We start from the raw sequence: 72,089 nt of genomic DNA, 5'->3' as shown, positions 1-72,089 counted from the left end.
AAGAAGATGCATGATACGATATGTAAGATGCCCTCTAAAGTTTTGGGACTAAGAGCATGTTTAAAGTATCTTGAATTGCTTCTTATTTAGTTTTGGGGCTAAGAAGCGTATTCAAGTGCCCTAAGGTACTTCCCTATAAGTGTGAGGGGATTAAGCGCACATTAGGTGTTTGTTTAAATGACAAACAAATGCAAGTACAAGAAAGCGATATTTAAAAGAAAGTATTTTACTTTAAAATGACATGTACTGGACACAAGGTCCATAGGTGGGCTCCTAGATCGCCCCTAGGCCCCTAGATCGCTTAGTAGTACCTTGATAGGTTCGGAATTAGCTACCTCGGATCTTATTAAGAATGCGTGCAAAGTGGTATAATGTCGGGCCCAAGCAAGTTTATTATTATTTTCACTAGTTATGTAATATAAAGTTTTCAAACTTCGTTGTTGGTGTTAGTGGATGTTTTCGTAAGGTTAAGAACCTAAGTTATAAAGTGCAGCATTGATGAACTCTATAATATGCCAAGATTCCTGTTTTTATTACATTACTAGCATGCTTTTAAGTTGATGTTTTGCATGATAAACCTGTTTAAAAAATACATGTCATGCACATATTTCCGAATTATGCGTTTTAGCGTGAGTTACTATCAAGTGCATGTTTGTGTTTTCCCCCGAGCAGTTTGAAAAGCATGTTTCCATTGTTTGTGTTTTCATAAGTAATTTTTGAAAAGTCTATTCTTGTTTTAATGCTTGTTTTATGAGTAGATGGTACTTACTAAGCATTCGCTTATAGATTTGCATTTCCTTATACTACAGATAGAGGTAAAGGAAAGCTCGAGTAGGAGGAAGCGGCAAGAGCGGTGTTTTGTGTGTGTGTGACGGAACAGTGGAAGAAGATCTGGGAACTTGTGAATATCTGAATATGTTAGAACTGATGCTAAAGTATTTTCTTCTTTCCACTTTACATGAAATACTATCACTAGTTGCTTAGGATGAATTTATCGATTTGGCAGTAATTGGAGTGGCAATGATAAGTACAAAGGGGAGAACAAACCTTTTGTAAAGCAGGGTGTGACCCCCCCCCCCCACCCCCACACGGCCCGTGACACGGCCGTGTGGATTCACACGGCCTCATACCTCTCCCTCTCGGCCAAGGTGACATGGCCATGTGGATTCACACGGTCGTGCACCTCTCCCTCTCGGCCAAGTTGTCACGGCCGTGTGGATTCACATGGTCGTGCACTTCTCCCTCTCGGCCAAGGTGACACAGCCATGTGGATTCACATGACCGTGCACCTCTCCCTCTCGGCCAAGGTGACACGGCCCAGACCCGCTAGGAGCTTTAGACTCCCTTCCAGCTCAATTTGACTAATTTTGATAAGAATAAGAGTAACGTCCGTCTTGTAAAGGTAAGACTACTGAAGGGTGGGGCGTTATATATATATATATACTCGTCCTCCTATCTTCAATGAAAATGACTTTCTGTACTGGAAGAAAAGGATGGAAGTTTATTTGAGGACATACATCGAGCAATGGTTCATCATCCGACGAGGGTACCAGGCGCCCATAAACGAAGCAACAAAAGTACCATTCGATCCAGAAAGATGGAGTCCAGAAGATAAAAAAGAAAGCTCAGAATGACTCCAAAGCATTGAACACGATCCAGTGTGAACTCACAAAATAAGAACTCAACCGAGTCAGCCCATACGAGAATGCAAAGGAGCTTTGGGACAAACTCATCGAGCTACACAAAGGAACTTCCGAATCGAAGGTAACTAAACATGACCTACTTCTTAATTCATTATTTAACATTAAAATGCAGGACGGTAAGCCGCGAACCAGCTCCACGCTCGAATCAAGGACATCCTCAACGACCTTCACATAGTCAAACACCAGATCGAAAATCGGGATGTAATAAGGTATGCTCTTAATTTGTTCCCTCGAAACGTACTGTGGGCATCGATCATAGATGTCTATAAGATTTCGAGGAACCTCTCTAAATTAAAAATAGATGAATTATTTTATGAATTAGAGTTGTATGAATAAACTAACTGCCCAAAGGTCGAGAAAGGAATTATTTTTCTTGAGGTACATCAAAGGGAACTAAACCTGAAGTTGAGACTGAATCTGATTCAGAATAAGACGAACAAGAGCAACTAATGAACCTGGTAAGGAAGATGTTCACTAGACACAAGAAAAGCTTCACCAAATGGGACATGAAGGAGATGTCCAAATCTGCATCCAACAACACAAAAGCAAACGTCACATGCTACGGTTGCAACAAGAAGGGGCACTTGAAACACGAATGCCCGAATGAAGACCAACCCAAGAAGACAAAGCAAAAGAAAGCACTAAAAGCGACTTGGGATGAGTCTTAGGACGGATCGGGAGCAGACAAACCAAAGCAAGCAAGCTATCTCGCATTGATGGAAACTAGAGGCGATTCAGACGAAGAAGACGAGTATGAATACGAGTTAAGCCACGAATCTTCATCCGGGTCAGATCAACCCGAGGTAAATATCTTTATCAGCATAAATTCATTTAAAGTAATTGCTTGTCTGAATAAAAGATTAATTAAAACCAAGGAACACACTAAATAACTTCTAAAGGAAAATAACATCTTTAAGGAACAACTGAACATGAGCTCGATGACTAGCCAAGTTCAAGACAAAGATTCAACTCAAGTTGCAAAACTTGAGGAAGAAAACTCTATCTTGAAAAGTCAAGTCAACGAGCTCAAAGGGCAGTTGGAAAAGTTTATCTCGGGAACCAAGTACCTAAACATGATGCTTGGATCCCAATGAGCTGTGTATAACAAATCAGAACTCAGATAAAACCCAACATAAAATACAAATCATTTTTAACTTTAATTTGAAATTCAAAATTAACTAAAGTTTGGGTTCTGAAAGTGTGCTTAACCATGCAAGTAGGACTCAATCATTACTATATACCAAAAGATAAAATTCACTATATAAATCCAAATAAACCAAATAAATCACTTTAACCTCAAAAATTAAAACTTCAAAAATAAATTTAAAGAATTAAATAAATAAACCTAAATTAAATGAAAACAGAAACAATGTCAATTCAAACTATAACTAAGTCTACTATAACTATAAAGTAAATCGATACAAACCTAAATACTAAACTCAAAGTCCAATAATTTAGGGGAAGACTTCAAACTAATTGGCACCTCTAAAATAATAATTTACCCGGATGAGTAATGTGGACTAGATTAAATAGAGATAAAAATTTAAGTTGATAAATGGTACTGGTGAAGTTTGGATGATAGTAGGTTAGGGAAGCTCTGCCTATGGATGTCTAGGAAGACATGACTTCAATTTAATGCATTTGGCTTAGTGGAACTAACTGAAACTATCTTTTAAAAATTCTAACAGGGTAAACCAGAGTTTTATATTAAGTTCAATGGATAGAACTATTTAGAAAATTTTAAAGACGTGGTTATTCTAATGATGTACAGGTGACTCACCATAACTTAGAAGTTTATTCAAAGAATGTTTGTTTGTTGAATCCAAAGTTAAACTTGAATCTAACACAAAGTTAAATCAAATTCTGAAATTCAATTTAACTAATCTCATAAAATTATAGGATTCCCTGATTAAAAATATAAATCGGGTGACATGATTAAGTATTTAAATTAAAATTAAAATTAAATTAAAACTAAATTAAAATTAAAATTAAAATCAAAACCAAATTAAAATTCAAGTTTAAATTTCAATTTAATTCAAACTAACATCACACTTAAACTGAATTCTTCTTTCTTCTTACTCTTGGTAGGAATCTAAGTGGATATTAGACAGTGGTTGCTCCCAACACATGACTGTGATCAAATAATGTTCACAAACCTGACATTCAAAAGATTAGGAATAGTTACCTTTGGAAACAACGACAAACTTAAAGTAATTGGGATAGATAACATTAAACTAGAATTTAACTTTGTTATTCATAAAGTACTACTTATTGAAAAATTTAAATTCAATCTACTCAGTGTTAGTCAATTGTGTGATTCAGAATATAAGGTTAGATTTATATCCACTAAATGTGTAATTAAGCACATAAAAGACCCTACAATAAAATTGAAATGACTTAGGAATAATAACATTTATATAATTAACCTTGTCAGCCTCTCACTTATGTGTCACATGGCACGGAAAGAGGAAATCTGGTTGTGGCATAGGAGAATGTCCCACACTAACTTTAGAAACCTCTCCAAACTAAATTGCTTAGTTAGAGGACTATCAAAACTACCTAACTTAAACTCAACAATCTGTAATGTTTGCCAACAAGGAAAATAGACTAAGTCAACCCACAAATCAACTAATCTAACTCAAACTAATTACATCCTTGAATTACTACATTTAGATCTATTTGACTCACATGGGATTAAGTCTATTAATGAAAATTTATATTGCCTAGTAATAATTGATAAATTACTTAAGATTCATTTGGGTAAAATTTCTAAAAAAAATAAAGATGGAACATTTGAAAACAATGGTGGGGAGTTTAAAAATCATAAGTTCACTAAATTATGTGTAACAACCCAATTTCCTCATTTCGGGTCCTAAAAGTAATTAAAAATATTTAGAAATGCTTTATAAATATTCTAGAGATTTTTAGAAATTTTTAGAGTATTTTTATATAATTTTTAGAGTTCGTTTAGTATTTTTACCAAAAGAAACAAATTGTAAAAATAAAGAAGTTGAGCCGAGGTTTGAACCGGAGACCTCCGGTTAAGCAAAGCCTTAAGTTGTCTCGGATGACCAGGAACCCAGCAAGGCCGTGCTGATTAAATATATAGCAAAATAAACTTAAGCAGTAATAGAAAACAGAAAATATTAAGTATAAAAGAGTTTCGGCCGAGATTCGAACTCGCGACCTCCGACCCGGTCCGAGACTTAAGCAAACCGCGCTAGCCAAGCGTTCAACAAGTGTTTTATGAACAAATCAATAACGAATTGGTCTTAAGCAATAACCGAACCTGAAAATAACCCTAAGTTATAAAAAGGGGATAAGTTGGGGGTATGTTACCGTGACCTAAACCTTTTCCCTATCTCCCTCTCGCGCGGCGTTGGTCTCAGCTCGGGCGAGAATACAAGGAGGAGTTAGGGAATCGTCTCCGATGGTCGACCAAGGTTCAATCCGAGGGATTCTTCACGCGGTTGTGACTCTCTCGGCAAGGTGAACGCGTAGGCACAAGAGGAGGCCGGAAAGCTCGAGCTAACCGGAAGCCCTAGAGCTCTTCTTCTCAGTTTTGAGTCCAAGAAGCAAGGTAAGTTGCTCCTCACCTGCAGTAAGAATAGTTTTGGAGTTTTGTTTCACTCCTTACCATCCACAGCATGCTATTTTGTTTCGGATTGTGTTTGAGCTGAATTTATGCTTGTTAGGGATTTAGTTCCTTCTTGTTTCGGATCATGTTGTGCAGAATTTAGGGTGCTAGAGGGTTAAGAGTAGTTCCGAGCTTCGATTTGTTTTCTTTGCTTTCGGATTATAGTGTACATGTAACACCCCAAATTTCATGATTTGGAGTCCCAAAAGACCTTATTAAAATCTAGAAATGCTATAGAAAAATTCTAGAGATTTTTAGGAATTTTTAGAGTATTTTTACGTAATTTTTGGAGTTTGTTTGGTATTTTTACCAAGAGAAAGAAGTTTAAAAATATATATATATAAAAATGTTAAAGCTGGGTTTTGAACCCAAGAGCTCGGACCCGAACCAGATTTTAACGGACTCAGCCAACCATCTGGGCTATGGCTGTTTTGTCTATAATATATGAGATAAGATGTATATGATGTAGAAAATGGTAATGGAGAATAATAGCAAGGAAAATAAGTTGAAGAAGCTGGGTTTCGAACCGAGCTCCTCGGCCCAAGCAAAACTCGGCCCGACCAACCGTGCTATGCTCGATTTGTTAACTAAATGTGAGAACAAATTTATATAAGGTATAGTTAGGAACATTGAAAATAAATCGAAACGAAAAGTGCGCGGCTGAGGATTCGAAACCGCAACCCTTGACTTGGTCAAAACCGCAGCCAACCAACTCTGCCGCAAGTATTTCGTGAAAAGATAAGGAGCGAAATAATCTTAAGCCATAACAGAATACCCTAGGTTATAAAAGGATAAGTTAGGAGAGGGATTAATTATTTTCTTTTCCCTCAAAATTTCTCCTCTCGCACTCGGCGACGGCGTCCGCGATTTCCTGTTCTCGGGCGAAGACGAAGCCGAGGCTAGGGCTTCATCTCCGGCGGCCGGCGAGCGTCTTCTTCCGTGAGTTCTTCACCGATCCAAGCTCCTCTCGTAAAGGAGAACTCGAAGGCGCGAAGAAGACCGAGATTTCAAGCTCGCCGCAAGCCCTAGAAGCATTAGAAGTTCTTCTTCTCGGTTGTAAGTCCAAGAAACCCAAGGTAAGTCGCTACTCACCTGCAGTAAGATAGCTCCGAAGCATATTTTGTATTCCTCTCCTGGTTTCCGAAGCTTTGCTTGAATTTTCTTGCGTTTCAGCTTTTGGATCTGTTTGTTGCCGAGAGTTTTGATGTATTCTTGAGTTATGTTCTTAAATTCGTTATGCATGTATTGGGACAGATTTTGGAGGAATTCGATTGATGTTTCCTTGTTCCTTCCGATTTTTGAAGTGTGCTGTGAAGTTGCTCGTGCGTTTGCTGCCGTGAACTTCAAAGTAAGGAGATGAGTTGTTTAGGTTAGGCATAGGGTTGTTTTCTTCCTTCAGGCCTTATAATTGGTAATTCCGATTTTAAGTTAGGTTTTTCTATGGTGATCTTAAAGGACATGATCAGTTCATATGGAGTTTAAAGGTTTCAGATTTTCACTGCTAGATAATGAAAATAAGTGTTATATGGTTTTAGATTCATTGATCTCGTAGTACAGTGTTTTAGTTACAGATTTCTTAATAAATCAAAGTTAGCAGTAGCAAATTCTTTCCTTATGCTTTGTTATGTTGGAAGTGATTCATGTTACGTAAAGGTACTAATTTAAGTAAAGGGACTTTTCATATATTAGATAAAGCAAAATAGATAAGATTCAGTGAAGAAATTGTGGTTGATCAGGACAGAGGTGAGTCTCACAGATGGAGGTACAATTTTTATAAGAAGCCCAAATTTCTATCATGTTATTGGTTACAGACAGGGTTTCCCATTAGGCCAGCTAAAGATAACTTAGAGAAATTGTTATTTCCAGAGGGGATCTAGGAGACAAAAGAAGACTATGAGGTTTACATATTGATCAATGTAGATTCTATAAAGTATTAATAAGCAGAATTTTAGTAGCATAGTATGCAGATCTTAGATAAGCTTACTATGCAGATTTTGATTAAGCTTGTATGCAGAATTTCGATTGAGTTAGTATGCAGATTTTGTTAAGCTTAGTATGCAGATTTTAGATAAGCTCAGTATGCAGATTTTAGATAAGCTTAATATTCAGATTTTAATTAAGCTCAATATGCAGATTTCTGTTTAAACTTGTATGCAGATTTTGTTTAAGCATTGCAGTGTTAGAATTAGTTTAAACATTTCAGTTTTGTAAAAAAACATTCTTTTATAAGAAAAGTATAAGAGAGATAAAGAAAAGAAAGAAAAAGGCCAAGGCCTTAAGTAGATCCCAAAGTCAAGACTTTAGGGATTTTGGCACACAAGGTGCTAAAGAAAATGCCGAGGCATTATATAGAAGTATTAAAAGATAACAAGTATTTTACTTTTATCAGTGGCACTGTGTTGGACTCTTTGTCCTTGGGCTGGGCTCCCATAGTCGTCCCTAGGTTTAGATAACCTAGTAGTAACGGCTCGGCCGACGGTCGACGGTCGACGACCATAGGGTCGCCAAATGGGCCGCCAAATGGGCCGCCGAATGGGTCGGGTCGTTACAAAAGTAAAAGCACAGTTGCCGGGCCCAAGAGAAGTTGATTATTATTTTGAAGTATTATAAGTATAAGTTTTTGAACAAGTAAAGTAAGTTTTACATAAGTATAAAGTATTAAAGAATAAGTCTTTAAGCAAGTGAAATAAGATTCAGAAGGTGTTTAGAATTCAGTAAGTTTAGTCCTTTATGCTAGCATGATTGTATAGATTTACTTTACATGTTTAGCCTTTCAGTATGTTTCTTTCACTAGTAGATGAGCATGAGTAGATTTCCTTTTGAGCATTCAGTTTTAGATTTCAGTATATCCTCATGCATATCGAGATTTTGTGAGTTAGATAGCACTTACTAAGCAAATTTTGCTTATAGACTACACTTCCTCTTGCTGCAGATACAGGAAAGGAAAAGATATAGAAAGGAAGGCGACAAGGAGGTGTTCGAAGGATGTGTGATGCCAGGACTATGGAAGCCTTGGGACTTAGTTTAAGAATTTATTAAGATTGTCATTTATTAAGAATGTATTAGATGAGTCATTTTAGTCTTCCGCTATTTATCACTTGCATGATTTGATTTTATTAAACTGCGTGGTGATGTTATTCCTTTTGTGTGTTTGATATGTGTTCCAGCCGCCTGTGGCTGTGTATATTATGTTATGTATGTCAGTTTAAGGTCACCGGTACAGGGGAGACTTTGCTCAAATTTTTCGGTAGGGTTTCCATGTGATTTCTAATCATACCGGTTAAGTAGAGTTAGTAGATAAGTAACGGTCATCCTTAGAGAGTAGTAGTAGTAAAAAGGGTGGTCGTTACAGTACAGCATTGGGATAGCTAGAGGTTTAAGGATAGCATGCGTTCTTTGCTTTCTTCCTTTTAGTTCTGTTGTAGCAAGATTTAAGATCCTGTTGCTCTATAAAAGTATAAGTATTGCAGTTTATTTTAGCATTGCAGATTTAGATTCTTTTGCAATTAATCGAATTTCCTTATTGCCATTAGATGTGCACGAGCAGATTTCTGGTTTTTCCATTGCTTTTAGATGTGCACGAATAGATTTCTGGATTTCCTTATTGCCATTAGATGTGCACGAGTAGATTTCTGGTTTTCCTTGCTTTTGGAATAAGTAGTGCAGAATTTTGTAACATTCATAGTGTAGATTTTTGTTAGTCATGTATGCAGATTTCTGTTAAGCTTGAATGTAGATTTTCGATTAAGCTTGTATGTAGAATTCCATTCATAGTGCAGATTTTTGTAAACTTATAGTACAGATTGTGTAAGCATCTCAGTGCAGTTTTATTAAGCATTTCAGTGCAGATTTTTGTTAAGTGTAATAGTGTAGTTTTTGTTAAGTATCATAGTGCAGATCTTGTTAAGTATTACAGTATTTTGAGTTTAAGAAAAGTATAAGAAAGATAAAGAAAAGAAAGAAAAAAGGCCAAGGCCTTAAATAGATCCCAAAGTCAAGACTTTAGGGATTTTGACACACAAGGTGCTTGTTAAAATGCCAAGGCATTTAAAGAAGAAGTAATTAAGATATTTTACTTTGAAAGGCTAGTACCCGGCTTCCGAGGTTGTCGTTAAACAAATTCAGGTGACCAATTCCGAGGTCTTAGCCCTGGTAAGACCGAGGTCTTTACCCTCGTAGGACTGGTGGGTCGCTACCCCAGTTTCTATTAGGGAGCGCGCTTTGGTACTAAGCCTGGGCCCAAGAAGAGATTGATTATTATTTTGAAGTATTAAAGTATAAGTTTTTAAACAAGTAAAATAAGCTTCACATAAGTTTAAAATTTAGCAAGTTTAGTTTTCTTGTATGCTGACATGTTATTTAGATTTGCTGACATGTTTAGTATTTCAGTATGCTATGTTTCTTTTGTTGTTAGATGAGCATGAGTAGTATCTTCTTTTGAGCATTCAGTTTCTATATTTCTTCCAGTCACATGCATATTCGAGTTTTGTGAGTTAGATAGCGCTTACTAAGCAATTTTGCTTATAGTTGCATTTTCCTCTTACTGCAGATAAAGGAAAGGAAAAGCTATAGCAAAGGAAGGCGACATGGAGGTGCGGATGGATGTGTGATGCCTGGACTATAGAAGCCTTGGGATTTAGCATAAGAATTTATTAAGATTGTTTTGTATTCAGATTATTGAATATTTTATGTTAGAACTTTTCCTTTTTATTATCAGAGTGACTTTATGTATTTAGAATTCTTCCATTTAAATTGTTATGCATATTAGACCTATTATCTAAGATGTATAATGGTTGTATGCATATTCTAATTAATACATTTATTTCAGCATGATTAGATTGATGTATAGTTTTAGTTGTGTTCATATGCTGGAGTAGAATGTAAAGATAAGTTGTTTATGTTTTCCGCTGCAATCAGTTGCATGTTTAGAGAGTTTATGTATTGATAATTACATGTGTGCAATGTTAGTTAAGATAAGTTAATAGTCCAGTAGCGTTCCACCCTCACAGACTAGTAGTGAGGAGGGTGGGGTGCTACATTATACTTAGAAAATGGATACCACCAAGAATTCTCGTGCTTAAACACACCTCAACAAAATGGAATAGTGGAAAGAAAAAATAAATCTCTTCAAGAAGCCACTAGAACAATGCTTAATGAATACCAATTACTGAAATATTTTTGGATAAAAACTGTTAGTATAACCTGCTATGTATAAAATAGAACAACAATAAATAAGAAACACAATAAAATCCCATTTGAAATTTACTATAATAAATTGCTAAATATTAAATACTTTAAGATATTTGGATGTCCTATTTACATATTAAAAACAAGAGAATACTTAGGAAAATTTATCTCAAAAGTAAAATATGGAATCTTCGTAGGATACTCCCTAACCAGTAGAGGATATAGAGTTTACAATAAAACTACACTAAAAATTGAAGGAACAACCAATGTACAATTTGACGAAACTACAAACTCTAAAGAATCTAACTCAACTCAACCTTAATACCAACCAATTGATTTTGTTAGAGTTAGCACTGACCTAGGGGGAGTAAGTAAAAACACAACAGATGGTTACAAAGAAACAACAAAATCAATTACAAAAAAATGAGCAAACATAAGCTGAACCTAGAACAATAAGAGTCATCTTAGACCACCAAGTTGAACAAATTATAGGTGACTCAGACCTAAGAGTTTAAACTAGATCATCCTTTAGAAACCTAAGTTAAATATCTTTAATCTCCAAAATTGAACCCAAAATAATAGATGAATCCCTACTTGACCTAGACTGGATTATAGCCATGCAGGAAAAACTGACCCAATTTGAAAGAAATGATGTCTGGGACTTTGTACCGCTATCTGAAAATAAAAAGGTAATAGAAACAAAGTGGGTATTTAGAAATAAGCTAAGTGAAAATGGGAAAATTGTGATAAACAAAGTCAGACTAGTTGCCGAAAGATTTAGTCAAGTAGAGGGACTTGACTACGATTAAGCATATACTCTAGTAGCCAAACTTGAGTCTATTAAAATGCTACTGAGCTATGCTACCCATAAAGGATTTAAACTTTATTAAATAGATGTTAAGTCTGCCTTCCTAAATGGGCTAATTAAGAAGAAGTGTATGTAAGTCAACTTCCCGGATTTGAGAGTTTAGATTATCTTAACCATGTGTTCAAACTAAAGAAAACCTTATATGGTCTTAAACAAACACCTAGAGCCTAGTATGAAAGATTAACCTCTTATCTAATTTTCAAAAGGTTCAACAAAGGTCAAATTGATCCAACTCTATTTGTAAAATCACTCAAACAAGATATCTTTATAGCATAAATATATGTAGATGATATAATTTTCGGTTCAACAAACTCAGAATTTTTACAAAAATTTATAACCTTAATGAAATAAGAATTTAAAATGAGCCTAGTAGGTAAACTAATATATTATCTTACGATTACAAATTAAACAAATTAATGAAGAAAATCATGTTTACCAACAAAAAATACATAAAGGAATTACTTAAAAAATTTAGAATGGAAAATACCAAAGAAATAAAAATACTAATGACAACACAACCTTAGATAATGATCCAAATAAAAAATATGTATATCTAAAATATTATAGGAGTGTCATAGACAGCCTTTTATACTTAACTATAGTCAGTATGTGTGCTAGATATCAAACATGTGCTAAAGAATCCCACCTAAGTAATATAAAAAGAATTTTTAGATATTTGAAAGGCACACCAAATGTAGGAATTTGGTACCCTAAAACACCTAATTTTGAAATAATAGGTTACTCTGACTTAGATTATGCCGGATGTAAACTAGATCGTAAAAGTATAAGTAGTGGATGTTAATTACTTGGATCATCACTTGTCAGCTAGTTTAGTAGAAAATAACACTGTGTTGCCTTATCTACTACTGAACGAGAGTACATAGCAATGGGTGAGTATATAGCACAACTGTTATGGATGATACACACATTAAACGATTTTAACTTAGAATATAAAAATATAAAAAATCTATATTGATAATATTAGTTCAATCAACTTAACCAAAAATTCAGTGCATCATCCAAGAACTAAACATATTGAAATCAAACATCACTTTATTAGAGATCATGTCACCAAAGGCGACATTGAACATGTAAGAGAGGTACGTGCACTATCTCCCAAGTAATCTTTCAATTTTATTAAAATGCTTTCAAAGAATATAGTACAACTAGAAAAAGAAAATGGTAAGATAAAAATGACCTTAGACAATTCACACCCCTTAGAAATGTATGATAATTTAAAAATAGAAAATTAAAAATACAAATCGAAAAACTAAAAAATGACCATGCATGTTCAAACGATTTTAAATTTAGAAATTATGGTAAAATCAATAAATAAATAAGAAATCACCAAGGATAAATTAGAAAAATCCCTATAAACTATGTATCTCTAAAATTTTTAATAAATTCAGTAGGTAGGAACCTATATTGGGTTCTAAAATCTTTTTTAAATTAAATTCTAAATTTTTTTAAATCATTAGGATAGAAATTATCTCAATTAAAAAAATATTTTTTATTTTTTTTTCATATTCCAAGTTAAAAAAATTTCCTATGATATCTGATGATTTAATCTAAAAAAAATTATCAAATTATTTTTCTATTGAGTTATTTCGTATAAAATTATTAATGAAAATCATACTTTGAAATTTAAAATTATTTTTTAGACTTAAATTTTGAAAATCTTATTTTTCTATGATAAAACATAATATTATTTGTCAAAATAAATATTTTAAAAAAAATACCGTTAAGTTATTTTCTATGAATTTATTAACAAAAATGGCACTATGCAAATTAAAAATATTTTTCTAATATCTTTTTGATAACTTCTATTTTTCGTAATGAAACATGATATTCTCTATCATTACAAATATTTTTAAAAAATTTTGAATAATGTCTGAATTATTATAAATTATTTTCTGAAAAGATAATTGTTAATATTAAAAATTCAAGAAAATAGAAATTTTGAAAAAAAAAAAATTGTTAAACAATGTGTTTTACACATCCAAGAAAAAGAGGCAGGATCTCCTGGACCACTTTTTGTGGTCCAGGGGATGTGTCACTCGTATTTGCGGCCGAATCATGGTCGCGATCTGGCCGTCAATAGTTGTGATCCCTTCTTGGGTTCACTGTCCCCATCAAGTTATAGTTTTTGTTCGGAGCGAGCGACCGGAGGCCGCCCGGAGGACACCCTCTCTCAGCGCCCAGTAACTTGGCTACTTATTCACCACCGGAGGCCTTCAGGCGGCCTCTGGCCGCCCACTCCGAACAAAAGCTATAACCTAGTGGAGACGGTCAACCCAAGAAGGGATCACAACCATTTACGATCAAATCGCAACCGTGATCCGACCGTAAATAGGAGTGACACATCCCCTGGACCACAAAAAAGTGGTCCAGGAGATCTGTGCTCCAAGAAAAATAGTAGAATTTTTAAAGTTGAAAAAGTATTTTAAGATTTATTTTTAAAAATTAGATTTTGTATTAAAATAATTTATTTCTTTTCAAATACAAAGTATTTCTTCATGTAAATTTTTATACAGATCTAACATTGTCTGGTTGAGGTTGGAAAAAAATTTCAGGAATTGTCAAAAATGAAAAGTAATTTTTAAATTAGTTTTTGTCAACCCAGACCATTAATTATTAAAAATATAACATGTTTGAAAATTATTTCTGAAAAAAATATTAACTTACTGATAATTGTTGTTATGTACTACTAGAAAAAAATTTCAACAGTTTACTTCATTTTTCCAAATTATTTAACTATTAGTGTATTTTTTCCAAATTTTTTTTTGATGTGATCAAAGGGAGATAAATACGTAAAAGTTAAGGGGGATTAACGATTAAGGGGGAGTTTAGGAATTTTTGTACTTATCATTGCAAAATTCTTAACTTAGTTATTTCATTGAATTGCAACTTCTTTACATAATCATGTTATTACTTCTTTCACCATAACTTTAACTTGGGTTGATGCACATCAAAAAAGGGGATATTGTAAATACCCCGTGATAGTTTTGATGTGGTCAACCAAGTTAAGTTAGGTTCTGTGTATTTGATCCTTGTGTCTAAGTGTACAAGAGCTTAGGAACACAAGAAGTAGAAGGAAGATGTAGCTAGTGAGAAGGATGGCACGGGAAGGGAGTCAACGGGCTCGGTGAATTCGAAGGACGAGGTGCTTCAAAAGAGTACACCAGCAGACTAGAAGGGCACGTGTGGTGGTCCGAGGGAGAGAAGTCGGGGAGGAAGGTTGTTCGAAGAGAAGGTTAAAGTTGGGTTCATGTGAGCTCAACTCTAGTTAGCCGGAGCATCACCCATACGAAGAGGTCAGCAAAGGAGCTTATCTGCCATATGGAAGGTGCCTTCCATAGCTTGGAAGACGCCTTCTATGAATAGTGTGAAGGCTCCTTCCAAGCTATTGAAGGTGTCTTCCAGTGACCGTTAGCAAAGATAAAGTTTTATCTTCACACGGATAAAACTTGTCATATTGAAGGCGCCTTCCAGCCTATTAAAAGCGTCTTCCAGCCTCGAATAGAATTTTTCAGGGGGCTATTAAAATACCTCTAGAGCTAGGAAATAGAACACAACTTGAACTACGACTCTTGTACTCTTTACTAGTCTATTTCTTTAGTTGTCAACGTATGTAAGAGACTTCTCCACCTGCGACGAATGAGATCTTCTAGTGTCGTTCACTGCCTTGGATTAACAACCATCTATATTATAACCAAGTTAACTTCTAGCCTTCTTACGTCTTTCTTTTAAGTTGTTTAGTTCAGTTTTATTATTGTTATTTTAATTGTGCTACTAATCAAGTCCAAAGTATGAGAAGGGGTTAATTTTATTTTGTAGGCAATTCTCCCCCTCTTGTCGGCCCCGTTGCGCCAACACTTTGCAAGGGCACTTCGGAAGCAAAATTAGCGAGACAAGACATCCTTCGAAGTCAACTGACGAATCTCTGAATGAATAAGAGAGAGAAGGTAGCTCAACTCCATGCTAAGATCAAAGACTTAATCACCCAGCTCAATAACCTTAGAGAAATTGTAATAAATTGTGACTCTTTATGTAACGACCCAACTCCTAGGTACTAATCTGTGAGCCGGATCGCTACATTAACTACTGAAGCTACTGTGCGGAAAACTGGGTAAAATAAAATTTCACTAACTGACTCGGTTAATCTGACAACTGATACACCATGCTGTTATAAAGAAGGATTCAAGACCCTTTCCGGTTGGTGTACATGTGCTAAGGAGGATACTTGACCTCCCATCTGAGCTAGGAACTCAGAACTAACTTCCCAGCTAGCTGCTGATCGATCCACGGATCGATCAACTTGCTACGATTCTGTGCCCTGCTGGATCGGTCTGCGGACCGATCCAGGTGTGTCTGGATCGGTCTGCAGACCGATCCAGGCACCTGGAAACGCTGGATGCCTTCTGTTCGATGTTGGATCGGTCGGCTGACCGATCCAGGGAGATACAGTAGGCTACTGTATCCATCTGGATCGGTCGGCTGACCGATCCAGGAGAAGGAATGGCACTGGATCGGTCTGCTGACCGATCCAGTTTCTGATAGTCTGAAACGACATCAGAATTTCTGATTTCCAGCACTGATTCGTGCCAAAAAATCGCATACACAAGTTCTAGATACATGAAAACACTCTAGCACGTAAATAATAACATTCTAAACATGATAATATAAACAAAACATAGTTCACTAAGCTATAACACCTAGCAACAAGGCTAAGTCATAAAACTAGTCATGTTAAGTATCAAAACTGAAATGGAAGCGTATAGATCCCCAAGGATCTTTATTCCAAACCCCTTGCACACACACATCATCGTAGCATCGCCCTCCAGCCTCCGCTAGTCCACTTTTCTTTTACCGGTATCTGCAATATAAGAAAAGTAGCATCTGTAAGCTTAAAGCTTAGTAAGAAACCATCTACCTCACTAAAACATGCAACGATGCGATTATGTTTTTAAATCATGCTGTTTGAAACATACTGAATATGCAAGCATGGCATGGTATCATACAAAGCATAAACTGGAACTGAAACATGGCATAGCATAGAAACTGAACATGAAACTGAACTAGTCATACATATATCTAAATCTGTACATGAACTCAAATCATGTAAACTGAACCTGAACTGAACTGAAAGCTAAATTAGTGTTCTCATCACTAGTTTCAAATTTGAAAACTATACATATAATAGATGAAAATACTAAATATGCTGTTGGGCCCTGGCAACTGTACTTACTGTGCGCGCATCCCTACGAGACCCGGGATTGCAAGTTCCGAATCCAGCAGGGTTACTAGGTTATCTAAACCTAGGGACGACTGTGGGAGTCCAGCCCATGGATATCTAATCCAAGTACAGTGCCAAATACTGAATACTGTTTTATTTTACTTTGCTGTTCTAGGTTATCTGAACCTAGAGCTAGGTTATCTGAACCTAGAGGCTACTGTGGGAGCCCACCCAATGGATATCTGATCCATATAGCTGTAATAACTGATAATAAACTGAATAAAATGTTTCTAATACATTTTACATGTTGTTAGGACGCCTACTAGTGCATCATTCTGAACTGGGCATTCTACCGAATGCTTGGTGTGCACTAAAAGCACACCCTAAAACTGAAAACTATAAAATTATTGAACTAACGCCAAAACTAACAAGCGAGAGCAATTATACTGCAGGTGAGGGGTTTCTTACCTCAATCGTAAGGTTTTCTTACGATTCTAACCGCTAGGTTTTCCGGAAAATTGCTCCGTTCGACGAACCGCTTATGTCCTCGCGTTCCTCTCGCGGAGGAGAACCTTTTTCGTGTTGGAGTCGTCGCCGGAAGATGTTCCCTTGACCCTTAGCTTGGTGTGTGTCGTGCGTGAGGAAGAGGGGAAGAGGAGAGGTGCGGCGGTGGTGTTAGGTCTCGGTGGAAAAGATGTTGCCGAACCAAGTTCTCCAAATAAACCAACTCCAACTTAAGTTTATTATTCATATCAAGTGGTTTAATGAACCCAACTCTAATATAAATATATTTGGTTCTCCTTTCTTTCAGCACGGCCCTGCTGGGTTCACCGGTTACTAGCATTATCCCTTACACCATAGGTCTCGGGTTCGATTCCCGCCTAAGCTATTTTGCGGTTCTAATTATTTTTGCTACTTCCGGTACTCCAAAAATTATGTAAAAATATCCTAAAAATCTAGAGAAATCATAGGATATTTCTAAAATAAATTCGGGAATTTTTCGGGCTTTACAATCCCACATACCTTATAAAAAGTTCGTCCCCGAACTTAAAATAATTCTGTCTCATGCTGGCCTCTGTCTCCCAAGTCGCCTCTGCTACTGTGTAATTTTGCCAGCTGACTTTGACTAATGGTACTTCCTTGTTCTGTAATTTCTTTACTGCTCAGTTTATTATCTGAATAGGCCGACTGTCATAGCTGAGATCATCACGGACCTGTACCAACTGGGGCTCAATCACCTGGGTGGCGTCTAGAATATGCTTCTTCAGCATGGAGACATGAAATACGTTGTGGACAGCTGACATCTCCTGAGGTAGCTCTAGCTCATATGCTACCTTGTCCACTCTCTTCGTGATAAGGTATGGTCCCACATATCTGGGAGCTAGCTTGCCCTTCTTCCCAAAACGCATGACTCCCTTCATGGGAGCTACTCTGAGGAAAACTGTATCCCCAACTGAAAACTCTAGGGGTCTGCGTCGTGTATCGGCAGCTCTTGGCACTCTGTCTCTATCCTCTGGCGACCCATCTGTATGGGCTGTGGTATACGCTACTAGATCGCATCAAGCTCTAGTTCATACATTCACCACTCTCATACCCAGTTGGTGATCCGCACCTCCGCCCATAGAGTGCCTCATAAGGTGCCATGCCGATAGTGGCACGATAAATGTTGTTGTATGCAAATTCGCTAGACTCGGATATTTGCACCAACTTCCTTGAAATCTAGGGCACAAGCCAGGCATATCTTGAGCACGATTTACTCGCTCCGTCGACCATCATGCGAGGATGGAAAGGCATCTTGAATTTTAGCGGTGCCCATAGTCGATCGTACACACTTCCGGAAGTGTGATGTAAATCTCTTGTCTGTTCGATATAATGGTTCGTGGGACTCCATGCAACCTGACTATCTCCTTGAGATACAACTGAGCTGCTCCATGGAATAGGATATTCGATAGCTAAGAAGTGGGGTGATTTAATCAACCCGTCGACTATTACCCAAATGGCATCAAAACCATTCGTGGTTCCGGGTAATCCCACTATGAAGTCCATAGAGATATCCTCCCACTTCCATTCGGAATCTGGATCGGCCGCAACTCCTCCTGGTCGCTGATGTTCCGCCTTAACCCTCGACAGGTTAGACAGATGCTGGCGTGTCTGGCGATATCTCGCTTCATCGAGGCCACCAAAATCGTTTCTTTAGATCCTGATACATTTTGGTGGAACCGGGATGCATCGCATAGGAGTCTGTGAGCCTCGTCTAGAATCTGTTTCTGTAGTTCCTCCCGATCCGGAACACAAAGTCATCACCACAAGACACTACCCCACCGCGACACTCAACTCTCCATTTTCGATTACGCTAACCCTTGCTTGATTTTCCGGATTTCGGGATCTGCGGTCTGGATATCATCAAGCAAGGTAGATCTAAGGACATAGTGGAAAGCTATCCGACTATAAGCTCGAGACTAAAGGCTGTAATCTCCTTCCTTAGGGGTGGTGACATAGTTGCTAAAGATAATAAGGTAGCACTGGACTTCCTGCTGAGTTACCTTATTAGCTTTCCCTGGATGGTAGAGGATATCTATGTCATAATCCTTGACCAGCTCTAACCATCTGCGCTGTCGCATATTCAGATCCTTCTGAGTAAAGAAATACTTCAGACTTTGATGATCTGTATATACTCTGCACTGAGCTCCGTACAAATAATGTCTCCAAATCTTGAGAGCGAACACCACTGCTGCAAGCTCAAGGTCGTGAGTAGGATAGTTCCTCTCATAATCCTTGAGTTGTCTGGAGGCATAAGCGATCACCTTGCCCTGCTGCATCAGTACTGCTCCTAATCCCAATTTAGAGGCGTCACTGTAGATGTCAAAGCTGTCCGTGTTTTCTGGTATAGCTAAAATAGGAGCACTGGTCAATCTCCATTTTAGTTCGCTGAAGCTGTTCTCGCAGTCCTCTGTCCACTGAAATTTCTTGTTCTTCCTGGTGAGAGCTGTCAGTGGGGAGGCTATTCTGGAGAAGTCCTCTACGAATTTCCTGTAGTAGCCTGCTAATCCCAGAAAGCTTCTGATTTCACTGGCGTTCCTGGGTCTCTTCCAGTTACTTACTGCTTCTATCTTGTTGGGATCTACCATAACACCATCCTTGGAGATGATGTGACCTAGGAAGGCTACCTGGTCCAGCCAAAATTCACATTTCGTGAATTTGGCGTACAGCTGGTTCTGCTGAAGGATCTGCGAAACTGTCTTCAGATGCTCTGCATGGTCCTCCTGAGTGCCTAAATAGATAAGAATGTCATCGATGAACACGATGACAAACTTGTCTAAGTATTCTCTGAATACTCTGTTCATGAGGTCCATGAAAGTAGCTGGAGCATTTGTCACGCCGAAAGGCATGACTACGAACTCATAATGTCCGTATCTGGTCCTGAAAGCTGTTTTAGGTATATCACCTTTCTTGACTCTAACCTGGTGATATCCTGATCTGAGGTCAATTTTAGAGAACACTGTGGCTCCCTTTAGCTGGTCAAACAGGTCATCTATTCTGGGGAGAGGGTACCTGTTTTTACTTGTGACCTGGTTCAGGGCACGGTAGTCTATGCATAAGCGCATGCTTCCATCCTTCTTCTTCACGAACAACACAGGTGCTCCCCATGGTGAGTGACTAGGGCGTATGAAACCCTTGTCAAGAAGCTCCTGTAATTGCTCTTGAAGTTCCTTGATTCTCTGGAGCCATGCGATGAGTGCCTTGGAAATTGGATTTGTGCTGGAATGAGCTCTATCTCAAATTCAATCTCCCTATCGGTGCTAAGCCCGTAGCTCTTCAGGAAAACTGCTAGGTAGTCACAAACGACTCGAACCTCCGATAGCTGTTGGTTCTTGTCCTGGCTGGTGTTGACTACATTTGCTAAAAATCCCATGCATCCCGAATCCATTAGCTGCTGTGCTTTTTTCTGGCTTTTCTCTTTGGTTCTCTGAACTGTGCTTCTGCTTGAGGTTGGAATATGACCTTCCATTTACGGCACTCTATAGAAGCGTCGATCGTAAAATCCATTCCAAAGATGACATCGTAATCGGTCATTTCTAGCACTATCGGATCACCAAAAGTTCCTTGTCTGCTATAATGAGCACTGCTCTGAGCCGTGCGTAGATGTCATAATGTCTCCTGAGGGTAGTTGTCGAAACCGACTATTGAGTACCTCGGAGGTGTTGCTAATTTCTCGGTAAATGCCTGGATACATAAGAGTGGGTTGCCCGATTCGAATAAGGCAACATTGCATTATCTTTGTAAAATATTGATCCGACTGTGACAAGCCGAGGCATTTGCTACGTCATCTCGGTCGATGAGAAAATCGCATTTGTGTTAGGGGGCTTCTAATGCCCGATCATGGACCATCTAAGGCATACATTCGTGTAGCTACCGGCTGAGCTCCATCTTGACGGTTGAGGCCGAGGAAGATCGTTTTGTTCGAACTCGCTTAGCCATGTGCCCTTCCATCCACATTCAAAACAACCTCGCGTACCCTTGCGGCAAACTCACGGATGATGTTTCCCACAAGTAGTACATTTGGGATGTCTGGAATGTTTTCCACCGAGTCCTCCTTTTGGGTCACTTGCCTTGCGTTTCCCTTCCGCTTGGAGCTATGTCCTGTTGTTTCGCCGAGTACTAGCTTTGTCCTTGGGCTCTGTGGAAACACCGTCACGGGTGATATTGTCTTGATAGTGCTCGGTGATCGAGCACTACTCACTAACTCCTCCGTGGTTTGTGGCCTATGAACGCCACCACCCACATTCATCGATCTGGTCCGAGCATCTTGACATCAAGCGTACTCGTTCCTTCTCTGTGACTAGACACAGACGGGCCAACCTGTTAAATTTCTTCACGGCCTCCTGAACCGATAGGTTGCCCGGCGATTCAGTAAACTCGTCATAGTGTCGGTTCGTGACTTGCATGTGAAAGAATTCCTCGAAGAATTCTTTCTCGAAGTTGGCCCATGTCATCTGATTTACTGGCCACTTCGATTTAATCCGCTCCCACCACATACGTGCGTCTCCTGTTAAACAGAAGGAGGCACACTTCACCTTTTCATGCTCTGGCCAGTCTAGAAGCTCCATCGTGCTTTCCAGTGTTTTAAACCATGCCTGAGCATTCCATGGTTCGCTGGTGCCTGAGAAGTTCTCGGGCTTAATTCTCTGCCACTGGATAAGGTAAGCTTCTCTCTTAGTCCCTGCTACTGGGGCTACTGGGACTGGTACTGCAGGCTGAGCTGGTACTACCTCTGTGATTACTGGAGTCGTGAGGTTTGGTACTGGAGTGACTGGGGGAGTAGTCTGCTGGTTAGCCTTTAAGGAGGCTATCTCACGATCGCCTAATCATGAGCCACTAGTCTTTGTAAGGTGCAGGGAGGCAGAATCGCCGCCTCATCTGGGGTTCAGCCGTGATGCTTTCTTAGTTGGACGTCCTCGTACCATTTTCTAAATAGCAGAGAACACATATATATAACTAGGCTATCATGTTATAGTTAACTACTGGTAACATGTTAATTACTATCACTGTAAACATGAATTAATTAACTACCAACATGAGAGCAAACATGAAAGCACTTATAACCGATATGAAAGTCGAAAACAAAATTGAGTGAGAGATGTTCTTACTTGGAAGTTGCAGATGTGTGTGTAGGAAGTAAGGAACTTGCTCTGATACCACTCTGTAACGACCCAACTCCTGGGTACTAATCTGTGAGCCGGATCGCTACATTAACTACTGAAGCTACTGTGCGGAAAACTGGGTAAAATAAAATTTCACTAACTGACTCGGTTAATCTGACAACTGATACACCATGCTGTTATAAAGAAGGATTCAAGACCCTTTCCGGTTGGTGTACATGTGCTAAGGAGGATACTTGACCTCCCATCTGAGCTAGGAACTCAGAACTAACTTCCCAGCTAGCTGCTGATCGATCCACGGATCGATCAACTTGCTACGATTCTGTGCCCTGCTGGATCGGTCTGCGGACCGATCCAGCAAAGGCTGGATCGGTCGGCAGACCGATCCAGGTGTGTCTGGATCGGTCTGCAGACCGATCCAGGCACCTGGAAATGCTGGATGCTCTCTGTTCGGTGCTGGATTGGTCGGACGACCGATCAGATAGCATACAGTAGCATACTGTATCCATCTGGATCGGTCGGTCCAGGAAGAGGAATGGCACTGGATCGGTCTGCTGACCGATCCAGTTTCTGATAGTCTGAAACGACATCAGAATTTCTGATTTCCAGCACTGATTCGTGCCAAAAATCGCATACACAAGTTCTAGATACATGAAAACACTCTAGCACATAAATAATAACATTCTAAACATGATAATCTAAACAAAACATAGTTCACTAAGCTATAACATCTAGCAACAATGCTAAGTCATAAAACTAGTCATGTTAAGTATCAAAACTGAGATGGAAGCGTATAGATCCCCAAGGATCTTTATTCCAAACCCCTTGCACACACACATCATCGTAGCATCGCCCTCCAGCCTCCGCTAGTCCACTTTTCTTTTACCGGTATCTGCAGTATAAGAAAAGTAGCATCTGTAAGCTTAAAGCTTAGTAAGAAACCATCTACCTCACTAAAACATGCAACGATGCGATTATGTTTTTAAATCATGCTGTTTGAAACATACTGAATATGCAAGCATGACATGGTATCATACAAAGCATAAACTGGAACTGAAACATGGCATAGCATAGAAACTGAACATGAAACTGAACTAGTCATACATATATCTAAATCTGTACATGAACTCAAATCATGTAAACTGAACCTGAACTGAACTGAAAGCTAAATTAGTGTTCTCATCACTAGTTTCAAATTTGAAAACTATACATATAATAGATGAAAATACTAAACATGCTGTTGGGCCCTGGCAACTGTACTTACTGTGCGCGCATCCCTACGAGACCCGGGATTGCAAGTTCCGAATCTAGCAGGGTTACTAGGTTATCTGAACCTAGGGACGACTGTGGGAGTCCAGCTCATGGATATCTGATCCAAGTACAGTGCCAACTGAAAAAAAGTAAAATACTGAATATTGTTTTATTTTACTTTGCTGTTCTAGGTTATCTGAACCTAGAGCTAGGTTATCTGAACCTAGAGGCTATTGTGGGAGCCCACCCAATGGATATCTGATCCATATAGCTGTAATAACTGATAATAAACTGAATAAAATGTTTCTAATACATTTTACATGCTGTTAGGACGCCTACTAGTGCATCATTCTGAACTGGGCATTCTACCGAATGCTTGGTGTGCACTAAAAGCACACCCTAAAACTGAAAACTATAAAATTATTGAACTAATGCCAAAACTAACAAGCGAGAGCAATTATACTGCAGGTGAGGGGTTTCTTACCTCAATCGTAAGGTTTTCTTACGATTCTAACCGCTAGGTTTTTCGGAAAATTGCTCCGTTCGACGAACCGCTTATGTCCTCGCGTTCCTCTCGCGGAGGAGAACCTTTTTCGTGTTGGAGTCGTCGCCGGAAGATGTTCCCTTGACCCTTAGCTTGGTGTGTGCCGTGCGTGAGGAAGAGGGGAAGAGGAGAGGTGCGGCGGTGGTGTTAGGTCTCGGTGGAAAAGATGTTGCCGAACCAAGTTCTCCAAATAAACCAACTCCAACTTAAGTTTATTATTTATATCAAGTGGTTTAATGAACTCAACTCTAATATAAATATATTTGGTTCTCCTTTCTTTCAGCACGGCCCTGCTGGGTTCACCGGTTACTAGCATTATCCCTTACACCATAGGTCTCGGGTTCGATTCCCGCCTAAGCTATTTTGCGATTCTAATTATTTTTGCTACTTCCGGTACTCCAAAAATTATGTAAAAATATCCTAAAAATCTAGAGAAATCATAGGATATTTCTAAAATAAATTCGGGAATTTTTCGGGCTTTACACTTTAAGGTACACACTTAACGCATTTCCAAGAACTCTAGAGTGGTCAGCCTTAGTAGATGCTTACTATATCTCTAAGGACCTCGAGGTAAGTACGCTTGAAAGTTTATTCTTTACTTTTGAACTTCACGAGTCTCATTATGTAGATACTCAGGACATAGAAAAATCAAACAAGATTGCCCTAAAAGCTAAGAAGGACGAATCAGACGTCAACACTTCCCTCAATGATGATGAAACAACATTTATGGTAAGAAAATTTAAGAAATTTTTTAGATCTAATCAATTCAATGAAGTGCAGACCAAAAAAATAAGAAAAAAAGGGTGAGATGCTATCACTACAATGAAGAAGGGCACATTAAGGATAATTGCCCAAGACTAAAGAAGAAGGACAACAAGAAAGGACCAAGCACAACAAAGCTCAAAACCCTAAAGGTGACTTGAGACTAGTAGTCATCAGAATCTGATTTGGTGGAGTACGTTGGACTTGTACTGATGGCAAGTCACCAGGAGGAGAGTATAAAAGAAGTGGGAGGCTCCTCAGAAGAAACCTACAGCGAGGAGGAAGAAACAAACTTCAAAGTGAATCTAGTAAATGAGGTATATCTACTATCTCTTAACGAATTATATTCAGGTATTAAATCTATGACTAGATCATTATATAAGCTTAAGTCTAAAAATACTAATTTGAAAAGAAAGTTTTAGAATTGAAAGCAATCTTAGCGGATGCATGTCCTTTAGAAATGTCTGATAAACTAAAGGATGAAAATGAAAAATTAAAGGACCAAATTAAAAAATCAAAAAATTCCACATGTGTTAATCCAAATACATTAAGAAATTATAGAAGCCTAAATTAGTACTTTAGATTTCATAAAGATCAAATCAGTAAAGTAACAAAAAAGTACATTCTAAAAAAAATTTTGATTAATCCCATTATGTATGAACTTATATTAGATTCTAAAATCATGTCTAAATTAAATCTTTATGCATATTTTATTTTTAATTTGATTTAATATTTTTGATGCTTAAAATCATCTAACATTTTTTAGATAAATTGTTTCATATCATTTCTATTCAAAATAAATTAGATTGTAATTTTGTCATGAAAAAAGATTCTATTACTTATATGTAGAAAAAATGTTGAAATTTTTTTACTACTATATTATTTTTTATGAATTTTTTTTAAAAAATTATATTTTTAAAATTAAAATTATTTTATAGAGTTATTTTTAAATTTTTATTTTTTTGATAAAAAATCATGTTATCTGTCAAAAAAAATATTTTCAAAAAGTTTTGACCATTATTTAATTTTCTATGAATTTTTTTCCAAAATATTAATTTTTAATATTAAAAATTATCAAAAAGTTAATCTTTGAAAATTTTATTTTTCCATAGATACACTCTCTTCTTTACATACTAAAAAAAAAAGTTGCAAGAATTTTAGGGCTCAACATCTATTTATTAAGTATTTTTTGAAAAATATATTTTTTTTGTAGAAAATAATTTATTACTGCTAATATTAATTTCTTTTATTCGTGAAAATTTCATCACTATTTTTAATAAGCATGTTTAACCATTACAAAAAAAAACAGAATTTTTTTATGATTAAAAATAATTTTTAAAATTATTTATTCTAAAATTAATTTTCTAATAACCAAAATTCAGTTTTTTGAAAATGATTTCTAAATTTTTCTAAGTGTTAGTCACTATTTGTGTAACCCTTAGAATTTTTTTTTTTTACCCTTACTTGTAATGTGATCAAATGGAGAGAATATTAGATTAAGTTTAGGGGGTGGTAAATTTTTGTGCATATTAATTATTTTAATATTAATTACATATTTATTAATTACATTTCATGTTTATTAATTGCAATTATTTTACTATTATAATACCATTATTTTACTATTATATTACTATTTTTTTACCCTAACTTAATGTGGGTTGATCATATCAAAAAGGTGGAGATTGTAAGTACCCTGTATTAGTTTTGATGAGATTAACCAAGTCAAGTTAGGCTCTGCGTTATTTGATGTCTTGCGTCTGAGTGTGTAGGGACTTAGGAATGTAAGAAGTCGAGCATAAAATACAGCGGGTGAGAATGATGGACCAGGAATCGAGTTGATAGGCTTGGTGTATCAGAGGGACGAGAAGATGCGGAAGAGTATGCTAGTAGAGCAAGAAAGACGCGCATGGCGCTTCCGATGGATGAGAAGCCAGAGCAGAAGTCTACTCAAGGAGAATGCCAGAGTTGAGTTCAAGTGAGCTAAACTCTGGAAGGCCAGAGCATCACCCATGCAAAGAAGATCAGTTAAGGAGTTGGTCTGCCTTAGGGAAGGCGCCTTCAAAAGCTTGGAATGAGCTATGAACAGTGTTGAATGCATCTTCCAAACCATAGAAGGCGCCTTACATAGTCGTTAGCTAGCCGAAGATAAAATTTTATCTTCAACGGATAAAACCTATCCTATAGAAGGTGCCTTGGACCAACTTGGAGGCGCCCTCAAACTTCGGATAGAATTTTCCAGAGGCTATAAAAAAGACATCTAGAGCTAGAAAATAGATAATAACTTCTGTATTAACTTTCCTAATCATTTATGAGCTGTCAACATGTGTAAAAGGCTTCTCCTCCATCAACGAAGGAGTTCTTTAGTGTGATTTTCAATGGTTTGGATTAGCAATCACCTAAGTTATAACCAAATAAAACTCTGGCCTTTTACCTACTCTTTTAAGTTGTTATTTCCTTTATGTTAATTATTTTTGCTTAATTAAATTATGCTTACTAATCAAAGTCCAAAGAACCAGAAAGGGGTTGTTTAATATCTTGCAGGCTATTCACCCTCCTCTAGTTGGCCACACCAGGTCCAATATTAGGAACACAAGAAGTCGAGCAGAAGGCAGTGGATGAGAAGGATGGCAACAGGAGCGAGTTGATGGGCTCGGTACATCTGAGGGACAAGAAGCTACGGAAGAGTACATCAGTGGAGAGAGAAGGATGCGCACGGCGTTTCTGAGGGACTAGAAGCTGGAGCGAAAGATTGCTCGAGGACAAGGACGGAGTTGAGTTCGAGTGAGTTCAACTCTAAATGGTCGGAGAATCACCCAAGCGGTCAGATCGGAACACCGGACAAGTCAACACAGTGTTGACTTGTCGAAGCGCCTGGGTCAGTGTTGACTTGTCGAAGCGCCTGGGTCTGGGTGCCCATACTGCCTAGGATTAGAACAGGTGCCTCGATGAAAAGATGTTGCTGCGGATGACATTCGGGTCCACGTCAACAACACTTTGGGCTCCCAGACTAGTTCAGGCGCTCAAACAAGGATAAAGTGTTATCATCGCACCGTTGAGTAGCCATTGTGAGCAGATAAGGCGTACAGCTATGGGTACCGGAGAGGGTCTAAGCGCCTTGAGATATCACGTCAGCAAATGACTATTTTTGACCAGTGGGCTATAAATAGAGCCCTAGTCTTCTTCATTCAGAACAACACTTGAATACGAACTCTATGCTTTCTTTTTCTTATTCTATAGTTTTTTTTATGAGCTTTCAACGTCTAAAAGAAGCTACTCCGCCTTCATCGAAGGAGTCGTTTAGTGAGCTTATTTTGCCTTGGACTAGCAATCTTCTAATTGCAAACCAAGTAACTCTTCTACCTCTTATTTTTTTAATTTTTATTTATTTTTCTAACTACTTAACGTGTGTTCATATTTGTTAAACAAGAAAACAAAAGAAAGTGTTAAATTTTTTACAGGGCAATTCACCCTCCTCTTGCCGGCTATATGGGACCAACACCCTGAACACATAGGACATGACTGATGTCATTTGGTCCATCAGTCGATTTTGACCAAAATAAACTGATAGACCTTAGCTATTCTAAAAATAAAAAATTTTACATCATCAAAAATAGAGCCGTCAATTTGGATTGGGCTCGTCGAGTTGATCCGTCCTGTCAAACAATTTAAGCGAGTTGGGTTAGAATTTTATCAACCCAAGCCCATCGTGGACCAACCCGCTTAGGCATGTGACCCGCACAGGTCGGCCCACAGCAGGCTTGGATTGGCCCGTGGGTTGAGAAACACACATTATCTTAGTTTAATGTCAATTTATTATCTTTCTTTGTTATAAATTTAAAATAAAAATAATATTTTACATCAAATATGTGTACTCGTTTGTGTCCATTTACATTTAAAATATTTGTTTCTGAATATATTTGATTGATGAAATCTTTTTGAAGTAAAATGTTGAAGATATTAAACTTTTTTTATTTTTTTTTTTAAATTTTAATAGGCCCATTGGTTGACCCACCTTGAATTGGGTTGGGTTGGGGATTTTCCAACCCTCCAAAATGATGGGTTGGCCCACTCTGCCCCACCAAATGGATGGCTCGCCATGGGCCAACCCACCCCGCCACGGGTTGGCCCATCTGGCAGCTCTAATCAGAAAGAGAGAAACTCAAGGATCTCAAATATGGTATGGTTTAGTGATCATTATCTACATTTCATTTATATTGAGCTTATGACATTATTTCTCATGCTCGAATCATATTTAAAAAATCATTGCTTTTAATACAATGTATCATAATGATGTTAGAGGGCATTTACACATTCAAGAGACCAGCTCGAACACATAAGACCAGACCCTATGTCAATCCGATGTCGTTTGTGTTAGGACCGTTAGCCAGCTAGAAGAGGGGTTGAATAGCCCTACACAAAATCAAAACAAATGAACCCTTCTCGGACTTATAACTTAATTAAACACTTGCATAAACACAGAACAAATAATCAACTAAAAAGAAAGAGACTCCAAAATTTACTTGGTTACAACCGGGGAGCTTGTTAATCCAAGGAAGTGAAATGCACTAAATTCTCCTTCAGACGGAGAAGCCTCTTTATAGCAATTTACACACAGAAAGATGAAGCTAAACTAGAAAGGAAAGTGCACAAGTGTTGTTTCAGTAATTGCTTATTCTATCTAGCTTCTTGGACCAAGACTGTATTTATAGCCTTGGTCGGGGAGCCTGGAAGGATTCCAGGCACCTGGAGTGGATAGAATTCTATCCATGACGCAACGGTCAACATCTACATCGAAGTGGATAAAAATGAGGTTTCGGGCGCCCGGAATGGGTCCGGGCCCTCTGCTCCGGTTCTGCTCACCTCGGTCCAGGTCTTCCACTCCAGCTCTGCTCGCTTGGATGATTTCGGCCATCCAGAATAGTGCTCCCCGAACTCAACTTCCGGCCTTCTCCTCGAGCAAGCTTCCGCTCCAGCTTCTCATACCTCAAAATCGTCACATGCTTCCTTCTCGTCTGCCAGCGTACTCTTCCGCAGCTTCGTCCCTCGGACGTACTAAGCCCGTCGGCTCTCTCCCATGCTGACCTTCTCGCTAGCTGTGTCTTTTTCTCCCCGAGCAATCTTTCGCTCCAGCTTCTCGTCCCTCGAAAACATCGCACGTTCCCTTCTCGTCCGCCGGACGCACCGAGCCCGTCGGCTCTCTCTCATGTTGTCCTTCTCACTGGTTTCATCTTTTGCTCGACTTTCTGTACTCCTAAGTTCCTGGATACTTAGACACAGGATTAAACATAGCAGGACCTAACCTAACTTAGTTGATCACATCAAAATCACCTTGGGATTCCAATAATCTCCCCCTTTTTGATGTGAGCAACACAAGTTAAGCTAGAGTAAACAACTATAAAGTTAAAATAATAAATTTTGTAATAAAGTACAAAAAGTAATAACAATTTTAAGGTATCTCCCCCTAGACTTAATTCTCCCTTCTCCCCCTTCGATCACATAAAAATTGAGGTTCTAAAAAAATTCTAAGGGTATCTTGTTGAACAATGATAAAGTTTAAGTATGAAAAGAAATTCTTAGTTAAACTAGTGGAAAAAATTTTTTGTAATTTCCTGATATTGAACAAAAACCTTCTAAAACAAATTTGCAAAAAAAAAAAAAAAAGGTAGCCCGGTGCACGAAGCTCCCGCCATGCGGGGTCTCGGGGAAGGATCCATTGTACGCAGCCTTATCCTGCTTTTTGCAAGAGGTTGTTTTCAGGATTCGAACCCGTGACCTTTTGGTCACATGGCAACAACGTTACCGTTGCGCCAAGGCTCCCCTTCCTAAAACAAATTTGCAAGCAAGATAAAAAATATTTTTGGGAAATTTCCAAGTTAAAATTAAAAAAAATATTTGAAAAATTATTTAAAGCATTGAACGCAGAATTAAAATCTTTAAAATTATTAATTGCAAAAAAAAATCTTGAACTATTTGTTGGTGCAAGTTGCACTAGAATCAAACCTAAGTTTTGATGTTGTCAAAGGTTCAAGTTAAGTCTTGTTATGATCTAACAAGTTGACTGAGTGTGCAGGATATTTACTCAACCGTGAAAGACTTAGTTAGAGGCTAGGCAGGAGAAATCTTAGCAGATTGTGAAACCCAGGTGCAAGTCCAAGTAGGTCGAGGGGACCCGAAGCTTGGCAATGTGATCGAGAGGTCTGGAGAACCGAAGATCAAGAGAAAAGTCCTGGGTAGCCGATCAAGGCTAAGTGAAAAGTCCGAACTAGATCTGAAGGATCTAAGTTTGACAGATAGGTTGAGGTAAACAACTGGAGGAGCAACAGTGAGGTCGGGTTCCCGAAGGGAACAACCTTATGTCGCTGATCCAACTAAAGAAATCAGGAAGGTTTCCAAGTTGAGATCAAGACAGATCTACTGTCTTTCATAATACTCACGCATAATAATATTATTACTATGCTAATCTCTGTTTTGCAGGATTATTGTCTAACACTGTTTTGCAGGTTCAACCCGATCGGTTGACCGAACTAGGTCAACTCAAAGCAGGTATTAGTTCAGATCAAAACAGAGTACAGTCCGGTCAAAGCTTGATCGGTCGACCGAACCAGAGGATCGGTCTACCGAACCATGGTGACTCAGCACAGGCCAGTTCATCAGTATCGATCAGAAGCAAAAAGGAAAAAGTCGTGATCGGTCGACCGAACCAGAGGACCGGTCGACCGATCCAATCAACAATAAATGCAACATTAAAAGAAGATCTCGGCAAATTGCGACGAATAGGGAAATATCCCGTTCAGTCGACCGAAAGGCATGATCGGTCGACCAAACCATTAAAGATCAATTAATTGAGCCAGCATCAGACTCAGCCAGGAAGGAAGGGAGCGGGTTCGGTCGACCGAACAAAGGGATCGGTCGACCGAACATCATTGGAACTTATAAAATGGAGCTCGAGGTCTGAGGCTCAGTAATACTTTCTGATCGATAAAAGTCCTGTTCTGCAAGAAACTCGTACTACAAGTCTTCATCAGCTTAGCAAGCCACACCATCCGGAAGTGCCGACCAAAAGCTTCATCTGCATTTACTTGTCGATATATTTTTATATAAAAGCTTGCATTGTAATTCACTTAAGCAAGATAGTAGGTTGTTACTATCTTGCTCTTTTGTACGATCTGCTTCTTTCCGAGGATCTCGGAAAGAAGAGCTATAGTGACTTGCCCGTCGGTGCAGTCAAGGACCGCAGGCCTTCGAGTAGGAGTCAAGCTAGGCTCCGAACGAAGTAAAAGATTTTGTCTCTCTTTTTATTTTCCACTGCACAATTCTGATTTTAAAGTTAAAGAAAAGTTTTAAAAAGAGCGTGATATTCACCCCCCCCCCCTTTATCGCTCACATCCGATCTATCAATTGGTATCAGAGCCTCGTTAGCTCTGAAAGTTCTTAACTGATTTTCAAAGCACTTTTTAAAACTGTTTTCTTTTCTTGTAGAATAATTTTTTTTTCTTATTTCTATTTTTCAAGCACTACTAATCCCAAAACAAAAATCTTGGAAATATTTTCTCTTTTAATTTTTATCTTGCAAGGATGTCGAACTCGTATCAAGAAGGTTACAGTACAGTCCGACCTCCACTATTCAAAGGAGAGAATTTCAGTTATTAGAAGAATAGAATGGAGTGTTACTTGAAGTTTGACATCGATCTCTGGTTCACAATCTTGAAAGGCTACACTCTCCCAACGAAAGACGGAATAACATTAGAACCAGAAGAATGGACTCCCCAAATGATCAAGAAGGCACAACTGAACTACAAGGCGATCAACACCATTCAGTGTGGGCTCACAATGGAGGAGTTGAACCGAGTCGGCCCCTACGACAACACCAAAGAACTGTGGGACTCGCTAGTCAAACTACACAAAGGGACCAATGAGTCCAAGGTAAACAAATGAGATTTACTTTTAAATAATTTATTTAATATAAAAATATTTCCCGGAGAGACGGCCTCGCAACTACACGCTCGACTGAAGGACATCCTAAACGGCCTCCACCTGATCGGGCATAATCTTGAAAACCGCGACATGATAAGGTACGCTCTGAATGCTTTTCCGAGGAATGCTTTGTGGGCATCAATTGTAGATGCGTACAAAGTTTCTAAGGACCTTTCAATTCTTAAGTTAGATGAATTATTTTGTGAGTTGGAATTACATGAACAATCTAACATAAGCCATGTCGAGAAAGGAGTTGCTTTGTATACAGGTCCAAGCAAGGAGACAAAATCAAAAACCAAGATTGAGTCTGAAAACGAGTCAGACTCTGACTCAACAAATGAAGAAGAATTAGTCAACATGGTCTGGAGACTTTTGACGAAGAAGAAGTTCAGAAGAAATGCCAAAAAAACACCACCCAACCAGACCCAAAACAAATCAGAAGTGATTTGTTACGGATGCAACAAAAAGGGACATTTCAAAATCGATTGCCCGAATCGGAAGGAAGAAAGGTCTAAATTGACAAGATGAAAGAAGGCTCTTCAAGCGACATGGGATGAAACTTCTTCCGAAGAATCCGACACGGAGCGAATGAAACATTCAAGCCATCTTGCATTTATGGCAAGAAACGAAGATTCCGACTCGGAGTCCGATGACGAGTACGAGTCCGAGATCGACGTCGAGTCTGACAAAAGCCGTGGATCGGAAGATCCAAATATGGTAACGATTTATTCTAAGTTTAATTTGCTTAAAGTAGTTAAGTGTTTGTTTAAAAAGTTATCAAAATCGGAAAAATAAAATAACTTGTTACTTAAGGAAATAGAACACCTTAAGCAACAAGTTAACTTGAGTGACTCGACTAACCAAGTTCAAGTCAAAACTTCAACTCAAGTTGAAAAACTTGAGGAAGAAAATTCTGACTTGAAAGGACAAGTCGAGTGACTCAAGAAAACGTTGGAAAGGTTCGAACTGGGATCCAAGTATCTAAATATGGTACTTGGGGCGCAACAAGCCATGTACAACAAATCAGGACTTGGATACAACCCTAAACAAACAAACAAATCATATTTGTCTTTAATTAGTCAAAAAGTTAGAAGTCAAGTCCAAGCATGGGTTCAAACAAAACATCTAATCAAACCAATTAAATCAAACCTCTACTTAGTCCCTAAGAGTCAAATTCATTACTTAGATAGACATTATCTAAGCTATGACTCAGGGGAAGCAAGTAGAAAAATAATACAACCAAGTTGATTAACTAAACTCATACACTTAGGATTAGGTTTATTTTCTACTTAGAATGGTTAGATGAAAAATGTTTACCAAACCCTACAACATAGCATCAGAATGGATTGGGATGATAGTACATCAAGGAAGCTTTGTCGAAGGCATGTCTAGGCTGAATATGGAATTCTATGTTGGATCGAGAAGCGCTACAGGGGGGTGAATAGCGCTCGTTGCTATTTCGTTCGATTCGGATTCGTAAAACAACGAGTAACGCAGCGAAAATAAGAAACACCGAATCACACAAACACAGAAGACACAAGTTGTTTACTTAGTTCGGAGTGTGTGGCGACTCCTACTCCAAGGCCCGCGATCGTTGATCGCTTACTGTGGGCAACAACTATATCGCGCAAAAGTGTTTACAATTATGTGCTATAATGAGTGCAATAATGGAAATTTATACTGACGACAGTAATCAGAATTTCGGAGCTTCGGGTCGTCGGAGACTTGCAACAGCACTTCAGGGCGCCTTTTAAGCAGCAGAATGTAGAAAGGTCACTTGGAATTCGTTGTTGAAAGCTGCTGCTCGAAGACCCCTTTTATACAATGCTGGAGGCACCTCCAAGCCTGTCCGAGGCGCCTCCAGGCCGCCGAGTCGCACACGTGGATCAGCTCTAATCTGGTCGCACCTTATCCCATTGAAGGTGCCTTCAAGCTGCTCCAAGGCGCCTCCAACGCCTGGTCCAAGGCGCCTCCAGTGACCTCCGAGGCGCCTCCAGCGTCTCTGGACAGCTGGCTTCGGCTGGCACCCGAGGCGCCTCCAAGCCCCATAGAGGCGCCTCGAACACTGTTCATCCGAGGTCTAAGTTGCTTCTTTGTTCCTGCAAAATGTGTTAGTCCCAAACACAAACCCTGCAAAACAAAGTTAGCACAGAAAATATGATAGAAATAATTGGCAGTCGTCGGACTGTCCGGGTCTGACTTCGGATTTCCAACCGGAAACCCTAGGTCGACCCGACGCCTACTGTTCCCTCTACGGGGAACGCGTCCTCACCTACTCCACTCAAGAGATTTACCTGTTGTCAGTGCAATCCTCCAGATCGACTGGACTTTTGCTCAGCGTTCGAAGCTTCCGAACTTTCTGCTGGACTTCCGCTTTCTGGCTGGTCCAGTCTTTCACCTGGTTAGCGACACCAGGACTTTCCACCTAGGGTTACCCCCCTAGGACTTTTGCCTGAAGCTCTCGACTTGCCAAGACTTTCCGCATAGGGTTACCACCCCCTATGACCTAGGGTTACCACCCCTAGGGTTTTCCTCCACCTAGGGTTACCACCCCCTAGGGTTTTCCTTCACCACCCCTTAGGACCTAAGGTTACTGCCCCTTAGGTTTTTCACCCTGCCTAACTGCAGTTAGGACTTTTTCTGAAACCTCTTTTAGCACATTAGATAACACTACAGCTTAACTTTGAACCCTTTGTCATAATCAAAACTCAGGTTCGATCATCTGGTGCTCACCGCACCAACAATCTTCCCCTTTTTTTATTATGGCAACCTTGGTTCAAAGTTGAGTAAAACATAACATTAAATGAAGGAATAAATAACGGAAGTTAACCATGAGCATCAATGCATAAATAAAATTTAAAGCTTATGCTCCCCCTTTCATTATGTTTAATTTCTTGATTTCTTAACTTTGACCTTTCTCTCCCCCTTTGACATAAATCAAAAACAATTAAGAAGAGAGAAAAACATTCTATTTAATTTTAAGCTCCTCCTGAAGGATAGCATAGTTAAGTACTTAGCTTAAAAAGGATTTTGTCATAACAACATAGTCAAATCCTTTGCTTAGTCAATTTTGAAAGGCTAAAGTTGAAATTCTTTAAGAAATATTTAACTTTCATGTAAAGCTTTTAGCTAAGAGAAAATTATTTTGACTTTGAAAAGTAACTTAGCTAGTTTTTGAAAATTTGAAAAAACAAGAAATTTTTCAAACGAAAACATTTAGTCAAATTTCAGATAGTTTTGAAAGACCATTTTTTTAAAAAAAAAAATACTTAGCTTAATTTTGAAAAGCTTTTGAAAAATATTTTGTTAAGTTCAAAAAGCTTTTTCGAAAAATACTTAGCCAAAAAGAACTTCAGCTTTGAAGATGATTGTTTTGAAAAGTACTTAGATAAATTAGAAATGCAAAAATACTTACTAATTTTTTCTGAAAAATAATATTGCCAAAAAGAACTTTGTGTAGCTTTCTGAAAATAACTTAGTTTTAAAAAGAGTTTTAAGTATAAGATGATAAAAGGTTTAAAGCTTAATTAAAAAACTCTTTTTTTTAATTTATTTTTAAAAAATTAGATTTGCTTTAATTTTTTTTTTTAAAGAGTTGAACTTTTAAAAATAATTAAAACCACACAATTTATTTTAAAGAAACTTATCTTGACTCCACTCACTCTGTAACGACCCAAATTTCCTCATTATGAGTCATAATAGTAATTAAAAAATATTTAGAAATGCCTTAGAAATATTCTAGAGATTTTTAGAAATTTTTAGAGTCTTTTTATTCAATTTTTGGAGTTCATTTGGTATTTTTACCAAAAGGAGGAAGTTTCAAAAAAATAAATAGGTACGGCCGAGGTTCGAACCCATGACCTCCGGCCGAACCAAGCCTTAAGCAAATCCGGCTTACCAAGTGCCCAAGCGGGTTGTGCTAATTAAGGAAGGAGCGAAATATATTTATATGGTAATAGTTAATAGAATACCTAGTTATAAAAAGAGAACTTAGGTATTATCCCGAAACTGAATCCCTCGCCTCTCCCCTCTCTTGCGCGACGGCGGCTTCTCTCGGGTGGAAAGCAAAGGGAAGCTAGGGTTTTCACCTCCGACGGCCGGCGAGGGGCTAACTCCGGGAGTTCTTCATCAATATGAGGTCCTCTTGTCGAAGGGAAGTCGTGAGCACGAAGAGGAGCCGGAAAACTTGAGCTGACCGAAACCCTAGAGCCCTTCTTCTCGGTTTGAATCCAAGAATCAATGTAAGTTGCTACTCACCTACGGTAAGAGTCGTTCTGAATTTGATTTGGTGTTTCCTTGTTTTTTTTTAGTATGCTGTGAAGATTTTGGTTTAGGGCTTGTTGTCGTGGGTTTCAAAGGAAGAACACGAGAGGGATTAGTATGTTGTGCATGTAGGTTTCGGCAATTTGGTTTCGTGGTTACTGCTATGAATAGGAATGGCTTATATGTTTGGATATTTCAGTATGTAATTTCCTTGCTGTCGTGTATCTTAATTCAGTTGTTAGATTGGGGAAGATGAATGAATTGATTAGATTAGTATGTGGTTGGCAGTTTAGTGGTGCAGGAAATTTTATACATGTAGTTTTCTTCATGCTATTACCTTGTTAGTTTGGATTAATGGGTTGGGTTCTGTTACCTTAATGCATGCATCCTTATCATTTGATTTGGAGCTGCTGTTTGGTTTGTCTGTGCTATAAAGTGGGCACAAGCAGCCCTATTGATGGTACTGATGGTACTGATGGTTTCGGTTTGTGTTGTGAAGTGAAGATGAGCAGCCCTTGGATCCTACTAATTAGCTCCATTTGTGTTATGCAATGGGCATGAACAACCTTAGTTTCTGGGAGCATTCAGTGAGATTTCTTAGCAATTTATTTAGACTTGCATATTTAATTGTCTGTGGAATTTATTAGTATAAACAATGGATGTGTTAACCATGTTATTAACCTTTTGTCACCATTCTTTCTCGTTTAGGTTTATTTTCCTTGCTGGTCTATTAAGCATGCACGGTTTGCTTTTAATATGCAGTCCAGAACTTCTTTTTTATAAGTATTGCTTGCAGATTTTGATAAGTATTATAGTGCAGAATTTTGATTAAGCTTGTATGTAGAATTTTGATTAAGTTTGTATGCAGATTTGATTAAGCTTGTATGCATATTTGATTAAGCTTGTATGTAGAATTGATTAAGCTTGCATGCAGATTTAGTTTTAGTGCAGTTTTAATAAGCATTTTAGTACAGTTTTATTAAGTATTTCCATGCAATTCTGTTAAGCATTTCAGTATAATTTTATTAAGTATTTCCATGTAATTCTGTTAAGCATTTCAGTGCAGTGTTAATAAGCATTTTAGTACAGTTTTGTATGAGACATCCTTTTAATAGAGGTATTAACAAGTATAAGCAAGATAAAGAAAAGAAAGAAGAAGGTCAAGGCCTTAAGTAGATCCCAAAGTCAAGACTTTAGGGATTTTGGCACACAAGGTGCTTGTTAAAATGTCAAGACATTTATAGAAGAAGTAATAAAAGATAACAAGTATTTTATTTTTAAGAGGCTAGTACCCGACTTCCAAGGTTATCGTTAAACAAATCCAGGTGACCAATTCCAAGGTCTTGGCTCTGGTAAGACCAAGGTCTTTACCCTCGTAGGACTGGTGATTAGCTACCACAGTCTCTATTAGGGAGCGCCCTTTGGTACTATGCCTGGGTCCAAGAGAAGTTGATTATTATTTTAAAGTATTAAAGTATAAGTTTTTAAACAAGTGAAATAAGATTCAAAAAGTGTTTAAAATTCAGCAAGTGTAGTTCTTTATGCTAGCATGATTGTTTAGATTTACCTTACATGTTTAGCATTTCAGTATGTTTCTTTTGCTATTAGATGAGCATGAGTAGTATCTTCTTTTGAGCCTTCAGTTTCCAGATTTCTTTCAGCTTACATGCATACTCGAGTTTTTGTGAGTTAGATAGCGCTTACTAAATAATTTTGCTTATAGTTTGCCTTTCCTCTTACTGCAGATAAAGGAAAGGAAAAGCTATAGCAAAGGAAGGCGACAAGAAGGTGTTTGATGATATGTGTGATTCTTGGACTATGGGAGAGACTTGGGCGTTATTATGTTTCCGTGTTTTAGTGATTAAGAAACTTTTGGAGATTGTACTTTAAGTTCCATGTTATTTGAGATTATGTTTGTTTTAGATTGCATGCTAAGATGAACTCAGTTTAGTAAGTATGTACCTTTGGTGTTTGCATGGAGATATAGTTTTATATGTTTCTGTTATTATGAGATATATGTGCATGTTCATTTTTAGAGTATTATATTGTATTTTAGTCCTGTTGAACTGCATATACTCTGCCAAAATTTAAGTTTTCTGGAAAAAAAAATAAGTACCATTTGTTATACTAGTGAGTAAGAGTTTATAGTAGTTATGTAACGAGCACCTTTAGAGAGTAGTAGTAAGACGGGTGGTCGTTACAGTTGGTATCAGAGCAGTTCCCATTCTCCAGCATCACACACACATCAGCACCAACCTTGCCGTCTTCAAGTAAGAAAATATTCAAAAATTCTTTTATTTAGTATACTTTTCCTTATTATTTGCAGTATAGAGTATTTGCTTAGATATGCTTAAGTAAGATGAAAGTTCTTGTTTTCTTTTGTTTACATATGTATATATGTCTAGAAAGCGTAGGGACGATTTTAAGTTTTTCTCTGCATGACGAGATGTCAAGAAGAGGGCGTCCCCGTACCACTCATACTGAGAACCGAGATCAGGAGAACGAGGAGCCCAGAATAACTAAGACCAATCTTTCTGAAGTTGTTGCCCAACTCCAGAGACAAGTGGCAGAGCAGCAACAAGTGATTGCCAATCTAATGGCCAATCAGCAGCCAGTTCCTCCCACTCCTCCAACCATAAATGTGGGGACTCCATTGGTGACTGAGGACCCACCAGTTACTCAGGAAGTCGCCACAACACCTCAAAGGCAAGAAGCATACCTCATACAGTGGCTGAAGCTGAAGCTAGAGAGTTTCTCAGGCACGACTGAGCCCTGGGATGCTCAGGCTTGGTTTAAGACACTAGAGAGCACCATGGAGCTTCTTGATTGGCTAGAAGTCGAGAAGGTCAAGTGTGCCTCCTTCTGCCTGGCTGGAGATGCTCGTATGTGGTGGGAGAGAGTTAAGAGTAAGAGAGCAGTCAACTAGATGAGCTGGACTGACTTCGAGACAGAGTTCTACGAAGAATTTTTCCACCAACGGATCACCAATAAGCACTATGAAGAGTTTATAGAATTCAGACAAGGTGACCTGTCGGTGGAAGAAGCAGTTAAAAGATTCAATAGGCTAGCTCGTCTTTATCCAGAGCTAGTAAGTACGGAAAAGGAACGAGTCAGACTGATACTCAGGATGTTGAGACCAGTGATAGCCCTTAATGTGAGTAGTGGAACTCACCAGCCGCAGACTGGCGAAGAGCTGGTCAGCAGAGCATTAGTCGCTGAGCACTATCTGAGCAGCATCAAGGCACAACGAGCGCAACACAAGCCAGTCAAGATCGAAGACAAGACAGTGGGGAGCCAGAAACCCCAGTCAAGTAATCAGAACTGGAAGGGCAAGGGTCACAAGAGAAAGCAGTGGAACTCAGGAGGTAACCAGAAGGGAGGACCAGCAAACAAGCAGACCAAGTTCCCTCTCTGTCTTAAATGTGGGAGAACACATCTAGGAGCCTGTCTTTTGGGTAAGACGGGATGTTATTCATGTGAGTACAGAAGAACAAGAAAGACCCAAGCAGGAGGAAGTTCGGATAGTCTGCGAGTATCCAGAGGTATTTCCAGAAGAGCTACCTGGACTATCTCCCAACAGAGAAGTGGAGTTTGAAATTGAATTGGTTCCTGATACCGGTCTAATTTCAAAAGCTCCATATCGCATGTCTCCAACAGAGCTGAAAGAGTTACAAGAACAACTTCAGGAGCTGTTTGACAAAGGCTTCATCCGCCCTAGTCATTCACCATGGGGAGCTCCTGTGTTGTTTGTCAAAAAGAAGGATGGATCTATGCGGATGTGCATAGATTATAGGGCTCTGAATCAAGTGACAATCAAGAACAAGTACCCACTGCCCAGAATCGATGACTTATTTGATCAATTGAAAGGGGCAACAGTGTTCTCTAAGATAGATCTGCGCTCTGGGTACCATCAGTTGAAAGTGAAGGAAAGTGATATACCCAGAACAGCTTTCAAGACCAGATACGGACACTATGAGTTCGTAGTCATGCCTTTTGGTGTGACTAATGCACCTGCGGTCTTCATAGACTTAATGAACAGAGTGTTCAGAGAATACCTTGACAAGTTTGTCATTGTGTTCATCGACGACATTCTGACCTATTCAAAAACCCCAGAAGAGCATGACACGCACTTGAGAATAGTACTGCAGACCCTTCAGCAAAAGCAGCTTTATGCTAAATTCTCAAAGTGCGAGTTCTGGTTAGAGCAGGTGGCGTTTCTAGGTCACATCATTTCTAAAGAAGGTATTCAAGTGGATCCTGCCAAGATAGAAACGGTCAACAACTGGAGTAGGCCCAAGAACGCCAGGGAGATCAGAAGCTCCCTTGGTTTAGCAGGGTACTACAGGAAATTTGTGGAGGACTTTTCCAGGATAGCCTCTCCACTAACGTCCTTAACCAGGAAGAACAAGAAGTTTGAATGGTCAGACAAATGCGAGCAAAGTTTTCAAGAGTTGAAGAAAAGGCTGACCAGTGCCCCTATTCTGACAGTCCCAGAAAGTGACAAGAGTTTTGACATATACAGTGATGCTTCCAAGATGGGCCTAGGAGCTGTACTCATGCAAGAAGGAAAAGTTATAGCTTATGCTTCCAGACAACTCAAAGACTATGAGAAGAACTACCCCACTCATGATCTTGAGCTGGCAGCTGTGGTCTTTGCACTGAAACTCTGGCGACACTACTTGTATGGAGTCCAGTGTAGAATCTTCACAGACCATCAGAGTTTAAAGTATTTCTTCACACAGAAAGACTTAAACATGAGACAGCGCAGGTGGCTGGAGTTGGTCAAAGACTATGACTGTGAAATCCTCTACCACCCAGGCAAAGCTAATAAAGTGGCAGATGCACTAAGTAGAAAATCCAGTGCATCTCTGATGTCTTTGTCATCATTAGCCCTGCCACTGCAGAAGGAGTTGTCAGATTTTGGAATGGAAATTATTTATGGGCAACTCTCTGCATTGACCTTAGAGTCAACCCTGCTTGAGGATATACAGAGAAAGCAAAGTGAAGATCCAGATGTCCGGAAGATCAAGCAAGGGATACATAAAGAAGAAAATTCAGAGTTTCGGATATCAGACAGTGGAGTTCTTTATCAGGGGAACCGCCTTTGTGTCCCCAATGATGAAGAACTGAGAAAGAAAATTTTAGAAGAAGCTCATAGTACACCTTACTCCATGCATCCTGGTTCCACCAAGATGTATCAGGATGTGAAACAGAGATTCTGGTGGTCTGGACTCAAAAGAGATGTTGCAAAGTATGTCAGTACCTGCCTGACATGCCAGAGAGTCAAAGCAGAGCACCAGAGACCAGGAGGAATGTTACAACCTCTCCTAATACCAAAATGGAAGTGGGAAGACATATCCATGGACTTTATAACAGGTCTTCCAAGAACCACGAATGGATATGATGCGATATGGGTAATAGTGGACCGATTGACCAAGTCTGCTCATTTTCTAGTCATCAAGGTGTCCCATTCTATAGAGCAGTTGGCACAACTGTATGTTAAGGAAGTGATCAGACTTCATGGAGTTCCAAAATCTATTGTGTCTGATATAGATGGACGCTTCACCTCTCACTTTTGGGAGTGTGTTCAGAATGCACTAGGTACCAAACTCAAGTTCAGCACAGCCTTCTATCCTCAGACTGATGGACAAACAGAGTGAGTAAATCAGATTTTAGAAGATATGCTCAGAGCTTGTGCACTGGATTTCAAGGGAAGTTGGTGCAAGTATCTATGCTTAGCTGAGTTTGCCTACAACAATAGCTATCAGGCCACCATCAAGATGGCACCATATGAGGCGTTGTATGGCAGGAAGTGCAGATCACCCATTTGCTGGCAAGAAGCAGGTGAAAGAAAAGAAATGAAAGTAGAGTTGGACATCCAGACAGAGATGATAGATGAGACCACTCAGGCTATCCAGAAGATCAGACAGAGAATTGAGACTGCCCAGAGTAGACAGAAAAGTTATGCTGACACATGTCGTAGGCCACTTGAGTTCCAAGTAGGGGATTCAGTTTTTCTCAAGGTTGCTCCGATGAAGGGAGTGATGAGATTTGGCAAGAAGGACAAGTTAAGTCCCCGCTACGTGGGACCCTACCTGATCACATAAAGGATTGGGAAGGTAGCATACAAGCTGGACTTACCTCAAGACATGTCCACAATACATAATGTATTTCATGTCTCCATGTTAAAGAAGTGTCTCCACTACCCTAGCCAAGTGATTCAGCCTCAGTCAGTGCAGATCCAGGAGGATCTTAGCTATGAGAGCAGACCTACATAGATAGTGGACAGAGAAGTTAAGAGACTAAGGAACAAAGAAGTACCACTAGTGAAGGTCATTTGGCAGAACCAGAAGTACGAGGAAGTTACTTGGGAGCGTGAGGACAGCATAAGACAGAAATATCCAGAATTATTCTAAGTTCGAGGACAAACTTTTTATAAGGTATGAGGAATTGTAATGACCCAAATTTCCTCATTATGAGTCCTAATAGTAATTTAAAAATATTTAGAAATGCCTTAGAAATATTCTAGAGATTTTTAAAAAATTTTAGACTATTTGTATGTAATTTTTGGAGTTCGTTTGGTATTTTTACCAAAAGGAGGAAGTTTCAAAAAAATAAATAGGTACGACCGAGGTTTTTGAAATGATTTTTAAAAGATTTTTCAAATAATTTTGAAATTAGGTTTTAAAAGATTTTTGAAATGATTTTTAAAAGAATTTCAAATAATTTTAAAATTAAGTTTTAAAATATTTTTGAAATGATTTTTAAAATATTTTTTAAATAATTTTTAAAGAAATTTTTTAAATGATTTTTCAAATAATATTTAATTTAAGTTGAGTTTTGATTATCAATTTAATTTGAATTATTAATTATTAATTTGAATTATTAATTTGATTTGAATGATTAATTAGATTTGAATTATTAATTTGATTTGAATTATTACTTAGTAATTTGATTTAAATTAATTTAATTTAATCCTTAGTCATCTCACCCGATCTAAATTTCAAATAAGGGAATCCTATAATTTTGTGAGATGAATTAGGTTCAATTATAAGGTTTGGTTTAACTTTGTGTTAGATTCAGGTTTAGTTTTGGGCTCAACAAATAGACATTCTTTGGATAAACTTCTGGGCTATGGTGAGTCACTTGGACATCATTAGAGTAACCATGCCTTCGAGGTTTTCCAAATAGTCCTATCCACTGAACTTAATATAAAACCTTGGTCTAACTTGCTAGGATTCATAAAGGGTAACTTCGGTTAGTTCCACTTAGCCAAATGCACCAGGTCGAAGTCATATCTTCCTAGACATGCATAGACAAAGCTTTCCTAACGTACTATCATCCAAAATTTCACCAGTACCATAGGTCAAGTTAAACTTATTCCCTTTTTAATTAGTTCTAATTACCCTGCCGGGTAGCTTGGTTTAGGTTACCCTGCCGGGTAGCTTGGTTTGGGTTACCCTGCCGGGTAAGTTAGTTTTGGAGATGCCAGGTATTTTGGATCCTCCCCCTACATTGTTGATAATTTTATATATTTAATTTATAAATTAGATTTAAGTTAGATTTAGTTTTTAGGTTAGATTTAAATAAAGTTTTGATTTAAGCTAGATTTAAATTTTAGTTTAGTAATTAAAAGGTACTTGATTATAGCTCGGTTTATAGTGTTTAAGTTTTACTTTAGACTTGTAACCCAAGTCTAGATTTTGTTTATTAGTTAAATTATTAATAATCTTTTCTAACTTATCTATTTTATCTTTTAAAATAGTATTTTGTTTCTCTAATTTTCTAAACGTTAATTCCTTATGTTTATTAAATGATTTTGAGTCTTTCTTATTTAGATTTGAATTAGCTCTATTCATTGTATTGTTAGCATGCATATTTACTTTTCTAGAGAAATCTATATTAGAGCAAGCATATTTAGTTAGAGGACAAGCATGCGTTGCAAAAATTGGATTTTCATGTAACGTAAATTCACTTACCTTGATTTCTTCCTCTGGATCCTTGGATCTTCTTTCTGGGCATTATCTTTTGCAGTGACCCATTTGTTTGCATTTGGAGCATTTAATGTACATCTTCCTTTTCCGGATCGATTTCTTCTCTGGTTGTGTCGGCCGAATCTTACGAGTAGGGCACTGGTTTCTATAGTGCCCTCTCTCCCTACACTTGAAACACATTATGTGAAATTTAAAATTTGAATTTATAATTTTACCTTTTTGATCCATGACATGATCCTCCCCCTTGATTGTTGTCGTCTCGAATTCAGACTCAGATTCAGCAATTTCTTCTCTGGCCATTAGTGCTATGAAATCGGGCTGATCTGATTCTTCTGAGTCTGGTTCAAAGGTTGATTCTGGGGATTCAAATTCAAATTCGGACTCAGGTTCTATTTGATCTTCTGGCTCTGAAGGGATCTCATAAAGCTTGAGCATTTTCTCCCAAAGCTCCTTAGCATTGTTGAACTTTCCAACTCGATCAAGATATGAATTTGTTAGTCCGCATAGGAGAATACAAGTTGCTTTTGCATTTTCCTCGAATGTCCTTATTGTTTGTGCATCCCACTTGTCACACGTGATGGGTACACCTTCTTCAGTGGGGGGAGTAAATCCAATATGGACTATAGTCCATATTTCTGCTTCGGTCTTCAATTGGTGCTCCACCTAGTCTTTCCAGTATTTGAAATTCTCGTCGGACAGAAGTGGTAGGTATATGGAGCTGTACCTATCTTCATAGGCCATTAAGAAGGAATCTCACAAAATAAAAACAACAAAACTTATTCCAAGACTTGGTCTTGGGTTAGTAGTGCGGGAAAAAGATAGAGATAGGAATTCACGAATTTTGAGAAAAAATAATAAAATAATATTAAAAAATATTACCACAAATTTTTGAAAATGTGATTTTTCACTAATACGGACCAGTGGTGAAAAGATGATAGTGAATTTTTCAAAATTAATTTTGGAGGGAAAAAAAACGAAAAGCGTAAGGTTTTATTTTTATCCTAAATGAACAAAAAAGCGACGAAAAAATGCTCGAACGGTAGTTGTACCAATTCAGAGCAACCCCGCTCTGATACCAATTGTTGGATCGAGAAGCGCTAGAGGGGGGGTGAATAGCGCTCGTGGCTATTTCGTTCGATTCGGATTCGTAAAACAACGAGTAACGCAGCGGAAATAAGAAACACTGAATCACACAAACACAGAAGACACAAGTCGTTTACTTGGTTCGGAGCCTGTGGCGACTCCTACTCCAAGGCCCGCGATCGTTGATCGCTTACTGTGGGCAACAACTATATCGCGCAAAAGTGTTTACAATTATGTGCTACAATGAGTGCAATAATGGAAATTTATACCGACGACAATAATCAGAATTTCGGAGCTTCGGGTCATCAGGGACTTGCAATAGCACTTCAGGGCGTCTTTTAAGTAGTAGAATGTAGAAAGGTCGCTTGGAATTCGTTGTTGAAAGTTGCTGCTCGAATACCCCTTTTATACAGTGCTGGAGGTGCCTCCAAGCATGTCCGAGGCGCCTCCAGGCCGCCGAGTCGCACGCGTGGATCATCTCTAATCTGGTCGCACCTTATCCCATTGAAGGTGCCTTCAAGCTGCTCCAAGGCGCCTCCAGTGACCTCCGAGGCGCCTCTAGCGGCTCTGGACATCTGGCTTCGGCTGGCACCCGAGGTGCCTCCAAGCCCCATGGAGGCGCCTCGAACATTGTTCATCCGAGGTCTAAGTTGCTTCTTTGTTCCTGCAAAATGTGTTAGTCCCAAACACAAACCCTGCAAAACAAAGTTAGCACAGAAAATATGATAGAAATAATTGACAGTCGTCGGACTGTCCGGGTCTGACTTCGGATTTCCAACCGGAGACCCTAGGTCGACCCGACACCTACTGTTCCCTCTACGGAGAACGCGTCCTCACCTACTCCACTCAAGAGATTTACCTGTTGCCAGTGCGATCCCCAGATCGACTGGACTTTTGCTCAGCGTTCGAAGCTTCCGGACTTTCTGCTTGATTTTTGCTTTCCGACTGGTCCAATCTTTCACCTGGTTCGCGACACCAGGACTTTCCACCTAGGGTTACCCCCTAGGACTTTTGCCTGAAACTCTCGATCCGCCAAGACTTTCCGCATAGGGTTACCACCCCCTATAACCTAGGGTTACCACCCCTAGGGTTTTTCTCCACCTAGGGTTACCACCCCCTAGGACCTAGGGTTACCACCCCCTAGGGGCTTCCTTCACCTAGGGTTACCACCCCCTAGGGTTTTCCTTCACCTAGGGTTACCACCCCCTAGGACCTAATGTTACCGCCCCTTAGGTTTTTCACCCTGCAATTAGGACTTTTCCTGAAACCTCTTTTAGCACATTAGATAACACTACAGCTTAACTTTGAACCCTTTGCCATAATCAAAACTCAGGTTCGATCATCTGGTGCTCACCGTACCAACATTCTACCTGGTGCACTAGACTTAGTGGATCTGACCGAAGCTACCCCAGTCAAACATGGGCTAGTTAGACCAAAATTTAGTATTAAGTTTTTTGGGCGGGAACAGTTTTGAAAGTCTTCAGCAAGTGGTCCACCGTTGATACACAAGAAGGTCATATGCCTCACCACTGAACTGAAAGCTTATCCTTAGGACGCCTGCTTGATTAACCCAAAGCTAAGTTTGAATCTAACATGGGTTCAATAACCTTTTTCAAATTCAATCTTTAAAATAAAATTATTTTAAAACTAAATTAAAAACCTTTTAAAAATTAATTAAATCTTTAAAACTTAATTAAAAATTACTTTAAAAACTTATTTTAAACTTAATTAAAATTATTTTAAACATAATTTAAAATTATTTTAAAAATTAATTAAATTCTTTAAAACTAAATTAAAAAAATATATTTTAAAACTTAATTAAAAACCTTTTAAAAACTTAAATAAAAATTACTTTAAAAATTAATTTAAAACTAAATTAAAAAATTATTTTAAAACTTAAATAAAAATTATTTTAAAAATTAATTTAAAACTAAATTAAAAAATTATTTTAAAACTTAATTAAAAATTATTTTAAAACTTAATTAAAAATTATTTTAAAACCAAATTAAAAATTATTTTAAACTTAAAAATTATTTTAAAACTTAATTAAACATTATTTTAAAACCTTTTAAAAATTATTTAGAATTATTTTAAAACTTAATTAAAAACTTTTTAAAACTTAATTAAAATTATTTTAAAACCAAATTAAAAATTATTTTAAAACTTAATTAAAAATTACTTTAAAGTTTAATTTAAAACTAAATTAAAAAATTATTTTAAAACTTAATTAAAAATTACTTTAAAAATTAATTTAAAACTAAATTAAAAAATTATTTTAAAACTTAATTAAAAATTACTTTAAAAATTAATTTAAGACTAAATTAAAAAATTATTTCAAAACTTAATTAAAATTATTTTTTAAAAAAAAGACTTCGTTTTAAAAAATATATTATTTTAAATTTAAAACTTAATCTTAAAATTATTAAAATTATTAAAATTAAAAAATATATATTTTAATCTTAAAATTTAACTTAAAATATAATTTCAAACTTAATTAAAAACTTAATTTTAATCTTCTTAAAAACTTATTTTAACCTTAATTGAAATTAATTAAAATTAAAGACTCATTAACCATAAGTATTAAATGTAATTCAACTAACTTAAATCCAAAAGCTTACTCACTAAATTTCATTTAATTTAATTTAATTTATTTTTATTTTTATTTAATTTTAATTTTAATTTTAATTTAATTTAATTTAATATAATATAATTTAATTTAATTTAATTTAATTTAATTTAATTTAATTTAGTTTTAAATTTAATTTATTTTAATTTTAATTTTAATTTTAATCTTAAATTTAAATTTAATTTTGATCCTTAGTCATCTCACCCGATCTAAATTTTCAATCAAGGATCCTATATTTTTGTGAGATGAATTAGGTTCAATTTTAAGGTTTGTTTTTAACTTGTGTTAGATTCAGGTTTAGCTTTGGGTTCAACAAATAGACGTTCTCTGGATAAACTTCTGGGCTATGGTGAGTCACTTGGACATCATTAAAGTAACCATGTCTTTGAGGTTTTCCAAATAGTGCTATCCACTGGACTTAATACAAAACCTTGGTCTAACTGGTTAGGATCCATAAAGGGTAGCTTCGGTCAATTCCACTTAGCCAAATGCACCAGGTCGAAGCCATATCTTCCTAGACATGCATAGACTAAGCTTCCCTAACGTACTATCATCCAATATTTCACCAGTACCATTTTTCAAGTTAAACTTGAACCCTTTTTAACTAATCCTAATTACCCTGTCGGGTAGATTGGTTAGGGTCACCCTGTCGGGTAGGTTAGTTTTGGAGGTGCCAGCTATTCTGGAGTCTCCCCTTGAATTAATGGCCATTAATTTAATTTTTAGTTCTTGGTTTATGTCTATTTCTTTTATAATTATATTTTACTTGGTGATAGTTCAAATTTTGTTGAGTTCTAATATGTTTAGATTTTAAATTTTTTTGTTTAGGTTTGTGTTCTGGTTTTTGATTTGGTTTATTTGAATTTACGTAATATATTTTATCTTTAGGGATATAATATTGGTTAGGTCCTATTTGCATGGTTAAACACGCTTTCGGAACCCAAGCTTTATTTGTTGATTTGTATTGAGTTACTAATGATTTAAAAGTTTTATTCGAGTTCGACTTATATCCGAGTCCGGTTTTATTATAACATGTTTTTTGATTATTTAGAATTAAGTCTAAATTTTTTAATATGGTTGTAAATTTTTCTAACATATTTTTTAAATTATTAATTTCTAATTTTAATGATGAATTCTCCTCCTCAAGTGTTAGATCTTGAGTTGGTTTATTATTTACAACTTGTTCCTTGAGGATTTGATTTTCCTCGAGGAGCAATTTGTTTTCATTTTCTAATTTAACTAATTTATTATTTAAGCATGAAATAATTTTAAAAAATTTCTGGTTTAAGGTTAGGAATACCTCTTCGGAACCTTCGAAAACGAGTACGGACTCGTGGATTGATTTAGGTTCGGACCCGTCTTCCGATTCTTCTTCCGACTCTGCTTCGCGGGCCATCAGTGCGAGGTGGCTCTGGTGCTTCTGATCTTCTGCTTCTGATTCTTCTGAGGAGGAGTCGTCCCACGTCGCTTTGAGGGCCTTCTTTTTTGGTCGGCTTCGGTTTGTCGATCTTCAATCTCGGGCACTCGTTCTTGTAGTAGCCCTTCTTGTTGCATCCGAAGCACGTCACACTCCTCGATTCGGTTGGAGAATTGATCTTTTGAAGGTCCTTCTTGCTGAAGTTTCTTTTCCTCCTTGTGAACATCTTCCTTACCAGGTTCACCAGGTGTTCTTCATCTTCAGAGTTCTGGTCAGAATCTTCTTCAGGTTCAGACTTGTTCTTCTTTTCTTTTGAGGAACTTGCAAATAAGGCTACACCTTTCTTGAGCCCAGCGTTAGTTTGCTCATGCAGTTCTAATTCACAGAATAATTGGTCTAATTTTAGTTTTGACAAATTTTTAGAAATTTTGTAGGCATCCACGATGGATGCCCACAAGGAATTGCGCGGAAAGGCATTTAGGGCGTACCTTATCAGATCCCTATTTTCCATCTGGTGGCCTATCGCGTGGAGCCCATTGAGGATGTCCTTGATCCTCGCGTGTAGCTGACTTGCCATTTCTCCTTCCTACATTTTTATGTTAAATATTCTATTTAAAAGCAAGTCTCATTTTGTTACCTTGGCGTCGCTCGTTCCTTCGTGCAACTCGATCAGTTTGTCCCACAGCTCTTTAGCGTTTTTATATGGTCTGACCCGGTTCAGTTCTTCTCTAGTTAATCCACACTGTAATGTGTTGATTGCCTTGTTCTCTGTTGATGCCTTCTTCTTTAAGTCTGTTGTCCATTCTTCAGGATCCAGTAGATTCCGAGAGCTGTCTACTGGTATTTTGTAGGCTCTTATGACGCTCAGCTATTGATCGAAGTCTGTCTTTAGATATACTTCCATCCGCTTCTTTCAGTACAGGAAATCATCCCCGTTGAAAAGGGGAGGTCGCACTGTGCTGAAGCCCTCGATCTACGACATTTTTAATCTGCACAAAAAAATAAATGGAGATGTTCCAAGACTTGGTCTTTGATTTAGTAGTGTGGGAAGAATTAAGTAAAAATAACTAAATTGGTGTTGCACCAATTTAGATTTAATTACGACGGAAAAAATTCTAAAAAGGTAATAGTACCAGTTTGGAGATATGCGAAAAGATGAAAGCCGAAAAATAAAAAAAAAATTAAAAACAAATCACCCCCTTGCCTGATTGGTGGTTGCACCAAATCAAAGCTGTACATGCTCTGATACCACTTGTTGGATCGTGATGTTTCGATAGAGGAGGGTGAATATCGATTACGAGAAATTCGTCGATCAGAGTTAAATGCAGCGGAAAAATTAATCAATGCTAACACAGACAAATTTTACTTGGTTCGGAGCCTGTGTCGACTCCTACTTCAAGGGCCGCACTCTTTGAGTGCTTTCAGTGGGCAATCACTAGCAATTCGTAATTTGTTACAATCTACGTACAAGAAATGCTAATGAAACTAAAAGAAGTACCGACAAATGAATAAACCGAAAAAGAAAAGTGTTGTCGGAGCTTCGTTGGCGTCGCAGGAGCGCAAAGCAGTAGGGCAAGCAGTAGAGAATCTTCTTTTCAGTTATTGTGTTTTTGCTCCACCTCTAACCCTCCTTTTATATGAGGCTCGGGGTGCCTCGGATTCCTTCCGAGCGCCCTGGTGAGACGTGGCAGGTCCAACCAGCGAGCTCCATGTGGCGACGCGCGATCAGGATAAAAGTTGCCTCCCGGGCACCCGGATCCCTTCTGGGCGCCCGGATCCCCTCCGGGCGCCCGGACCACCTTTTTTCAGGGAACATCCTTCCTACAAAACAAGGTTAGTCCGAGGCAAATAGATAATGTATATCCTATAAAATAAAGTGTTAGCACAGTTTATAAGTTCAATATAAAAGGTATGACTTAGATTCCGTCTTTCCGAGACTGAAATCTAATCACGATCTCGACTTAGATATCCGAAATGGATCTTAAGCCGGATCGACGCCTAATGTTCCCTTCTCGGGAACGCGTCCTCACAATCACTCCCTTCCAGTGACTCACCTGCCAGACGTCCGGTCAGCCCTTCGACCCGTCTGGACTTCTCGCCAAGCGTCCGATCAGCCCGTCGACCCGCTTGGACTTCTCGCCAGCTATCCGGTCAGCCCGTCGACCTAGCTAGACTTCTCGCCAAGCGTCCGGTCAGCCCGTCGACCCGCTTGGACTTCATGCCAGACATCCGGTCAACCCGTCGACCTGTCTGGACTTAGCTTGCACACTCGATCAGAGTGTTAGATAACGACAAAGCTAACTTAACCTAATTTGTCATTCATCAAAACCTGAGTTAGACTGTTAGTGCTAACCGCACCAACATGGGCTTCTCCTGCACACTTAGTTAACCTGTTAGATCATATTAAATCTAACTTAACTTACTTTGTCATTCATCAAAATTTGAATTAGATCGTTAGTACAACTTGCACCAATAGATGCCACTATTGATGCATTCAGGGAGATATTACTAGCCAAATTTGGATTCTTTAGAGCACCAGGAGGTCTTATCGTGGAACCAGAATAATCATGAAGGAAAAGATGAATTATGAGAAGTGATACAGTCAATGCCACTATTGAATCTGAACGGATAGATCTAGTAAGAGTGTAATATATTGGTGCTAAAACATATAATCCACTGATGAAGAATGAAATATTAAGAAGATAATGTGAGAGAAGTTGGATGGAAAGTTGTCTTGCAGTGAGCAAGAGGACTGAAAATCCTAGTGCAAGAAGAGCTATATCTTCATCAATGTGCAAACTCAATGTATGAGCCCATACAGAGACCACAAGAGATACAATGCAAACATATTGAGTTATGGAAACGGAATCAAGCATCACTTTCGGCATGTCCCTCTTTACCACATTAGCATTCATAACCATTTCTTCAAGGAATGATTCATCAGTGTAGTTGTCATCATATCCTGGCTGCATCCCTCCATATGCCACCTTCTTCCACTTAGAACGCTCCATGGTTTGATCAGTACCACCTTCAATCTGCCTACTGTGTGGCTTGGCTCACCGAGAAGCTAAGATCATTGCTTAAAGAAGCATCAATTTGTGTCTTTGTGCTACCAATCTGCAAATTCACCGGAACAATTTGAAAAATGAGCCAAATGCTATGAGCAGTACCCAGCATAAGTTTTGATATCTTATTTCTATAATTTCTTCCTGGAAAATGGTGAAGAAGATTCAAGTGCAAATGCATTTTAATGAGGTTAAAGAAAAGGATTTTATTGTGCGTCTAGCACAAACAATAGAGAAAATAAGGAAAATATATGCAAAAAGGGCACAACATAAGATGAGAAGATTGAGCTATAAAAATTGAAAACAATTGTCATATATCAATGCAAAGGAAATTGAGGGCATCTAGAATGCCCACTCAATTGAATAAAGTCTATCAGATATAAGTAATAAGAATTTAGGGAAAAAATACGATGCAGTAGTTGTTAATCCAAATTTTCACATTATCCATATCTAAAGTACAGTCAAGTATAACATAATGTATATAGGTCATTTTGGATAACCCTGTGACTTAACTTAAGGACGGATTGTAAATACGATGTCATCATCGTTTTTACTAATAAAAAAATAAAATAAAATTCAGCAACTCTCAAAATACCCACGCGGTTCGAATAGTAGGATTACATGATATTTTTCGATGGGATGAAAACTTTGAGAAGTTGGGTAAACCATTCTGAAGGCGTTTGAGTTCAATAAAAACAAATTTGAATATAATTAATCTCAATTCATAAACAATTTAAAAATACTATTATATTGCTAAAAGTTGTTTATGAAATATCAGACAGTTTGGCCGAGTGGTCTAAGGCGCCAGATTTAGGCTCTGGTCCGAAAGGGCGTGGGTTCAAATCCCACAGCAGTTAAATGATTTTTTTTAATCATTTAAACCTTTTCTTGGACTCGGCCCAATAAATAAAGAATGGCCTAACCTTTTTTTAATCAGTTGACCCATCTACGACTACGAGCCAATCTTGCAGAAGCACTACAAATAGGACGAATCGATTAGGTTTTATTCATCCTCCCAGTCGAAGCTCGATCCGCTTCTCGCCCTCGCCATCTTCGTTGCACTTGCTCTCTCGTCTCACTACCACCATGGTGAGTTATTCGTCAGTTTGCACAACAGAATACAGTGTTGTGACCTCGAATGATTTCCCTTTTAGTCGAAATCTGTTAATTGCGGATTCACGAGGTTGCAAATTTGCGCCTGCATGAACTTACTTGATATGTTCTTCTCCTGTGTAACTTCAGATTTAGTGTGTAGTTAATTTTTTTTTTCCCTTCTCTTTTTGTTTATTGCCTGTTGGTTTTGTAGTCGGGAAGAAAGAAGACTAGGGAGTCCAAGGAGGAGAATGTGACGCTTGGACCTACTGTACGAGAGGGGGAGCAAGTGTTCGGTGTTGCCCACATCTTTGCTTCTTTTAATGATACTTTCATTATAAGTCAAATCTAAGTGGCAGTGACCTGAGGAAGAAGAGCAAAGCTGATGTTGGCCTGGTTGTGCTGCTGAGCACTAGGTTGTTGGCGTCTTGTCGTATGGCGGCGATGGCCGAGACAGTGGTAGTGTCGCGCGAGGGCGGCACTGAAGTGGCTACTTGCAACCACCTGTGTCCGTCAGTTGTGACTGCGGTGGTCGGAGTAGGGAAAAGACGTTGATAACGGTCGGTTTATTTCAATACCGACGAAGGGGCCAGCACACGGGAACGACGACGGCGGCAACGCAACAACTGGAGCCGCTCTCACGTACTAAGGAGGGAAGTAGAAAAGGTGCGCTGACCATGGTCGTCGTGACACTGGTCACGACCACAGCCTGGTCCGACGAAGGTCAATACGGCGGGATCCTCACCGGCATCGGCAACGTTGGGATCGGTGGTCAGCAGCTGAGGAAGCTTCGCGGCGTGGATCGCGATGGGAAATTAGGGAAGAGGAGGACGTGGACCGCGATGGGTAATCAGGGAAGAGGAGGAATCGACGGGGAGAGGCTAGGGAACGGAGGTGAGGAAAAGAAAGTAAAACATAAATTAATTGAGTCCGGATCCTCTGGACCGCTTTTTGCGATCCAGAGGATGGTCCCTAAGCATGCATTGATGGAATGCATGACTCCCACTTATAAAATAGGTGGAGACTATTTATCTCCATCAATGCATGTCTAGGGACCATCCTCTGGACCGCAAAAAGCGGTCCAGAGGATCTGGACTCGATTAATTTATGTTTTACTTTTTTTTTCCTCACCTCCGTGCTCTAGCCTCTCCCCGTCAATTCCTCCTCTTCCCTGATTACCCATCGCGATCCACGTCCTCCTCTTCCCTAATTTCCCATTGCGATCCACGTCGTGAAGCTTCCTCAGCCGCTGACCACCGTTCCCGACGTTGCCGACGCCGGTGAGGATCCCGCCGCATTGACCTTCGTCGGACCAGGCTGTGGTCGCAACCAGTGTCACGACGACCATGGTTAGCGCACCTTTTCTACTTCCCTCCCTCGTACGTGAGAGCGGCTCCGGTTGCTGCATTGTCGCCGTCATCGTTCCCGTGCGCTGGCCCCTTCGTCGATATTGAAACAAACCGACCGTTATCAACGTCTTTTCCCTACTCCGACCACCGCAATCACAACTGACGGACACAGGTGGTTGCAAGTAGCCACTTCAGTGCTGCCCTCGCCGACACTACCACTGTCTCGGCCATCGCCGCCATACGACAAGACGTCGACAGCCTAGTGCCCAGCAGCACAGCCAGGCCAACATCAGCTTTGCTCTTCTTCCTCAGGTCACTGCCACTTAGATTTGACTCACAATGAAAATATCATTAAAAGAAGCAAAGATGTGGGCAACACTGAACACTTGCTCCCCCTCTCGTACAGTAGGTCCAAGCGTCACATTCTCCTCCTTAGGCTCCCTAGTCTTCTTTCTTCCCGACTACAAAACCAACAAGCAATAAGCAAAAAGAGAAGGGAAAAAAAAATTGACTACACAGTAAATCTTAAATCTGAAGTTACATAGGAGAAGAACATATCAAGTAAGTTCATATAGGCGCAAATCTGCAACCTCGTGAATCTGCAGTTAACAGATTTCGACTAAAAGAGAAAATTTAAATAAATAGGGTTATTTGAGAAATAGCCTTATAAATTTTTTTGAAATTTTCTGGAAATTTTTCGGAGATCGTACGATGGGTTTTGAGGGGACGAATTAACGGGTTTGGTTAACGCTTGTTTAGGATACCCGTTTAAGCGAGGAAATGTTTTATTATATAAATTCGTTTTCTTTTTATTTATTTTTCCCAAACGGTGTCCCCAAAACAGATCCCGATCCCCTTCCTCGACTCTTCTTCTTCTCTGTTTCCTCTGCCCGATCCCGATCCCTTCCTCTCGTTCTCTCTTGCGGAAGACTCGACGGCGAGGTTGGAGGAGCACGTCACCGGAGCTCGACGGGAACCAACGGGCTTCAGGTCATCTTCGGCCGAGGGGTTGTTGTTCGGTGGATTCGGCGGCCGGACGTCGACGGCACGGTACCTAGGGCACGACAGAGGCTTGATTCGCGTCGTCTCCCAACCGATCGACCTCCCCTTAGCTCTCATCGTGCTGCTCACAGTGCGATCCATCTCGGATTGGATCGGGCGACGCCACCGAGGAGCGATCTTGGAGGTAAGGTGTCGCTGGATCTGTGTATTGGCTAGATTAGGGTTCTTCTCTACATTTGCCCTCACCCTCTCTAATCTGTGCTCTAGAGCCATCATCGGAGAGAAATCTTGGCCGCCGGCTACAAATTCTTGGCCGTGATCACCAAGTGCTCATTGGGAGCGAAACCGAATATCTGATTTCCATCTCTGTGGTTTGTTGATCAGGCGGCGTCGATCACTGGCAGCTGCCACAGATTCACTGCTTGATCGGAACAGTGGAGTGGGTTTCAGCACAGTTCTGCTGTGATGCTGGAATTGTGATTGTGAGGTGAATTCCAGCAGTATTCCTTGATCCAGCAATCAACAGGGGCTGTGAATTGAGGTATGTGTAGGTTTTTGATCTTGTTGTAGAACGGTTAATTTAGGTTTATGTGTTGAATTGGTGATGATATGGATTACTAGATGGTTAGTATATCATTTGTTGATACATGTTGTATTTAGTTGCTAAATTGTGTGTAGAGGTAATTGTTTAGATTAATCTATTGGAATGATTAGGGTTAAGGTTATTAATCCTAGTCAACCGTTAGATTTCTAATCTAATTGGTGATTAGAGATTACGTAACTAACCCTAATTGACCGTTAGATTTAATTAGGTAGATTGAGGTTGTGTTGATTAGGGTTTTTCCCTAATTTAGTTTTAGAGATTTTATTTAGCTATTCATTTGGATTTAGCTAAATAAAATATATATATATTGTTTGACACAGGACTTTGATTCGAGACAGGCGTCTCGACGTTGGATTTGGCGTGATACTACCTGCTATTCGAGGCGGGTACCCTTTGACTTATCTCTTGATAGTGTCTTATGATATGTGCAGTTTATATATATTTACTAGTATTGGTAGTTAGTACTTCCCTGGTTTAGTTTAGTTGATACCTGATACATGCTTCTACTGTTGGCTGCTATATATTAGTCTGACATGCTTTTCTTTCTGGTTATGTTTATCTGTGTTCATAGAGACAGAGGTATTTATTGTGCTTCCCTCTATACTGGATTAGTTGATAGTTATGTTGGATATGTGATGTTGGATTCATGTTGTTTATTATCCTTGTTATATATGTGTTTACCTTTCTGGCACCGATACATAGAGGAGGATATGTTCAGGTATGACATTAGCCTCTCCAAGCCGATTCCTCCTCTTCCCTGATTACCCATTGCGATCCACGTCCTCCTCTTCCCTAATTTCCCATCGCGATCCACGCCGCGAAGCTTCCTCAGCCGCTGACCACCGATCCCGACGTTGCCGACGCCGGTGAGGATCCCGCCGCATTGACCTTCGTCGGACAAAGCTGTGGTCGCGACCAGTGTCACGATGACCATGGTCAGCGCACCTTTTCTACTTCCCTCCCTCGTACGTGAGAGTGGCTCCAGTTGCTGCGTTGCCGTCGTCGTTCCCGTGCGCCGGCCCCTTCGTCGGTATTGAAACAAACCGGCCGTTATCAACGTCTTTTCCCTACTCCGACCACCGCAGTCACAACTGACGGACACAGGTGGTTGCAAGTAGCCACTTCAGTGCTGCCCTCGCCGACACTACCACTGTCTCGGCCATCGCCACCATACGACAAGGCGCCGACAGCCTAGTGCGCAGCAGCACATATTGCGCGCAACCTATGTAGGTCCAAGGTAGCAAGTCTTGAACCCTACAAGGAAAACATACTAGGCCCGAGTCTTACTCCATTGACCTAGGGGCACTTAGGAGCCCATCCCTAACGAGGCCCGAGTCTTATTCCATCGACCCCGGGGCGCTTATGGAGCCCACCCTTGGTACAAGCCACATAAAGTAAAGTACATGTCATACTTATACATATCATACATCATAAAAGCATGCATCACTTAGGCACACATCATATCATAAAAGTATGCATCACTTAGGCATACATCATGTCATAAAAGTATGCATCACTTAGGCATACATCATATCATAAAAAGTATGCATCACTTAGGCATACATCATGTCATAAAAAGTATGCATCACTTAGGCATACATCATGTCATAAAAGCATGCATATTTTCACCACATAGCATATCATGAGAGCATGCATATTTTAGGCACATAGCATATCATCAAAGCATGCATATTTCTATCCACATAGCATATCATAAAAGCATGCATATTCTAAGCACATAGCATATCATTAAAGCATGCATAATTTCTACCCACATAGCATATCATAAAAGCATGCATATTCTAAGCACATAGCATATCATCAAAGCATGCATATTTCTATCCACATAGCATATCATGAAAGCATGCATATTCTAAGCACATAACATATCATCAAAGCATGCATATTTCTAAGCACATATCATATCATGGAAAGTATAAATCACAAGCATACATGTTTAAGCATAAGGGTGTATCATGTGATTATACTAACATAAGAAACATGGTAACATAGTTAACTTGGGTTCTAAGCTTCCTAATCCCTTGGGTTCTTATCATGGCCGAACCCCCTTAGATCTCAATTTAGGTAAAAACAACCTCCAAGCATGTGGAACCTAAATTATCATCACATCAATTTCATAGGAAGCATTATAAGCATGATTAACTTGGTTTCTAAGTTCTCCAAGTCCCTAAAACTCATGTGGCCGAACCCTATCAGGTGTGAAACAAGGTCTCAAATGTCATGAAAGCATGGAAACCTTAAACCATATTTATAACATTTTTTTTCCAAGTAACATAGTAAGCACATTTGAGCTAGTTACTAAGTTCTTCAAGCCCTTAACATATGTCCTGGCCAAACTTTTAACAAGTATTCCTTAGGGCTAAAAACAAGTATACAAGCATGTGAACTTGAACTAACATCATGTATAAATTCATAATAAAACATCATACAATAGGTATGGCCGAAACTTACCCTAGCCTCATTTAGGTCACTAAATAACATATAGCATGAGAACTTTGGTTTTCTACTTATCATATTTCATGTAGAGTGACATAAGCATATTTAATTTTTGTTCTAGGGTTTCTAGGGCATCTATCCCTTCATGGCTGAAACATACAATGGTCCATTTAGGTCATGGAAAAATTATACAAACATGTGACACAATAACATATTATCATATTTCCATAAGAAGCATTTTTAACACCATTGGTTTCAATTCTAAGGCTTCTAGGTCTTTTAAACCCTACTTGGCCGAGACTCATCAGTGAATAAACTTGCTTCAAATAGCCTAAAAGCATAAGAAGTCATACAAGTTTCATAGCATATATAAAGACAAGCATAATAAACATACATGTGAATTGTGTCTTAGGCTTCCTAGGTTTCTTTCCCTTTTTCTTTTATTTTTCCTCATGGCCGAAACCTACCAATCCCTAAACTAGGTTTTAAGTGGCCTAAAGCATGGAAAACCTAAGTAAGTTTCATGGTAAAAATTACTAAGAACATCATATACAAAGTTGGTTCATAAACAAGCTAGGACCCTTGTGATCTTACATGTCATATATCATGTAACTAAATTTTCTATACTCTAATTAAGCATAAGAGCATCAAACAACTTCCATATCATAATATTACAGAGGTCTTGAGCATGTTAAAATTTTGTTTAAGCTTTTCTAAGCTATCCATCTTATCATGGCCGAAAATCTAAAATAAGAGTTCATGAATTTCTAGCAATATTCAACATGCAATTCTTTAAGAGAACTCTATATTCTATCATACAAACATGATTACTTAAATTTAAAGGTCTTCCTAACCATAAGCCCTTTTCTTGGCCGAAACATATGAGTGGATTTCTTTTGGTTCCAAGTAACTTTCAAGCAAGAAAACCAATAAAAGACCCTTAGTAGTTCATGGGGGAAATCTTGTACTAGTTTGGTTAAACAATGATTTCTCCAACCTTTTGAAAATATTTTTGGCCGAAATTCTAGGGTTAGGTACTCCTCTGATCAAGCATCATATAGGTATAAAAACATGAAGGAAAAACCTTCCTACATAGCATAGAAAAATATCATGAAATGAGGACTTGTTTAAACCTTCCTAGATTTGAAAACTCTTCTTTGGCCGAATTTTCTTAAATTCTTTTCTAGGTTTTCTAATCCTCATAAAATCCGAAAAGCACATAAAAAGCCTTGTACCACAGGTGAGGGGAAGCTTACATCCTTTTCGCTTGTGGATCTAAGGTATGGTGATGGAAGAAGTAGCCTCTTCTTCTAGTTCCCTTCCCTTGTTCCTCTTGCTAAGTCCTCCTTGTATCTTAGGCTTTCTTAGGAGAAAACCTTGGCTTGGGGCCGAAGATGGAGGAGAGGGGGCTGAGGGTTCGGTGATAAGGGTGAATGATGAGAATAAATTAGAAAATAAAATAAATGAAAGAAAAATAGAAAATGGGTTAAGGGAGAAGGAAAGCAAAAATCAATCTTGCCACCTCTTCCCCCTTAACATAAAAGGGAGCAAGAAAAGAGAAGTTTATTTTTCTCTCATTTTCTCTCATTCTTCCTCTCCCTCACCGAAACCATCAGTCCCCTCTCCTCCATCTTCGGCCCCAAAGCCAAGGTTTTTCCCCTAAGAAAGCCTAAGATACAAGGAGGACTTAGCAAGGGAATCAAGGGAAGGGAACTAGAAGAAGAGGCTACTTCTTCCATCACCACACCTTAGATCCACAAGCGAAAAGGAAGTAAGCTTCCCCTCACCTGTGGTACAAGGCTTTTTATGTGATTTTCGGATTTTATGAGGATTAGAAAACCTAGGAAAGAATTTTAGAAAATTCGGCTAAAGAAAGGGCTTTCAAATCTAGGAAGGTTTAAACAAGTCTTTATTTTATGATATGTTTTCTATGCTATGTAGGAAGAATTTTCTTCATGTTTTTATACCTAATTGATGCTTGATCAGAGGAGTGCTTAACCCTAGAATTTCGACCAAAAATATTTTGAGGTTAGGGAAAACATGGTGTAACCAAACTAGTACAAGATTCCCTCCATGAACTACTAAGGGTCTTTTATTGGTTTTCTTGCTTGAAAGTTACTTGGAACCAAAAGCAATCCATTTATATGTTTCGGCCAAGAAAAAGGGCTTAGGGTTAGGAAGACCTTTAAATTTAAGTAACCATGTTTGTATGATAGAATATAGAGTTCTCTTAAAGAATTGTATGTTGAACATTGTTAGAAATTCATGAACTCTTATTTTAGATTTTCGGCCATGATAAGATGGATAGTTTAGAAAAGCTTGAACAAAATTCTAATATGCTCAAGACCTCTGTGATATCATGATATGAAAGTTGTTTAATGCTCTCATGTTTAATTGGAGTATAGAAAAATTTGTTACATGATATATGACATGTAGGATCACAAGGGTCCTAGCTTGTTTATGAACCCACTTTGTATATGATGTTCTTAGTAATTTTTGCCATGAAACTTACTTAGGTTTTCCATACTTTAGGCCACTTAAAACCTAGTTTAAAGATTGGTAGGTTTCGGCCATGAGGAAAAATAAAAGAAAAAGGGAAAGAAACCTAGGAAGCCTAAGATACAATTCACATGTATGTTTATTATGCTTGTCTTTATACATGCTATGAAACTTGTATGATTTCTTATGCTTTTAGGCTATTTAAAGCAAGTTTATATACTGTTGAGTTTCGGCCAAGTAGGGTTTAAAAGACCTAGAGGCCTTAGAAATGAAACCAAAGGTGTTAAAAATGCTTCTTATGGAAATATGATAATGTGTTGATTGTGTCACATGCTTGTACAATTTTTCCATGACCTAAATGGATCATTGTATGTTTCGGCCATGAAGGGATAGATGCCCTAGAAACCCTAGAACAAAAATTAAATATGCTTATGTCACTCTACATGAAATATGATAAGTAGAAAACCAAAGTTCTCATGCTATATGTTATTTAGTGACCTAAATGAGGTTAGGGTAAGTTTCGGCCATACCTATTGTATGATGTCTTATTATGAATTTATACATGATGTTAGTTCAAGTTCACATGCTTGTATACTTGTTTTTAGCCCTAAGGAATACTTGTTAAAAGTTTGGCCATGACATATGTTAAGGGCTTGAAGAACTTAGTAACTAACTCAAATGTGCTTACTATGTTATTTGGAAAAAAATGCTATAAATATGGTTTAAGGTTTCCATGCTTTCATGACATTTGAGACCTTGTTTCACACCTGATAGGGTTCGGCCACATGAAGTTTAGGGACTTGGAGAACTTAGAAACCAAGTAAATCATACTTATAATGCTTTCTATGAAATTTATGTAATGATAATTTAGGTTCCACATGCTTGGAGGTTGTTTTTACCTAAATTGAGATCGAAGAGGGTTCGGCCATGATAAGAACCCAAGAGATTAGGAAGCTTAGAACCCAAGCTAACTATGTTACCATATTTCTTATGATAGTATAATTACATGATACACCCTTATGCTTAAACATGTATGCTTGTGATTTCTACTTTCCATGATATGATATGTGCTTAGAAATATGCATGCTTTGATGATATGTTATGTGCTTAAAATATGCATGTTTTTATGATATGATATGTGTTTAGAAATATGCATGCTTTGATGATATGTTATGTGCTTAGAATATGCATGCTTGATGATATGCTATATGCTTAGAATATGCATGTTTTTATGATATGATATGTGTTTAGAAATATGCATGCTTTGACGATATTATGTTAGAATATGCATGTGATGATATGCTATATGCCAGAATATGCATGCTTTTATGATATGCTATGTGGAAGGAAATAATACTTTGATAACGCTATGTTAACAAAATATGTATGCTTTTATGATATGCATGTTAATATGATGTATGCCTAAGTCGTTTTTATATGATGTATGCCTAAGTGATCGTACTTTTATGACATGATGTATGCTAAGTGATGCATACTTTTATATGATGTATGCCTAAGTGATGCATGCTTGTATGATGTATGATATGTATAAGTATGACATGTATTTTACTTTGAATGGCTTGTACCAAAAGGGTGGGCTCCTTATGCGCCCCTACTCAACATAAAGGGGCCCGGCTTAGTACCACATACATACATAATGCGCGCATCCTAAGTAGATCCAAGGTAGCTAGTCTTGATCCTACTAGGAAACTAGGCCCGTAGCTCGACCTAGGGGCACGTAAGGAGCCCACCCTTTACTAGGCCCGTAATTCGACCTAGGGGCGCATAAGGAGCCCACCCTTTTGGTACAAGCCATTCAAAGTAAAATACATGTCATACTTATACATATCATCCATCATACAAGCATGCATCACTTAGGCATACATCTTATAAAAGTATGCATCACTTAGGCATACATCATGTCATAAAAGTATGCATCACTTAGGCATACATCATATAAAAGTATGCATCACTTAGGCATACATCATAATACATCATTCATATCATACATCATAAAAGTATGCATCACTTAGGCATACATCATATAAAAGTATGCATCACTTAGGCATACATCATGTCATAAAAGTATGCATCACTTAGGCATACATCATATTAACATGCATATCATAAAAGCATACATATTTTAAGCATATAGCATATCATCAAAGTATGCATATTTCCTTCCACATAGCATATCATAAAAAGCATGCATATTCTAAGCATATAGCATATCATCAAGCATGCATATTCTAAGCACATAACATATCATCAAAGCATGCATATTTCTAAACACATATCATATCATAAAAACATGCATATTTTAAGCATATAGCATATCATCAAGCATGCATATTCTAAGCACATAACATATCATCAAAGCATGCATATTTCTAAACACGTATCATATCATAGAAACATGCATATTTTAAGTACATAACATATCATCAAAGCATGCATATTTCTAAGCACATATCATATCATGGAAAGTATAAATCACAAGCATACATGTTTAAGCATAAGGGTGTATCATGTGATTATACTAACATAAGAAACATGGTAACATAGTTAACTTGGGTTCTAAGCTTCCTAATCCCTTGGGTTCTTATCATGGCCGAACCCCCTTAGATCTCAATTTAGGTAAAAACAACCTCCAAGCATGTGGAACCTAAATTATCATTACATAAATTTCATAGGAAGCATTATAAGCATGATTAACTTGGTTTCTAAGTTCTCCAAGTCCCTAAACTCATGTGGCCGAACCCTATCAGGTGTGAAACAAGGTCCCAAATGTCATGAAAGCATGGAAACCTTAAACCACATTTATAGCATTTTTTTCCAAGTAACATAGTAAGCATATTGAGCTAGTTCCTAAGTCCTTCAAGCCCTTAACATATGTCGTGGTCAAACTTCTAACAAGTGTTCATTAGGCTAAAAACAAATATACAATCATGTGAACTTGAACTAACATCATGTATAAATTCATAACAAGACATTATACAATATGTATGGCCGAAACTTACCCTAGCCTCAAATAGGTCATTAAACAGCATATAGCATAGGAACTTTGTCTTTCTACTTATCATATTTCATGTAGAGTGACATAAGCATATTTAATTTTTGTTCTAGGGTTTCTAGGGCCTCTATCCCTTCATGGTCGAAACATACAATGGTCCATTTAGGTCATGGAAAAATTGTACAAGCATGTGACACAATCAACACATTATCATATTTCCATAAGAAGCATTTTTTACACCTTTGGTTTCATTTCTAAGGCCTCTAGGTCTTTTAAACCCTACTTGGCCGAAACTCAACAGTATATAAACTTGCTTCAAATAGCCTAAAAGCATAAGAAATCATACAAGTTTCATAGCATGTATAAAGACAAGCATAATAAACATACATGTGAATTGTGTCTTAGGCTTCCTAGGTTTCTTTCCCTTTTTCTTTTATTTTTCCTCATGGCCGAAACCTACCAATCTTTAAACTAGGTTTTAAGTGGCCTAAAGCATGGAAAACCTAAGTAAGTTTCATGGCAAAAATTACTAAGAACATCATATACAAAGTGGGTTCATAAACAAGCTAGGACCCTTGTGATCTTACATGTCATATATCATGTAACAAATTTTCTATACTCCCATTAAACATGAGAGCATTAAACAACTTTCATATCATGATATCACAGAGGTCTTGAGCATATTAGAATTTTGTTCAAGCTTTTCTAAACTATCCATCTTATCATGGCCGAAAATCTAAAATAAGAGTTCATGAATTTCTAACAATGTTCAACATGCAATTCTTTAAGAGAACTCTATATTCTATCATACAAACATGGTTACTTAAATTTAAAGGTCTTCCTAACCCTAAGCCCTTTTTCTTGGCCGAAACATATAAATGGATTTCTTTTGGTTCCAAGTAACTTTCAAGCAAGAAAACCAATAAAAGACCCTTAGTAGTTCATGGAGAGAATCTTGTACTAGTTTGGTTACACCATGTTTTCCCTAACCTCCTTAAAATATTTTTGGCCGAAATTCTAGGGTTAGGCGCTCCTCTGATCAAGCATCAATTAGGTATAAAAATATGAAGAAAATCCTTCCTACATAGCATAGAAAACATATCATAAAATAAAGACTTGTTTAAACCTTCCTAGATTTGAAAACCCTTTCTTTAGCCGAATTTTCTAAAATTCTTTCCTAGGTTTTCTAATCCTCATAAAATCCGAAAATCACATGAAAAGCCTTGTACCACAGGTGAGGGGAAGCTTACATCCTTTTCGCTTGTGGATCTAAGGTATGGTGATGGAAGAAGTAGCCTCTTCTTCTAGTTCCTTTCCCTTGATTCCCTTGCTAAGTCCTCCTTGTATCTTAGGTTTTTTCTTAGGGGAGAAACCTTGGCTTTGGGGCCGAAGATGGAGGAGAGGGGACTGATGGTTTCGGTGAGGGAGAGGAAGAATGAGAGAAAAATAAACTTATCTTTTCTTGCTCCCATTTATGTTAAGGGGGAAGAGGTAGCAAGATTGGTTTTTGCTTTCCTTCTCCCTTAACCCATTTTCTATTTTTCTTTCATTTATTTTATTTTCTAATTTATTCTCATCATTCATGATGAAATAAGGGGGAATGAATCCCCTTAATTCTTCATTTAAGGTCACGGCAAGAGAGGGAAAAGAGAGAGGAAGGGAGGAAGGCAAGTTGCCTTTCTCTTGCACTTTTCTTGCTTTCTCTTCTTAGATCTTTACTCCTATCTTTATCATGCATTCCCTTTCCTTGCTATCAATATCTTCTCTCAAGAAATGTACTCCCAGCACAGATCAAGTGATTGAGCCTCAGTCGGTACAGGTGCAGGAAGACCTGAGTTACGAAAGTAAACCCATCCAGATTCTGGACCGAGAAATAAAGAGGTTAAGGAACAAAGAAATACCCTTAGTAAAGGTCTTGTGGTGGAATCAACGATTCGAAGAAGCCACCTGGGAACGCGAGGACGATATGAAACAAAAGTACCCGGAGCTATTTTAAAGTTCGAGGACGAACTTTTTATGAGGTACGGGGTACTGTAATACCCACTAAGCTTGTAAGATAAATATATGAATGTGAGATTTTTCCTTAGAAAAATAATAGGAAGTGAGTTGAAGCAAAAAGAAATAAAATGAAATAAAAAGAAGAGGAGGTCAAGGATTGAACCATGAACCTCTTATATTATATTTCATAGAATTAATTAGTAGAAACCAATTGGGATAGAGAGAAGATATTGATAGCAAAGGAGGGAAACTCATGATAAAGGTAAGACTAAAAGCTAGCCAAAAGAAAACAAGAAAGGAGCAAGAGAAAGGCAACTTGCCTTCCTCCCTTTCTCTCCTTCTTCCTCTTTGTTGTTGCCGAAAATTTAAAGAGGGAATTAAGAGGATTCAATCCCCCTTATTTCATCATGAATGGTAAGAATAAATGAATAAATAAAATAAATAGGAAATAGGAAAAAAAGGCTAAGGGAGAAGGAAAGCAAAAAATCAATTTTGCTACCTCCCCTTAACATAAAAGGGAGCAAGAAAAGAGAAGTTATTTTTCTCTCATTTTCTCTCATTCTTCCTCTCCCTCACCGAAACCATCAGTCCCCTCTCCTCCATCTTCGGCCCCAAAGCCAAGGTTTTTTCCCCTAAGAAAGCCTAAGATACAAGGAGGACTAAGCAAGGGAATCAAGGGAAAGGAACTAGAAGAAGAGGCTACTTCTTCCATCACCATACCTTAGATCCACAAGCGAAAAGGATGTAAGCTTCCCCTCACCTGTGGTACAAGGCTTTTTATGTAATTTTCGGATTTTATAAGGATTAGAAAACCTAGGAAGGAATTTAAGAAAAATTCGGCCAAAGAAAGGGTTTTCAAATCTAGGAAGGTTTAAACAAGTCCTTATTTCATGATATTTTTCTATGCTATGTAGGAAGGATTTTCTTCATGTTTTTATACCTAAATGATGCTTGATCAGAGGAGTACCTAACCCTAGAATTTCGGCCAAAAATATTTTAAAGAGGTTAGGGAAAATATTGTGTAACCAAACTAATGCAAGATTCTCTCCATGAACTATTAAGGATCTTTTATTAGTTTTCTTGCTTAAAAGTTACTTGGAACCAAAAGAAATCCATTTATATGTTTCGGCCAAGAAAAGGGCTTAGGGTTAGGAAGACCTTTAAATTTTAAGTAACCATGTTTGTATGAAAGAATATAGAGTTTTCTTAAAGAATTGCATGTTGAACATTGCTAGAAATTCATGAACTCTTATTTTAGATTTTCAGCCATGATAAGATGGATAGTTAGAAAAGCTTAAACAAAATTCTAATATGCTCAAGACCTCTGTGATATTATGATATGAAAGTTGTTTAATGTTCTTATGTTTAAATTGAGTATAGGAAAATTAGTTACATGATATATGACATGTAGGATCACAAGGGTCCTAGTTTGTTTATGAACCAACTTTGTATATGATGTTCTTAGTAATTTTTGCCATGAAACTTACTTAGGTTTTCCATGCTTTAGGCCACTTAAAACCTAGTTTAAAGAATGGTAGGTTTCGGCCATGAGGAAAAATAAAAGAAAAAGGGAAAGAAACCTAGGAAGCCTAAGACACAATTCACATGTATGTTTATTATGCTTGTCTTTATACATGCTATGAAACTTGTATGATTTCTTATGCTTTTAGGCTATTTGAAGCAAGTTTATATACTGTTGAGTTTCGGCCAAGTAGGGTTTAAAAGACCTAGAGGCCTTAGAAATGAAACCAAATGTGTTAAAAGTGCTTCTTATGAAAATAGGATAATGTGTTGATTGTGTCACATGCTTGTATAATTTTTCCATGACCTAAATGGACTATTGTATGTTTCGGCCATGAAGGAATAGATGCCCTAGAAACCCTAGAACAAGAATTAAATATGCTTATGTCACTTTACATGGAATATGATAAGTAGAAAGACAAAGTTCCCATGCTATATGTTGTTTAATGACCTAATTGAGGCTAGGGTAAGTTTCGGCCATACATGTTGTATAATGTTTTGTTATGAATTTATACATGATGTTAGTTCAAGTTCACATGCTTGTATGTTTGTTTTTAGCCCTCATGAACACTTGTTAAAAGTTTGACTATGACATATGTTAAGGGCTTGAAGGACTTAGGAACTAGCTCAATATGCTTACTATGTTACTTGGAAAAAATGCTATAAATGTGGTTTAAGGTTTCCATGCTTTCATGACATTTGGGACCTTGTTTATATACTGATAGGGTTCGGCCACATGAGTTTAAGGATTTGGAGAACTTAGAAACCAAGTGAATCATACTTATAATGCTTCCTCTGAAATTCATGTAATGATAATTTAGGTTTCACATGCTTGGAGGTTGTTTTACCTAAATTGAGACCTGATAGGAACCCAAGGGTTTAGGAAGCTTAAAACCCAAGTTAACTATGTTACCATGTTTCTTATGATAGTATAATCACATGATACACCCTTATGCTTAACCATGTATGCTTGTGACTTATACCTTTTTATGATATGATATGTGGATAGAGATATGCATGTTTTATGATATGATATGTGTTTAGAAATATGCATGCTTTGATGATATGTTATGCTTGTGATATACCGTTTGATGATATGCTATATTTAGAATATGCATGTTTTATGATATGATATGTGTTTAGAAATATCATGCTTTGATGATATGTTATGACTTAGAATATGCATGATATGATATGCTTAGAATATGCATGTTTTTATGATATGCTATGTGGAAGGAAATTACGTTCGATGATATGCTATGTGCTTAAAATATGTATGCTTTTATGATATGCGTGTTAATATGATGTATTACATGCCTGGATGCATACTTTTATATGATGTATGAAGTGATGCATACTTTATGACATGATGTATGCCTAAGTGATGCATACTTTTATATGATGTATGCCTAAGTGATGCATACTTTTATGACATGATGTATGCCTAAGTGATGCATACTTTTATATGATGTATGCCTAAGTGATGCATACCTTTATGACATGATGTATGCCTAAGTGATGCATACTTTTATATGATGTATGCCTAAGTGATGCATGCTTGTATGATGTATGATATGTATAAGTATGACATGTATTTTACTTTGAATGGCTTGTACCAAAAGGGCGCCCCTAGGTCGAATTACGGGCCTAGTAAAGGGTGGGCTCCTTACGTGCCCCTAGGTCGAGCTACGGGCCTAGTTTCCTAGTAGGATCAAGACTAGCTACCTTGGATCTACTTAGGATGCGCGCATTATGTATGTATGTGGTACTAAGCCGGGATCCCCAATATGTTGATATTATGTTCAAGTATATATGTAAGAAGAAATGGTTTTAAAGATCATGAGACATACACATGTTTTTTTCGGATACATGTTTTCAAAATCATATTGCATATACTTTATGATCATGTTGTGATAATGCTATGATTTATGATATGCCATGATTAGATATGACTATGATATGTTCCATGCTATGCTTTAAGGGATGAGATGCCATGATTAGATATGATTATGTTATATTTCATGCTATGCTTTAAGAGATGATATGCCATGACTAATTATGATTTTGTTATGTTGCATGATATGATTAAAGAGTATGATATGTTATGCCATGACTAGTTGAGATCATGTTATGTTGATATATTCTTTGATTATGTAATGATTTTTGGTTTTAGTGAGTAGGAAAGGAACTTACTGAGCCATGAGTGCTCACAGCTTACTTTCCTTGTACCGCAGATAAAGGAAAAAGCTGGATGTGCTAAAGGAGCAGCAGGAGAGGCAAGGAGATGTGTGTGGCTGTGGCTAGGCAACCCAATAAGAACCTGCTTTAAGAACTTTTAAGAATTACGCTTTGGTTTCATAAATTGTAGTACTAAATGGGTGACTTGATGTTATGTTTCTATTTATCTTGTTATCATGTTATGGAAACCATATTAGTGTAGTTCGGATATGCAAACAAAAGAAAAGTTTTTATTAATCCAAGAAAAATTATTTTAAGTCTTCCGCTGTAATATGTACGTAGAGTATCGTAGCCGTCCCTTAGGGTTAGCGGGAGGCGGGCGTTAAGCAGGATCTTATTTGGTTGCTAGCCACAGCCACCACACATCTCCTTGCCTCTCCTGCTGCTCCTTTAGCTCATCCATTTTTCCTTTATATGTGGTACAAGGAAAGTAGGCATGAGCACTCTCAGTAAGTTCCTTTCCTACTCACTAAAACGAAAATCATCATATGATCAAAGAATATCTCAACATAACATGATCTCAACTAGTCATGGCATAACATATCATACTCTTTAAGCATATCGTCTGTAAAAATAACTAATCATGGCATATCATCTCGCGTAACATATACATATAATCATATCTAATCGTGGCGTATCATACATCATCATAAGGTAGCATGGCATATCAAGCATAGCATGAAACATAACATAATCATATCTAATCATGGCATGTCGTATGATCATCATAAGATCACATAATATATCAAGATTTTAAAACATGTGTAAAATATGTGTATGTCTCGTGATCTTTAAAACCATTTCTTATATACTTGAACGTAATATCAACATATTAGGGCCTGGCTTGAGTACCACATGTCATGTCTTGCGTCTAAGTAGATCGGGTAGGCAGTTGATCCTACTAGGAAACTGGGCGTAGCCGACCTGAGGGGCACGTAGAGCCCACACTGGGCCCGTGGTGCCTGGGGGTATGAGACCCACCCTTTACTAGGCCCGTGATTGGGCGGGCGTATAGAGCCCACCCTTTTGGTCAAAGCCATTCAGTA

At 38.1% G+C, this 72,089-nt stretch overlaps 1 protein-coding gene, 1 long non-coding RNA gene and 1 other non-coding gene across 3 annotated transcripts; 2 read left to right on the top strand and 1 right to left on the bottom strand.

The window, feature by feature from the left end:
* Positions 1 to 52,619: 52,619 nt before the first annotated feature.
* Positions 52,620 to 60,033, bottom strand: LOC121978342 (phosphatidylinositol N-acetylglucosaminyltransferase subunit C-like; the record flags this gene model as incomplete). The annotated part of the gene is made up of 2 exons (XM_042530701.1): positions 52,620 to 53,201; positions 60,022 to 60,033. Coding segments are annotated over 2 exons (594 nt in total), but the record flags the coding sequence as incomplete, so codon positions are not given.
* Positions 54,048 to 54,127, top strand: TRNAL-UAG. The gene has a single exon. It is a non-coding gene; the product is annotated as a tRNA-Leu (tRNA).
* On the top strand, positions 56,549 to 57,698 carry LOC121975312. The gene is made up of 3 exons (XR_006110300.1): positions 56,549 to 56,897; positions 56,981 to 57,254; positions 57,638 to 57,698. It is a non-coding gene; the product is annotated as an uncharacterized LOC121975312 (long non-coding RNA).
* Positions 60,034 to 72,089: the final 12,056 nt, after the last annotated feature.

Source organism: Zingiber officinale, chromosome 4B (assembly GCF_018446385.1).
Source record: "Zingiber officinale cultivar Zhangliang chromosome 4B, Zo_v1.1, whole genome shotgun sequence".
NCBI classification, from domain to species: domain Eukaryota; kingdom Viridiplantae; phylum Streptophyta; class Magnoliopsida; order Zingiberales; family Zingiberaceae; genus Zingiber; species Zingiber officinale.
Note: the sequence above shows the minus strand (reverse complement) of the source record. Positions and strands in the feature narration are given on the sequence as shown.